At 31.7% G+C, this 61910-nt stretch overlaps 4 protein-coding genes across 4 annotated transcripts in view; 3 read left to right on the forward strand and 1 right to left on the reverse strand.

Moving 5' to 3' along the window:
• Positions 1–13955, forward strand: part of LOTGIDRAFT_91252 (hypothetical protein) — a gene marked incomplete at both ends in the record, with an annotated part of 23201 nt that extends 9246 nt beyond the window's left edge. Inside the window, 6 exons of the mRNA XM_009068401.1 lie at positions 4880–5040; positions 8344–8579; positions 8833–9375; positions 9418–10244; positions 10575–11751; positions 11986–13955. Of these exons, the coding sequence (XP_009066649.1) occupies positions 4880–5040; positions 8344–8579; positions 8833–9375; positions 9418–10244; positions 10575–11751; positions 11986–13955 (4914 nt within the window). The remainder of the gene's footprint in view (positions 1–4879; positions 5041–8343; positions 8580–8832; positions 9376–9417; positions 10245–10574; positions 11752–11985) is intronic.
• Positions 13956–29347: 15392 nt separating this feature from the next.
• LOTGIDRAFT_211491 (hypothetical protein) lies at positions 29348–31989 on the forward strand. Its single transcript, XM_009068402.1, has 6 exons — positions 29348–29499; positions 29757–29947; positions 30182–30282; positions 30442–30550; positions 31143–31327; positions 31480–31989. The coding sequence occupies exons 1-6, from the start codon at positions 29398–29400 to the stop codon at positions 31692–31694; spliced, it is 903 nt and encodes a 300-aa protein (XP_009066650.1). The 5' UTR covers positions 29348–29397; the 3' UTR covers positions 31695–31989.
• Positions 31990–32250: 261 nt separating this feature from the next.
• Positions 32251–37689, forward strand: LOTGIDRAFT_229846 (hypothetical protein; the record flags this gene model as incomplete). Its single annotated transcript, XM_009068403.1, has 8 exons — positions 32251–32322; positions 32963–33046; positions 33542–33751; positions 35048–35185; positions 35393–35453; positions 35599–35666; positions 36180–36274; positions 36904–37689. The coding sequence occupies 8 exons, from the start codon at positions 32251–32253 to the stop codon at positions 37016–37018; spliced, it is 843 nt and encodes a 280-aa protein (XP_009066651.1). The 3' UTR covers positions 37019–37689.
• Positions 37662–60620, reverse strand: LOTGIDRAFT_184651 (hypothetical protein; the record flags this gene model as incomplete). Its single annotated transcript, XM_009068404.1, has 26 exons — positions 37662–38103; positions 38380–38484; positions 38987–39129; positions 39466–39567; positions 43926–44026; positions 45481–45613; positions 45829–45935; positions 46443–46524; positions 46800–46960; positions 47188–47335; positions 47690–47756; positions 47896–48058; positions 48256–48351; positions 48780–48941; positions 49128–49337; positions 55601–55680; positions 55836–55995; positions 56566–56646; positions 57183–57299; positions 57468–57556; positions 57812–57849; positions 58828–58908; positions 59512–59597; positions 59827–59959; positions 60251–60300; positions 60567–60620. 26 exons carry the CDS (start codon positions 60618–60620, stop codon positions 37964–37966), a joined length of 2889 nt encoding a protein of 962 aa, XP_009066652.1. The 3' UTR covers positions 37662–37963.
• Between the last annotated feature and the right edge of the window lie 1290 nt (positions 60621–61910).

Below are 61910 nucleotides of genomic sequence, written 5' to 3' on the forward strand. Positions count from 1 at the left end.
AGGTTGATAAGAAAATACTTCAAACTATTGATTTAGATATAAAGTGGCCAGAAATTGGGCGCTTAATCAAGATATGAAATCAGCCTAAGAATTAAGTAGCTTGATGAAGACAGGACTTGGCCAACAATGACAACAAAAGATGTGACAAAAGCGTTACTTTGTACAACTGTTTGTAGATTGCAAACTTTGTTTTAGGTAAACACTGTCCTTAATCTCTTTCAACTCAACACAAATCTGGTTGTGTTCCAAGATTAACTATTTTAAAACAATAGATGAAGAACCAGTATCAAACATAAAGAAAGATTTAGTTGTTATTTATATTATTTGGTTTACAGTAGGCATATAAATCAAAGGTTACTTAAGGATGTTTTTTTTCTACCTAGTTTATAGTGATTGTCAGTGTGACAGACTAACTTTCATCACTCATCACTCTTCTTCAAAACTTGTCAATTTAATATTCAGTCTAAATAAGGTCAAATGTATTTTATGAAGTATTTACTATCTGTAAACTTTTGTTCAGTTTTCACCAACAAGTTTTCTTGTGTATATTAAACTTTTTATTTGAATATTTACATTCACCCTTTACATGCCCTGTTCAATGTTATTGCTATTTAAATATTGGCTCCATATCACCACTGATGTTATCAAACTTTGAATATTATTTCGGCCTAATTCTACATCATTTCTTATATTGACACTAAGAATAGAATTTATAGTGTGAGATTAGGGCCAGCAATTTAATAATGGCTACCATGTTTTCAGATGTTTAACACATGTGTGGTACTTGAAGGAAAAACAATACAATTTAAGATTGGGTGAAACTAGTGTGCAGAAATAAGTAAATATGACATTACTTTGATATCAAGGTATAGCTGTGACCCTCATTGTTTGGTTTATTTGAACTTATTCATGTGGAAATATGTTAGCTTTCAAATTGAAGTTTACTTTAACAGAATATAACACGGTCGTTTTAATATTTAGATTGGACACAAATTTGATTTGGACTTTGCAGAAAATGATTGCTTATTTGGAGATTATTTTCAGTAAAATAAAGAAATATCAAATTAAACGACACTCTATAAACTAATACCAGATGAAAAACTAGAAAGATTTGTTAGTGAACTTTGTTTTTAAGTTGTACATGTGTATATTAAAACATTAATTTTCTAATGGTAACCATGGCAATAAAAATGTGTTTAAAGGTGACCTTCCTGTTTTTGTTGTCATTGTTTCATTCTAATTAAAGTTTTAACAGTTATCGTTTATTTTAGATTCAGTCTCTGTCTTGTTTATCTTGAATCTGTTTTCATCTTTGATATTATGTCCAATGTTTGTCTTTGATTGTGTCAGGCTTTCTTCACATTTCACAAGTCCTTTATCACAAGGTGTGACAACTCATCTTTTTTTATTCTCATCAAATTTCACTTCATATTGTTTGTTAATGGTGGATTATCCTAGCTACTTGATCAATCACACAATTTAGATGTGACACTGGTTTTTCTTGTGGAATTAAAGAGATATATGGAAATGGTTGTTGAGTTGTAGAAGTATTTAGCAGTGTTTTATAATATGTGTCTATTTGTTCGGATATTTCATTGTTAAAACACCATGGGAATAAGATAAAACTTTAAATACAATGGTCTTTTACAATATTGAGAAAGTCGAATCAATAAATGATTTTAAGCCACCCCAGGTCAACTTGGCTTTTTCATTTAACTGTGTTTATTAAATAGAAAGATTTTTTAGATTAAATATTGGAGAAATCTAATTAATTTTGTCTCCAAAACACCATAACCTTTTGCGTTTTAATGAATTCCATTAGTTTTTACTGAGAAATACAGCTATATTACATGTAAATGTTACAATTTATTGATATTAGCATCACATTTTACATTTATTTTACCTTATTTTAAGGTATGGCGCAAAAAAACAACAACCCTAAATTTAATGTCATAAAATTCATGTTCAGGTCATCTCAAAGGACCAAATGGCACATGTTACACTTACAAATGAATTAACAATCAGAGAAAGAGGCACATTATGGTCCTTCTTACTTAATACAGACTTAATGTAAGATTTATGTTTTTCCAAGAAATAGACTTAAAGGGACTTAGATAAATGTAAACTATCTTATAACACTTTGACCAAAACTACTGTAAAAGTCTGCTTTTCTTCATTGCTTGCTGTTTGTAAAATGTTTAAGTTATCTTAACCACAAGAGCTTTGAGATTAAATGTAAATTTTAGAATTTTGATGAATAAGTTAATAATTACTGGGTAAAATAAATGAACTGAAATCAATAGTTTACAGTATGGTTCATATCAGACATGTAAATTATTATAATGGAAAATAGTTAATTAGTCATGGTAGAAATTGGTTGTTAGAATAAACTCTCATCAATAGTACAATGTAATTATGGATCATAAATTAACTTTCTAGATAAGTCTTGTCTACCAAAATTATTAATCGTCTGCTTCATTTAAAGGAGATCGACCTGAAAAATAAGAAATATCTCAAATCTGTTCATTATTTCAATTCATATTAATTAAAAGAAAATTTTCATATTTCCCTTAAAAAGTTATTTAAATTGCTGTATGAAAATTATAGACCATGATGAGCACAACTGACTGCTTTCTTCATACTCATACATGATACTTAATGATTTTGTTTCAATCAGAATATACCTAGCATGTGTACAATTGTTGGTGACATATTTAAATTTTGCGAAACTTTGACTTATATTTTTTATATTATTCTATTGGATATATCCCTTTAACTTTGTCTAACATTACTTTGTTCTCCCAATGGAATGCACTAGAAAATGGTGATGTGAATCTGGAAGCTGAAATAGGTCTGTAAGATAAAATGATGGTATTTGATTGGGCAAACTGTGTAATATAAGTCTGTCATTACTGGTCTGTTGGCACAACAAGTATAACTAATAAACTAGTGGGAAATTAATGAGTGAATATATATTAATCTAGATAATTGGTATTAAGTTTGATGGGTGAGAAACATAGACTATTGACAGCTGTTACCATTCCCTGTATTAATATATTTAAAACAAAAACTTAATCTTAACCATATAAACATATTATTATCATTACTCATATATATATAAGACAATCAATAGTGAAGGTAAGTTTCACATTTTATAAACATTCACACACATTTTTTTACTTTATCATTTTGGGAGGGGGATGTAATGAAAATAATGTATTATTTGATATTTAGGCAGAAATCTAATCCCACCGAATGACATCTGGAATGATTTTGTATCTGTTTTCAGTAAAAGCTTTTGTTTTTTTTTTGTCGAATTCAGCAGAAATATAGAATACAGGTTTATGATAGTCTAAGATATTCCACGAGCCTTATTATTTTACTAATGACTGAATAAATAATTATAGATTATTACTTTTCACTGGAAATTTTTGTTGGTAATTATACACATATATATATTTAATGTCTCTGAAGACTCATCTATAAAATTCCCCTATTATACGTCATTTTCTAATGGCTTTAACCCATTTTATCATCATCAATTTCATCTTTTTCTTGTCATATTCTTTTATCTTAAAGCTTTAAGAGTTCAGTTTAAAGTCGTGGAAAAAGTTGTCATGTATAATTATCTCTATTATTTGATGGTTTTAATGAGTAAAAAAGAACTTAAGCCATTATACTTCAATCTTCCATTAAGGTTTTTCTGATATAGAAAATTATTTGATATCCAGCTTGATATACTTCATTCCATTAATCATCGACTAAAAACGGAAATATTTTCATTGGAATAAAATAAAGACATTTGAAGACCCATGTCTTTAAAAAGTTTAATAATGATATGAGTGAAGTAAAAAGGGAATAAAAGTAGTTTGAGTAGGATGATTCTTCTAGATCCATTAAAATACATCATCACAAAATACAAGTAAAAGAATGAGAAAAAACTAAGATGGCGTGGAAGGCAGTCATTTGTGATATTAAAAGAGGTTTAAAGCCTGTCTAATGAAAGATTGTATTGGGTAGAATCGGTGTTGTAGTCTAATGAATCAATGTAATTTTATAGATCTGTTTAGAAGCGTTGCATTCCGTCACCTCCAGCTCTCTCTGCTCAGCCTCATATAATTGCAGTAATTAAAGTTTGGAGAAACACAGCATTACGGCCTTAGCTCACAGGGATCTATTATTTTTCCTATCAAACTGAGTAGACCATCAAATTAATCTGCCAGCCATTTTTCACCAATCAATATCCTTGCCACTAATTATATCTGTGCCACCTAGCTCCCAAGGAAATGAATTTTGTGTCTGTGAAATGAAAACTTTTGCATGCTACAAGAAACGCAACAAATTATCTTGTTGATTGGATAGATTTGGTCGTTTGCTTGCTGCCTTTATAACAATTTGTTACCACATTCTTCAAGTCATTGAGCTGGAAAACTAATATGAAGACATATCTGACAGTTCTTGCCAATTTGCCTGTAACAGGTCAGAATTCTCCGAATAATGATCACAAGTCTGACCTATATCGCCTCAGAGCATATGATATCCCAATCATAACCCAACACTATTGATTTTTGTTGCCTCATCTGTTCTTTTTCATTCTATTGATCGGTTTAAAGCAGATGATATGCTATGAAGCAGAATTACCATTCACTCTAAATAAATGGCTATCTGACAAGAAATGAGAACTTGTGGCCTTTTTAGTTAAATAGATTTTTTTCTTAAATAAGCCGAGGTTTAAAGGCTAATATAATTTAGAAAAGAATTATCTTTCCTATGTATACATTAAGGTCAAACTTTTAATAAAGAAATTTTCTCTTTGTACATGATATAAAATTTCACTGACTTATTATTTTGATTAAAGATAAATAAGGTGAAGAAAAAGAAGCATAAAATAGGAAACCATTGTTTAAACAAGCAATGTGTATTCTATATTTCCCAGCATAATATTGGGTATGGCAAGAAGGAAAGCATAGATTCCCCATACCTCTCTGGCTCTGTTGCATCTAATATTCAAAGCTTCATGCTCATTTCAAAAGATTCTTAGTTCAGCTTAAATTCTAAAACTGATTTTAATTTGTCCAATCCTGATTGATTGAGTTGTGGATTATTTTTAATCCAAGTTGAATGATGTTATTAAGTCGACTAAGAAGGTTGTTTTGGTGATATTATATAAAAAAAAAAATCTTGTTTTTAAAAACCATATTGAATAACATCTTATCTTTAAGTTTAAATGGATTAAAGATTTAACAAAAATTAAATATAGAAAGTTATAATATAATATGATTAAAAAGAATTAAAAGTGAATCTGGTTTCACGAGATGATTAAACTTCATAAAAAAAATAATCATAATATTTATTGTATTGGTCAATATTAGTTCTTTATCCAGTCATTGTAACTTAGTTACTGTTTGTTTTACTGTCCACATTCATACTCTGTGAAAAAAATGTTTATAGGTAGTGAGAATCTGTAAAACTGTGTGATACAGGCTACATAAGTTAACAATTCTTACTTTGAAATCAGAAAAAGTAGGAGAGGAATCATTGTACTTTTTAGTGTATCCCAATGTTATGAAGAACATGGGATGTAACACTCAATTCTTCTTCCTTGCAGATTTTCTAATTTGTAGTTTTGAATTCCAGTAATATGAGAAATTTGATTGGTTATTTTGGGAATGATTGAAACATTTTACTAATCACAATCAAGTGTCATTTGTTCTTAACTGTCAATTGCTTTGAATTCACGCTATCTGTAGTTACTTTTTTCACCAAAAGACAGTAAAAGTAATTGATTAAAAAAGGTTATTCTTATAAAAGATAGAAGTGTGAACTTGTGTACCATTAAGATAATGAATTGAACAGAAAAACTAATGAAATAACTCAATTTCTATGAGAAAATTAATCAAAAACCTCCTGAGAAAATATATTTAGCTTTGAAATGACTAATGCTTGGCAAAAATAATTATCACAATGTTTTGGTTGAAGATAAATATTTTGTCAGTTAGCAGTTATAGGGCGTTTTTTATCTTCTAATACCTAATTTATCACTACTGCTCGCCATCAACGTTTTTTTCCATCTGTTTTTTTTAATAGCGAGATTTCTAAATGAAATGATGATCATTAAATATTACAGCATAAGGATAATCTAAAAAGAGAGAAAATTTGGAATGTAATATTTATTTATCAAGATGATAAACTGCTGGAGAATTCCATTAGAACAAACTCAGTTTATTTTTATAATTAAGGCAAAACTTCTGTTTTAGTAAACTTAGATTACAAAGATTAACTTACATTCTTCATAAATATTACTCCAGACAATTTTTTTCTGGTAAATATTTTATTTGAAATGAGAAAATTAAAGTTGTGATAATTATGAAGTTGTTATTTAAGTTTTATTTTCTAGAATTTGGCTGGAGTTGTTGTTTAATCTCTTACAGATGAATTAAATTGTGTGTAATTAGAAAATTGATTTAGTTTATGTTCTATTTTCAGAAGAAGGTGATACACCAGAAAATGGTAAAACTGATAGTGAAATTCCAGTAGATATAAAAATTGAAGGCTCCTCAACTTCACACAGTTCTCCAACACCAACCGCCACCATTACTAAAAGTACAGGTACAATCTCTATTTCTTTACATTAAATATATACCATTGAATATTTTTTGTTGCATGTTTATAAATAGTTTTATGCATGAAAAAAGCTGTTTTTATCGTGACTGTGAGATGTAAGTAACATAAAGATTCATCGTTGGATTTTTAATGAATGAATGTTATAAAGCTATGTGTGAGATGTTCCAAGTTTAAAATATCAATGGCCAAACATCATTATTTGATATAGACATTCTGAAAGCAAACAGTGTATAGAATCCCAGTTAAATTTGGTTAACTCGTTATCTACTTCTGCTTTTTAATTATTTGCTGATGAAAGATCTGCAAAATCTAATTTCATCTGTTACTTTCCAATTTTACCATGGTTGGTTTTTATTGCACCAACAACAGCAGAGTATCGTGTCATAATCTCTTTTATATGATATTATCATTTGTATAAAGAATTGTATCTCATGAAACAAACAGCTTTGTTTTGAAAAATATTTAATACTTTTTCCATTTGTGGCATTAAATGTATCTTTAATTGAATTTGACCCTTTGCATGCTGAAAAGAATTAACAATAATTCTCTGTTGAAATCATTAGACTTCAAAATGTTAATATGTTGTTTAAATAAGAGAATGTCTTAGGTAGTTTTTTTGTGTCCTATATGATATTTAAAGAATTTAATTAAATGTAATATGTCGTCAGTATGATGTATTTGAGTACAGAAGAATATATTGTCACGATATGTTTTTACAGTATATACACACTACATTCATTTACACATAACCCTACATGAAAAATGAGAAAAAAAAGTCTATCAGTAGCTAACATCATCAGATAAATTGAAACCTAAAACTTTATCCAAATTAAACATCCTGTTTTATCTCTTCGCCTTTATTTTAATAAAAATTATTGTTCAAATAAACATAAACATGTGCCCTTTTAACTTCATGTCTCCAGTATGTTAAAGTCATGGTGTGTAATTTAATATTCTCACCCAGCTAAAAATGGCAATTAGTGAAAAGTAGATAATTTTAATTGATTTTTTAATAAAACTGGAAAATTCCCATGAAGACTAGACAATACACAATAGTTAGAGGAAAAAATACTCATTATAGAATACAATGATCAAAAATGTGAACAACATAGAAGAATTAAATATATTAATAAGATACATAAATAAAATATAATCCAACGTGACTTTACCAGTTCTTTAATAATTTATACTAAAAGTCTATCAGCTTCATAATGTTGGTGATTTTATGTAAATAAAGTTAATTGTTTATTAGATAGCTTGGTGAATAAAAGAAATGTCTGTGTATTGTTAATAGTCGAAATCTCAGCATGTTTTTATATTGTTACTGCATTCATCGTGGAAACAATTCAAAGTTTTGGATGGTATTATATTATTCAATAGATTGATATAAAATGTTAATGTTCGATTTTTTGAATTAGTGTGCCAAGTTACTAAGAGATAAATGAATAAGGTGTATAGAAAGTTTGTCGATGTTTAATGTTTTGGATCTATAGTAATAAAGGCAATAATATGACTAAGGTAATAGTCTATTGAAACTATTGAGGTTGTCACTATCTGACGTTATTAATATAGGTGAAATAAAAAATTATATTATATTAGAATTAATTATATATTAATTACCCATACTATTGTCTATTGTTAGTTATAAAATAGGTCAGAGAAAGTTAATATCTTTATTCCTAACCCTATCAATATTTTATAAATAATTTCAGAATCTAGCCATGGTAATGAGGTGAAAATTAATGGAAGTGATAATGAAGCTGTTATCAAAGTGAAACAATATAACTGTCCACTATGCCAAGATGAGTGTGTGGAGATTTCTGGACTTAAATCACATCTACTTCAAGCACATAATGTCAAACAAGAGGGACTGGACAGAATTCTACTCATAGCAGAACAAACTGAATCAGATGTCTACAAACTATTGTCGACTAAACCTCAAGAAAAGTCTTCCAGTGTGATGCCCAATGTTGATAAAGAATTAGACATTAATTGGAATATATTAGAAGCTGATCATGCTAAACTAATTAAAGATGAAGGTAATTATAATCTTCAATATAATATATTTCTGTATATACCCTAGGTATAAATCAAGTTATTATTGTTAAAAATTGTAGTCAAACTTTACATTCAATTTCCAATTTCTCTAAAAGAGATTGTGAAACATGTCAACAGAAAGTTTAACTGTTTAATTATTTCTTATTTCAGCTGTAGACACATCAATGGTATCTGATAAAAATGAAGATGGACAGTATCGCTGTCAGACATGTTCTTCAGCATTTGGTAACATTGATCAACTTTACGCACATCAAAATGAACTTGGACATTTAGAATTGAAGCAAACCCCAAGAGGTCCAGGCTACTTATGTTGGAAGAAAGGATGTAATCAGTATTTTAAAACAGCTCAAGCATTACAAGTTCATTTTCGTGAAATACATGCAAGACGGAACATTATAGGTGACGCCAATTTTTCGTGTTCCCAGTGTTCTCTGGTTTTCCAATCTGAAGAAAAACTTGCAATACATAACCAATATCATTTAGTCAAATCAACGACTTCCTGTCCTGTTTGTACTGCCTCAATGAAAGGCGTTCAACAAACTTTCGAACATTTGGAATCTGCTCATGGTGATTTATGTAAAGCAGAACTTGAAAAACATCTGAGTGATTTGAATAGTAAGGCTTATGCTTTGTTTTCTAACCCTGGATTTGATAAATACCTTGTTAAAACTAGTGCTAATAACTCTAAGAATGGTGTACATGAAAACTGTATAAGGAAAGATGAAGGAGGAGAAGATTCTTCTTCATGTGAGGATGAGGAGAATGATTCTTTAAATAATAGTGCTAATTTAGAAGATAGTCTCGATCATTCCAATGCTGATGGTGAGAAATCAGATGCTTACAAAGAGCAGCAGTTTATGGAAGATTATATGAACAGTCAAGCTATTGCTGAAGGAAATTATGAAGACCCAACTAGAAAGTTTAAATGTCATCGTTGCCGTGTTGCATTCACTAAGCAGAACTATTTAACAAGTCATAATAAAACTCTTCAGCATAGAAAAGGAGAAAAATCAGTGTATCCTGTTGACAGGTATTTAGATCCAAATAGACCTTTTAAATGTGATGTGTGTAAAGAATCTTTCACTCAGAAAAGTATTCTGCTGGTTCATTACAATTCTGTATCTCATCTTCATAAACTGAAACAAGCTGCCCACACTGGATCTTTACCTGCTGCCACATCTGCTTTATCAACAACACAAACAACTTCTGCTGTATCCACATCTCTTGATTCATCTCCTCCATCAACAGCAACAACTACAAATTCATCCTCTACAGCACCAAGTTCATCAACTTCAACATCTTCAACTGCATCATCATCTCAAGATTCTGGTCGCAAACCATACAGATGTAACATCTGTAGAGTAGCATACAATCAGGGAGCCACCTTAGACATTCACATCAGATCTGTTGCACATCAAACCAGAGCATCTAAAATCCATGAATTAGCCATGACGGGGCGAATAGACATAACATTACCACTTATAGAAAATCCAGATTTGGGCAAAGTATCCACACAGCAAGCTCAGGCCATCACAGATATGATCAGCCAAACTCAGGCTAAGGTTTCTGTAAGTAACATTCAACAAAATTCACTATTGTTTCCTGGTATGCCCACTTTACCAATGATGTCTGGATTGAATATGCTAGCTCATGCTTCCGACTCGATTCCATCACCTGGAGTGACATCAGGATTACCTTTATCCACGTCAAGTAAACCAGAGTCCTCAACATCGATTGAGTCACTGAGTAAACCTTCCAAACCGCATACAACATCAATAACTACATCTGCTGATGGTGAAGACAATAAACGTCTGCTACACCAAACTCAGGTTAAAGAAGAAAGGAAAGTAAAAGTAGAAAATAGAGATGTTGACATGAAAGAAATGGAACAGCTTAATGATTTGGATTCAACCCTAGGAACAGGATTGATTTGTCCTAAATGTCAGTCATCTTTTGCTACTCCAGAAGCATTACTACAACATCAAAAGATCTATTGTTATTTGGGATCTCATGCTGCTCTTGCAAGACCAAGGAACATTTATGGACGCTTTAAACCACAAATTCAAAAGAATCTGTTGGAAAACATAGGATTTGAATGTGTAATGCAATTTAATGAAAATCTCTTGCGCCCTGTAAAGAAAGAGATTGAAGAAAATGTTGAAAGTCGTAAGGAAGAAGTTGGAGAAACTAATTGTGAGGAAATGGATACTTCAGAAAAGAAAGAAGAATCAGATGACAAAAAGAAACAGATTGATATGCCTGAAATGAATAGAAGTCATTGTTCAAAATGTAGTAAAGACTTCTCTAGTGTATGGGTCCTGAAGACACATCAAGAAGAAGTTCATAAAACAATGGTGCCAATAGAGTTAGTTGAATCGTTTGGTTCACAATTTAAGAAGGAATTTGAATTGAAAGAACCCAAAGAAATTGAGCCACCATTGACACCTCAAGCTTCCAGTGAAAAAACTAATCAACCTGAAATGCCACCACCTCCACCACCTTCTACATCTCAATTACAAAATCAGTTTGACATCTCACAACTGATGCCTATGTTTGGAATGATGCCTATGCCATTATCAATGATGCAGCTTGGTATGCCCTCACATATGATGCCAATGATGTTACCTGGGATGGATGTCTCAAGCTTTATGCCACCAATGCCAGTAATGGATCCAAACTTTGCTTCTGCACAACAACAGATTCAACATCAGGCAGCAGCAGCAGCAGCTGCAGCAGCAAATCAAAAGAGAGTAAGAACCAGAATAAGTGATGATCAATTAAAGATATTGAGAGCACATTTTGATATCACCAACTCTCCAAGTGATGATCAGATCAAACAGATGTCAGATCAATCTGGTTTACCACAGAAAGTTATCAAACATTGGTTCAGGAACACCTTATTCAAAGAAAGACAACGTAATAAGGATTCTCCATACAATTTCAATAATCCTCCATCAACTTCCATTGACCTGGACGAGTATGAAAAAACTGGGAAAATACCAGACATAAAACAAGAACCAAGTGATGATGAAGATAATGAGGATATAGATATGGAGCCTGAACGAGAGCGTTATGATCTGATTTACAAACCAGAACAACCAAAGTTGACAATTGTTGAAGATAGAAAAGAATATGATTGTCGTTCAAATGCTTCCACACCTTCTACTACGTCTTCCATACCATCAACGCCAACAACCTCGGTACCAAATACACCCACACCTGCTTATGCTGCATACTATGATGATCTTAGCCACAGTTCCTTTGACCACAGTTCCATACAATCTGCTTCTTCATTTAGAAGAGCTAATAGAACAAGATTTACTGATTACCAAATCAAGATGCTGCAGGACTACTTTGAACAGAATGCTTACCCTAAAGATGATGAGCTTGAACATCTTTCAAAGATGCTGTCGTTGAGTCCACGGGTGATTGTTGTTTGGTTTCAAAATGCACGTCAAAAAGCACGAAAGATATATGAAAATCAGCCTGCAAGTGAAGTGAAAGAACCTGCTTCAGTATTCCAAAGAACCCCTGGCTTGAATTACCAATGTAAGAAATGTAGCGCTGTATTTCAGAGATATTATGAGCTCATTAAGCATCAGAAGAGGATGTGTGGATCTGATCAAAAGAACAATAATAACAGCAACAACCATCAAAGCACATCCTCTAGAAATCAGTCCTCATCCTCCAGTGGACATTCTTCTGGGAATAATATGGCAGCCTATAATTCTACTTTTGATGAGGGTTTTGACGATGATGAAGAAACTGATTCAGACTGTCACTCACCCAATGGAGACACTAATCTTAACTCCTATGCTGATGATAGTGCATGTGCAACAAGCGTATCACAGTTGCCAACCTTCCAATGTGATAAATGTGATGCTTCATTCAACAGACTTTCACAATGGCAAGAACATCAACAGATCCACAATGTCAACCCAGCTCTCTTCCCTGGTTTTGGACCCAACAGTGCATTTGATGTACTTCAAACTCTTGCCCATCATGAAGGTAACTCAGCATTAAAGAGGAAGTTTGACAGTGAGGATGATAGTGATCAACCACGAGATAAGAGGTTGAGGACAACAATTCTTCCAGAGCAGTTAGACTATCTTTATCAGAAGTATCAGTTGGATTGTAATCCTAGTCGAAAGCAATTGGAAAACATATCCAATGAAGTTGGCTTGAAGAAGAGAGTTGTACAAGTTTGGTTCCAAAACACAAGAGCTCGAGAAAGAAAAGGTCAATACAGAGCACATCAACAAATCATACACAAAAGATGTCCCTTCTGTAGAGCTTTGTTCAGAGCCAAATCTGCATTAGAATCTCATTTGGCCACTAAACATCCAGAGGAAATGGCAAAGAAAGACTTCAATATCGATACTATTCCTGATGCTTCCTTAGATACAAGTCCAACAACTCCACAATCGCTGCCAGGATCTTTGCCAACAACACCAAACTCGGCACATGATCTGAATAAAATCCTACCGCCTGGTATGCCAAATTATTTACAATTCATGCCACAACCAGGAATGGGATTTTCTCCTGGATCTGATTCTGTACAAATGTCAATGCATCAACTCTATGAAGATTCCTTTAAACGCTATATAAATGATTTGAGTAGTACTCCAAAACATGCACATTCAATTTCTGAAGGTAAAGGTTCATCTAAAAGATCTGAAACAGAAAGTAGATCACAGAGTACCAATGCTGAAATTGATGCACCACTTGATCTGAGTAAACCTATAAAGATTGATATTCATGACAAAACTTCTGATGGCCCATCAACTGATATGAGTGCTTTTAGTTTTGATGATCATTTTGGAAAAAGAAGACGCAGCTTGGATGAGTCTATATCTGATACTATGTCTGAGGCAGCAGGTGATCATAATGATGACATGTCTTCTATGCTCAGCAATCCGACCTCTCCTTCCAATTCACACATTAACAAACGATATCGTACTCAAATGACAAGTATCCAGGTTCGAGTTATGAAAATCTTATTTCAAGATTATAAAACACCTACCATGGCAGAATGTGAATTGTTGGGTAGAGAAATAGGTCTTCCAAAAAGAGTAGTTCAAGTATGGTTTCAGAATGCTAGAGCTAAGGAAAAGAAATCAAAGATGAATTTTCCCAAAGGTTATGGTGAAGATAATCAAAAGACTCCTGAAAAATGTAGCTTATGCAGCTTCAAATATTCTCACAAGTTTACAGTTCAGGACCATATCTTTACCAGAAAACACATTGATAATGTGAGGAAGCACATCCAGTCTCAAGGTGACTCTGATGTCTCAGAGTCTTCTGATATCTCATCAATGATTCGTCAACATAGAGACATGGACAGAATGAGGAAATCATTTGATGAATCCACACCAACTTCCCACCTAGCTCAACTTCAAACCATGGGATTAAATGCTATGAATCATCAAGGTAGGTTGATACTTTTCTTGAATATGTAACCTACAGGAAATGGCAACTTGAGCTGCTGAGTAATATATCAAATGGCTGACAAGAAATATATCACACCTGCAGTGATGCAAGATTTTATATGATAAACAAATAAAACATGCTAACAATTTTATCAATGATTTCAGGAACAAATAGTCCAAGTTCAAGTTCTAGTATGGTTAAAGTTAAATCTGAAAAGAAAGAGAAAGAGACAAAGAGTGAAAATGGTAAGACTAAACTAAAGGATAGTTTATAATATGTAGATGATATGGCACCTTGAATTTGAGGTGTCATGGATGCAATCCAAACATAGGACGATGTTCAAAACTTCACAATGTGCAATGATGGGCAACGATTCTAGATATTATGATATCTCTTTCAGCACCTACTAAGGAACAAGCTGCTGAAATGGCTATGAATGCCCAAATGATGTCTGCTTTAGGTGGTTATTTACCAGGAATGGATCCAAACTTCTTATCCTATATGTATTCTGGTATGCCTGGATTTTTCCCAGGACTTGGAATGCCTATGATGCAACCTGGTGGTATGTTTCCTGGTAAGTTTCCCCTTATTACAAGTTGTTAAATCTTAAAGTAGGAGTGGTGCTGTCCATACTTTGGGTTAATATTGATCAATTTTAGACTTAAATTCTGCATGTCAAGTAGACAGGACTGGCAAATACAGTTACAGCTTTGTGGATTACCTTTTAATTTTACTGTTCTCTTAAGGCTGAATTTATATGCTCTTAATTCTTCATTTTAGGAGCAGAACATATGATGGCTTATGATCCCATAGCGTTTGGTACACCTTTATCATTGTTACAAATACCACAACAAGCCATTAAAAGTGTTGGAGAAAAATTAGCTGATCCCAAATCAACACGAGCTCAGTATACTCAGGATTGTAAAAAAATGTCTGAATTAAAAACAATGATAAGTTCAACAGATTATAGACTGGTACATGAAACAGTTGTAGATGTTGGTTATATTTGTAAAAAATGTCAGATGGTGTACCCAGCTAAAGATGCTTGTCTTAATCATCAGCAATCACTGTGTTTCCTGGGTAGTAAGATACCAGAAAATGTTCAACCTATGTTGAAATTAGAACAGATACAATATGAATGTAAACCATGTGGTGAGAAAGTTTCAGCATTATTTGAAATGAAGGTGCATTGCCAATTAGACACACATAAAATTAAGTTGGCCAAATACATCAAACGAAAGTCATCGTCTGGGACTTTACCAGTGTCTGTAGCTTCATCATCAAGTCCCAATAAACATAGAAGCACCACAATACATGATAATCTCAACAACTTCCAGAACTCTGTTACAGCAGAATCACCTGCTACTCAACCAAAGATTGAATAAATTACGATATATATATAATGAGACTTGTGCTTTGTGTATAAAGTGATGTGAACTGCACAATTTAAGATGTATAAATTTACTTTAAGATGCCAAAATTTGTTGTGGAACAATTTGTGTTTTGACTACTAAGTTTCGGTAGTTGTGATTGTGTTCAAGTAGAAACGCAAGACATTTAGTATTGTTGATTCATTTTTTTATAAATATTATATTCACTCTTAAGGTTTATTTTTGATTACCTTTAGAGTGTTCATTATTCCATATTATAGGAAGTAAATACATATCTACATCAGCATTCTGCTGCCCATTTTTTGACTACTGAATCTTCCAATTTGTATAATCCTCATACCCCAAAGTTGAGCCATATATGATATGGTTTATATTGGGAACAAGGTGTTGCAAACCACAATGTTATAGAGGAATATGGAGCCTCATAGAGGGTCTAATGTAGTGAATATTAGTTTTTAGGTAGTTAATTGTTATTCTATATACTAATATATTATATATACCAATGAAATGTTTAAAAGTATTGTCTAGAATTTTACTAAAATTTCCATTATATTATTGTTCTGTTAACATTAGATTTCATTCTGAATTTATTCATCTTGGTGCCATTTTTTGTTTGGTGGTGGTTGTGAGGCGATGTTGTAAGGTTACTTGTCAAAATTTTCTCATACAACTAATTAGTCATTTATGTAAATTCAGACATTAGCTGAGTGAAAAATGTATATTACAAAAAAAATCTTTCATAACTCATATTTACATTTTGTGACGTTAATCAATCATGAATAGATGATCTGAAAGGTATTCAGCATGTATGATTTCATTGGTTGATTATTCTGGTAGGTTTATTGCCAAGGTGAAGGACATTTTATTGTAACCATAGCAACAGACATGAATGTTATTTGTTAGTGATTAACTTTTAGGTGTGATTTTTTGTGAATAATGATATTTCAATGATTAGGATAATTTGCGTTATCATGACATTTTAGAATTCTATTCTAGTAATGACATCTTGTTTGTGAACTCTCTTTGTGATGTTTTATCATTGAAATTGCATGATACTGTGAGGAAAATGTTCATGTGAAAATTTTTGCTTGTTTATACAATTGTTATTGTATGTATATTATGTGGTTGTTTCTGTTCTTCCATTGTCTCTTGTTATTAGTTTATCATTTCTCTCAATTTAACATTGTGCATTTAAACCAAATATTATTTCATTTCTGTTTAAGAATTAATTATTAGAATGATTGTGTTCATGAAATAATGTGATTCCAATACTCAGATACTTACAATTACCAAATATAAGTAATTTCTTGCTTTAGATGACTAATAATGTGGCATTTATTAACATATCACATATGATATACTTAATCATCATTATTGATGCCAAAATGATGTCATATTTTGGTAGTTAGTTGGATTATTATCAACTTGGCCATGTTTGTTGGTTGTGTATGGTTTTTGTCAATTCGTCCTCTTGTCATTATGTTTTGTGTCATTCTACAGGGTCTAATATTTGTTTTCTCATCAATATTATTTTTTACTATGATTGTAGCACAGGGTTTGTGTTCAGAATTTGTTAGTTTTGATTTTTTTTTAGTTCAAACTTTTGTTTGTTTTTTGTTAGCTTAAGTATATTTTAGTATTTGTTTTTGTGACTTGAATTACTTAATTAAACCATAGAAAATATAAAATTCCTTTTGTCAAAATAAATTCCAAGAAAGTTTTTTTGATTGATTTAGATTTTAGTTTTATATGAAATTTTGTTGATCATCATATCTATAGAGTAGAGGTTGTTTTGCTGAAAGATGTATTTTTTATGCCCAAACTTCATACTGTTGACAGGACAGTAGTTGTATAGTTTTTATAAAGTAAATTGCTTACAATGTTTTGCTTGTTTGCTACAAATGTTTATTTTTGTATGATTGTAGTTTTCACATGTTTAAGCTTGTAGTTTGTAGAATAGGGCTTCTAATTTTTTGGTGCATCATTACATTACAAGACAAATCTTCCTTACTATAATTACTATTTTTATTATCTTATTATTTGGAATATGTTGGAGAGTATATATGAATCGTCATTATAAGAAATATATATATATATTATACTATGAGTTTTGTAGAATATATTAAGGTAGCAATGTTTGATTTAAGATGTAAATAATGATTTAGAATAATGTGGTTTATAGATCTCCAACACTTACTTTATTCAATGTTTATACTGGAAATCCTAGGAAAATGATTCTTTTATTTTGTTTGTTAACTTTTAGTGGCTGACAACATAGAAACCTCAATTCAGGTCTTTGTAATATAGGAATCTAAGCTTTGTCTTATACCTTGGTACCTTAAAGTGCTTATTTTTGTTTATTTTTTGCCCTCACTTGTTAATTAAAAAGACTTCATTTGTTACAGAATGTAGTCAGACACGGACCAAATAGACAAGTTACAACTTTAATTTTACCCAATTTCCTCAAATTGTGCAAGAGACTTTATAAATACATGGTTTGAGACAAGACTAGTTTCAGATTGTTTGGAATTTACTTGTGGAATTTGAGGAAATAGGGGAGTTTTGATTTGATGTATTATAATTTGTTATAGATTCTAGACCAATTAGTTTCAGCTTAAGCATTTATTGACATTCGTTAATTACAAGTTTGGGACTGTTTTTTATGAAAATTGTTATTTCTGTTAGAAATCTTCTATTTTATATTATAAAGAGTATTGACTTTATTTGACTACCTTATAGTTATTATATCAAGTATTGTCATTACTTTACTGTTGTCAAATTGTCTTGTTTTGGTTAAAATATAAGTTATTTTAATAAAATAACAACTAGCTCATGTCAGATTTACTAACAATAACTTTACATTACTACATTATATTACATACAATCAGTATTAACAATTCTAGACTTTTACTATAATTCAAATAACTTATATTTTAACCAATTGGTATATCTTCAATTTGTTGTGGTCCATTTGAGACTATTTTGTGGTGAATTAAAGCATCACCTTATTTTGGTACTGTCATTAGACTATTCAACGAGATATATGTAGTCTGCTTTGCAATATACAACAAAATAAAAGATATGATCATTGATTTTCAGAGTTTTATTATTTGGATGAAATACAACTTTCAGGACAGTCATATTGTCAATGAAGTCACTTAATGGAAGTCTTAGTTTGGTCATTGGCCATAAAATCAGTGAGTCAGCTTTGTCCATCAATTTGATGTCAATTAGATGTTCACACTTTAACAGAAATCAGAAGATTAATCAAATCAGGGCACTACTAAGGTTATAACTGAGGACAAATAAACCTCCACAAGTCGATAGTGGCACATCTCATGGACTCAAATTCCTCTTTTCACTTCCTAATTTTGACCTGCATTAGAATATAAAGATTAAAGTGATACCTCCTTACTCCAAACTGATATAAAAAAAAACTGACATATAAAATGAAAATAGGGAAACCCATAAGTTAATATATGTCTGTTATGTAGCAGTGAGAAACCCCGTGTAACTGATCTGTAAAGTGTGTCAGTGGTGCTTAATGTTCAACCTGATGAAATCCACATTATTCTCATATATTACTAGGCTACTTGACGCATATGTACTATTAAATGTGATATTTATATGTAAATCGGGGTAAATATAAGGTATATTTTGGATGGGATGATAATATTTCTGATTGATGAAGCTGATGTATTTAATTTAAGATAGAAATTGAATATTGGCGAGGTATTTAATATCATTACCAACCGTCAATCATTGTACTTATAACAATGTAGTCAGGTCGTTTACTATCCGAGTAAATATAACTAACTCCACTAATTTGGACGAGTTGTGAAATAAATGAGTTTCACATAAAGTTTTATGATGTGATCAATACGTGAGATTCGAAATTAGAGTGTGAATTGATGAGTTAATTCAGACACCATCTCTCCTCTCCTAATAACGTCATTGTCAGCCAGAATGTCATTCTGCAGTAGGGTAATATTTCCAGATTTTGTCTTGCTAGTCAGTATGTCTGTTAATATCGGAATTAATCTGATAAGATCCTCCATCAGAATAACTATTTCACTTGAACAATTCATACTGCAACAGGTCGTTTTACTAAAATGAACACGTTTTTGCTTTTAGACTTGTAATAATGACATTCCAAAAAATCATACAATATCATTTCATTGTTGTAGAAATCTCAACTTAGCTTCTTTAATTCTAGAACGTTGACTCATTTTCACCTTGAAATTAAATTAGTTCATTTAAGATTAGGTCTAAAAGAATCTGTGTTGCTATGTTAGCTGGGTGTTTTATCAATTTGAGATTATTTAAGATTAATGACTGTTTTAATTTAGTTTTAGTTTATTTGTCTACACTATTTTACATTTCATGCTTTCAAAAATATCATCTCTTATCATCTTCATCAGTTTCTTCTTGCCTCGTTTTCCTTTCCATCGTGATATCTAATTAACTTGGCTCCATCATTAACATTCATCATACCAAGACAGAAGTTGAATAGAGTTTTATATTGTTCCTAACATCAACAATTCCCGACTGAGACGTCTTTATATCAATAAATTTCAGAGGTCACATATTGACGAGCACCTCGAACAAATAATTCCTTCAGGCTTTCAGAAGTAATTTTTTACAAGAGCAGTGATAGTTAATGTTGGTTAGTTATCAAGAGCACAGTGTAAATTAACTAGCTTACAATCTCGCTTATCATTGGCTCCAATCAGTCTATCTATTACCCTCTACCTCTTCATCATTTGTGACAGAAAATAGCTTCAAATTGAGGATGTTGAGCATCGCTAACCTTCTAATACATATCAGACATCATCAAATCATATATTTCTAGCCGCCATCACAACAAAAGATACTGCGGTCAGATTCATCGAACCATACTTCTTAATTATACTATTAAACTATTTAATAGGAATCACACTGGGTTCATTTCATCCTAACTTGGGACGAAGATAAAAGAAAAGGAGACAGGTTAATTTATGGGGAAAATTAAAATTTGATTGTAGGAAAATATTATTGAATGGATCTTTCCTTTAATTCCATGGTAATTTAGATACCGGTTATAATAAATCTTAATCACATCAAATTCGTTCATCTTGGTTCAAACATCTTCAATTCTCTAATGTATCATCAACTCTTAAAATCAAATTCCAACTTACAAATTGATGGGCTAATGATTTCGGTTTCATAATCATTAGATCTTAGAAGATCTTAAAAGTTTCAGTGACAGAAAAGCATAGGTTTCCATATCTAAAGATTTACTCAACAACATTGGGGTGTTTTACAAAAAAGAACATTTCATTTGACTGAGAAATACTCAATGAATGAGCTTTTAATTTAGCTTTAGCTAATGCAGATAAAGCTAAATTAAAATCTCGTGATATATAGAGTTTACTGGTCAAGGAGACATTGCATTACAAATAACATGATCCTTCATTAGAACGTCTGTACGTTTCAGATTTAATGCATGAGCTATTGAGATAAAGATTTAAACTGTTACTAAATGTATAGTAGGTTATTCGACTAATTGTAGGTATATGATGACAATGTTATAACATAAAACATCATTAAAATCCTCTTTTTTCTTTGATATCTAGACGACATACCTGCAAGGTAGGTAAAAATAATAAATCTGCTAAACGGAACCAATCAATCTGTTCAAATTTTGACTTTTAATTGTTATTGTACCATATAAAACCTTTCTCTATTCTGGCAGGTTTTTGATTAATAGACAATTTATTATGTACTGTACATCATGTAAATTTTAATATTATAGGTCAAATCTTATTTGAATAATGAAATATATCGTCTCATAAACACACGGGGGGATTTTTAACTACTGACGTATGAACAAGGTCGGTGAAATAGAGAAACAACAGGTGAAATCAATCTAAGTTAAGATATCACCCTGAAATATTTATAGTTTAATTCACCCTTCTAAACTACTCATTAAAATGATAAGATAGATTCAAACATACAGGTCATACAAACATCTTTTATTTTCTCCAATTCTATTCAGTGTACAATTTCAAATAATTAATTGCGTGGAAGTGAAATCTTACTTGAAAACATTGATTCTAACCAAGATGTATCTGTTTCCGGAAAAAAATTCAAATTAATTTTAAATTTTCCAAGCTTATTTAACGACGATGAATAAAGAAATTGCAAATGCTCAAAAAAAAAAGTCTAATTACAAATTAAATGAATGAAAATGACAAATTATGAACCGGAAGTACCTTATTTCTGTTTCTTAATTCAGAAGACCATACTTATTAAACATGCAAGAAAGTATATTATGTTTTTAAATTCTGAAACTGCGAGTCCAAGATAGTCCATTGTAGAATTAGAAAGACAAGGCATTCTCTTTCCTTTACCTAATATCCCGCTACTGGAAATTTCAACCCTACAACCCTCTCGGAGCGGCCACAGATTTTTCATAGATTTATTGGGTATATTTTCGTCTACTGGAAGAGTAGAATGTTACGATGGTGGTAAAGATCACCAGGATGAAGAAGATTATTGTCGTTGATTTCTTCCTATTTGCCAATCAGATCCTTTTCTCTGTTGGTAGTTTTCCCAATATGCGAAAAATCCAAGTACTTTTATCCTTGTGAAACAGTAAGAAACTAGCATAGAATATCAATCAGTAACCAGAAAAGTAGCTTTTGTAACGGTCATATGTTTAAAGTTCTATATATAAGGAGTGAAGATGTCTGAAAATCCAAACTGGCCAGGGTCTCAAATTAATGTACAAATGAATTGAGTATCGGTGCACATATGAACTATTACGAAACAATATACGAGATTTTTTTTTAACTGGGGAAGCATATTTGTTAAACTGTCCATGCCAAGGACTATCTAAATCTTGTTACATGATGTTAAATTTCGGGTCTTTTATTGAACGTTCATGTTTAGAATAACCTTTATCAAGTTGTACATAATATAATATTTAATTGCACGCTGATTATTAACTATATCCTGTATTACTGGTATTTATTTAGAGGAAAATTCCAATCTCTTCAGTAAATAAGGACGATATTTGAAGTAAAAATTAATTTGTAATTTAGTTTTAGGCGGGGAGACGGTATAATTAAAGAAAAGAGTCATATAAAGGAATTAATAGCGCACCACCGCTTTATCTTTTTACTTGTCATTAATTAAACTTTAGTAATAAAGACTGAAAAAAGGAATGTAGCCATCGGCAACAACGCAACACCACATCACAAATCACTCACTTGTATTTATGTTCAAGTCAAGGCTTGAATTTCAAGTGATCTTGATAGATAAATGATGTACATCTACCTTTCATCAGCATTTTATTCTCTTTCTAATTAAAAAAACAAGACAAAAGATGTCATGTTTTTTCCTGGTAGCCATTTTATTCAGTTGCCACATCAAATGGGTTTATAACGACGATCGCAATAACAGGTTATTAGGTCGAGTCGACTTAAAGATAGCTAATTCCCATTTAATTAGAGCCTGTCATAACTCATTAAATACTCAAATCTCGCTAATAGCATTGGATCCTAACAATTAGTTTTTAACGTGGACATCCTGATATTACCAACCAAATATAACATATGTTAAGTCTTTCAAATGTCATAAAGTCCCTGTGATGTTCATTATTATCTTGTCAAGGGCTGAAATCTAGTTAGCTAAATACAGAACTTTATATTTTTTATCAGCAATACATGTTAATTGATGAGGTCATAATATATTAGGTTTCAGCTCTGGATAATATTTGAATATAATATTGTCAGATAAAGATGGCCTGTATTAATTACCATACGCTCTCTCCATATCCATCTCAGGTCATCAATGTTGTTTTCGGTTAATTGATGTTCGTATCAGAAAACGCCAATGATAACTTTGAAAATCTAATTATTCGTATCATATAGTGATATCAGTGAATTGATTGGGGTCCCTGAGAGAAAGGTTCTACCCTTAACTAACCCCATTAATCATTACTACTGACATCCCTTCATCAATATACTTCATATTTCCTTCATTATCTACCGCTTCACTAAGAAAATAAGTACACAATATATACTGAACTTTGACCTCTGTGAAATATAGTGATTTACTGTGTATGTGTGTATTGTAAAGTATTTCATTAGATAGTACTAAGTAAATAAGTCGGTATTAATCAAAGAACTGATAAAATACAGACATATATTAACCTATATCTTAAATGCCCAATACAGACTAGGAAATTGAATTTACAACCATCTTACTAACTTGTCAATTTGTCTAGAAGTTAAATAGCAATCTTCTGTCCTTTCTTGTTACAACAATTAGATCAGATGCACCAGAATGTCTCCGACACAAGATTCTTTGAATCGTCACTGAATTTATCATCAATTTTCATTAGGCCGCATAAGTGAACGATAGGGTGTAGCCGACAAATCTGGCTCTACCAGTGCCTCGAACGTGATATACGGAAGTGATTACGTCACGGTTAGGGCCAGACAAAATATTTTTTTTTATTGAAAATGAGCCTTATTTTTCATCGTAACAAAACGAAAATTTGTCATAACTTTTGATATCCGAAGAAAGCTGACGAGGTACGGGTCTGGATATGGTGCGGACACGATTCGCTTCTACTATTTTCTACTGTATTGATCATCCCGCACCGTACACCGCAGCGGACACTGTACATCGTTTATTCCCACCTTTACACTCTTCTTGCCAACTTTGTTGTTGAAACTGCATGTGTATATATATTCAACAAGTCTTGTGGTTAATCAAAGAGACTAACGCTTTGAATTACTTTTTCTTGTTGTCTGTGTATTCAAGTTACTTTTAAAACGTTGGTGGTAAGTTCTCCTTGTACATTACGAAAGGTGTTTACAAGTCTCCAATCACTTGTTAGTTCATGAAATAACACTGTATGATAATATCTGTGTCAACCACTGTACAGTTTTACATGACACTATTGGTTCTTAATAGTGGAGTAACAAGTACGTAACTATTTGAGGTGAAGCAATTCAAGGTGTTGGTGTTCGTGACAAAAATATCTATCGGCTTATCAAAGATGTTGAAGATGCCAACTGTGAACTGCAGTCTGGAACATATTATGGTTTAATTAGGTTGGGCTACTAGAGACATGCAACGATATGCTCTGATGACAGGTTTTAAAAAAACATTGCCTTTTCGGTTTCTTGTCTGATTTGAAGAAATTCACGTGTTTAGTAGGATCTAGATATCTCAAAGTTTCAGACATAGGTATCTATCATTGCCATTGTGTTGAGAATAATAACTACAGAAAATTGTTCCTGTATACTTTAAGTCAATATCATCGGAAAGAATGTACATGTATATTTCAGTGTGAAAGGATCTCGTAATGTATTTATGCCTCTGACCACAGCTTGTCCTGTAGAAACTGAGTTTAGGTTGGTACGTGGTATAGTTATATGCGTGCAAGAAGATAAGATATCGTTGGTGATATAATTATTGATGAAGGTATGAAATAATCCTTTCAGAAATGACACAATTTTCAGGTTGGATGATTAATTATCTCTATATATACACTCGTTTAAAATAACTGAATGTAAAAAAATAATCAGCTGTATTAAAAGACGTAAAAATATCAGGGTATCAGAATATCTTTACAGATTAATCCAATTTAAACCAGAAAGAAAAGATTGGAAATATTTCTGATGGATGCCAGAACCAATTAGCAGCTCTGATTTACTAATTGATTTGCGATGATTCATTCCAGCTTTCGAAATTAGACATATATTTTAGTGATATTTTCTATTAACGATGTTATTCATGTCATATAGAATAAAAAGGGTTGTTTTTATAATGAAAAATTGTTCATTTCGGAAACGAGTGCCCTTTCAAATTATTCTGATTTTAATAGTAAAGTACTTTACAGTTTTCACATTCAACCAATGCAGACAAGTAATTGTTTAAAATCATTGAAACATTATGGTGGATTTAAGAGGATGGGAAGGCAATTTTAGCGAAATAATTAAAATTGTAAGTAGTCGGTCTATGTCGTGACAACTATTATCTTCAAACAATGAACAAGGCCCCCAGAAATCAGGTCAACTCTACACCCTACCCTAGTAATACAATGATCAGAGACAGTCAAGTAATATGAAACCTATTATAAAGAAGACATTCATTCCTCGGTAATTAGTGATGGTTCAAATTTTACCAACCAAATTCTTCAAGTTAGTAAATATAAAAAGAAGAAGCTACTTAATTTGGTCTTGATAAAATTATAGTTGAACATTAGGAACTAGCTCGACTCTAGTGAAAATAATTGCTCGATGGTGTGATTTGTGTCGATAGAGATAATGAGCGAGGCTAAAGTTATATTTTCTATTATTACGAGTTCATACGCGTTATTATCTTCTATAATGACTTTCTAGGGGCACATCTTGTTTCGTCTTACTGCAGACTCTAGTTAATGCCAATATTTGTCTCTGTCTCTAATTACCCAAATCTCGTGGGAAGGATGCGGCCAAGGCAAGAAAAAAGAAATTAGTGATTAATAAATATTAGATTTTTTGAACACTTCAGTTTCCATGAAATGAAATCCATTATTAGTTGTCATGGTAACAGTTTGCGTTAGGTGACGTCACACATTAATGTCAGCAATTGTTAAAGGGGTGTTAGAGAAATTAGTAAGAAGACATAGAATGACATTAGTAGTGAATTACAGTCATTTGGTCGACAATCATCATGTATAATATTATTACTTCATCCTATACAACTCTCATCAAACTGAGAATATTTTAAATTGATCAATATCTTCATTCCACAGTCGGCCATTTACTTCCCTTCTTTTTATTTTATGTTGAGAATAATTATCTCAGATTGTCACATCTAGTCATGTAACGATCACATCTTCAATAACAGGATGCAGAGGTTTCATTTTCAGTTCTGTGGCACAGTTTTTTTTAGTTAAGTTCTGATTAAATACGTAGATCAATTCCATGTTATGCTTCCAACTCTGATTATATTGGCTTTAGTAAGGCAGTTCTACAAAAAAAAATAATAATAAACCCCTTAGGACTAGGTCCTTAGTCAGATCATCTGAAGATAAACTTTCATTTTGTCCAAACGAATGTATACTTGATCGTATCACATCATCGACTCTTTGAAAGGCACCACTATTTCAACCTGTTGAGCTCATTAATTATTCCGGTAAAATGTGTATATTCAACCTTTACATAAGATAGGCAAACATACCATAAACAATAGTGTTGTCAATCACTAGAATAAATAATCTTTTATTCATCTCCATCTTTCAGTTTATTTATCTGTTTAAAAAGGTTGATACGGTACAGATTGGTCGTGTCAATGCCTCAGGCCTAATTTGAACAGTAGCCTCTACTTGTCTCATGTTGACAGCTACTTCGATAACCGTACTCAAATCAGGGTGATTAATTTTCTCTGTTAATGAGCCAAGACACTGGCTATTTATAGATTACGTGAGTCACTTGTCTCCACATAAATGCCGATACCCTTTGAACCTTTGAACTCCTGAACTCCCCAAAACAAATACCTACTTCTGTGGAAGTCATCTTTTCCTTAATGACGATTTTTTGAAAAGGAGTGAAATATTTGTCTTTGTTCTTTTATAGCCTGGGGCATAAATTAACATACGTTTCGGTCCAATTCGTATCTGATGAGCTTAGCTGATTAAAAAGAACAATTGACTGTGAAGATAAACATGACTGAAACATGCAGGTGTAATGAGAGATCACGTAGGTGGGAAATATCATTCTCTTGAAAATCATATACAATTAAATAGTTTATCAAATACAGTTATTATTTTTCAGACAACTAGATTGTTCCAACCAATCCACTGAAATGTCTAGGTCCATTTACTTTATCAAATTTTAAACTACATGTATCTCTACTTCAAAAAAGGCGGTAACAAATTACATGTAGGCCTGAAAACCATAAGCTTCATTCAGAACAAGACGACAATAAAGCCTGCTGCACTTAAAGGAATAAATGACACTTGTTTGAACGATGTTGTCCAGCCTGATTTGACACATACTGTGCTGATGAAAGATAAAAGGTTAGCCTACTAACTTCAGTCACGCTCTTTTCGCATCTAAAGGCTCGTGTGACTTAGCCTACTCTTCATCCTTTTCAGTTCGGAATATTTAGTCAGGAAATATCTGAATGGGGATCTGGTGGTTCATTTCTTAAATTCGCTTTAAACCATGACAGCGAAATAGCTTCTACTAATTTTCAATGTTCTCAAAGCCATTCAGTTGCATATCAAGCACAGAACTTTTTCTGAATAACTTTCAGAAGCTTTAAACCCGGGGTGCTGATTTTCAGCGTAACCCTAAGGTTATTCATGTTTTTTCAATGACAGTCGTCGTGGGCCTACGATACGATTTATTGCTGTTCTTAAAACTGAAAGTTAGACCAAAATCAGAAAACAGGACACAAATTAGCGAAGATAGTGGGTTTATAACCTAAGAATCTATAGTCTACTGTGTAGGCCTACTTAGTTTTAATCGTTCTACATTAATTTGGCAGCAATATGGCGCAAATATAGGCCTATCCAAAAGACAACAAAATCCGCGCCATCTGATAAAGGGCGATGACTCTCAAGATTTGTTACAGACAGCAATAAATTACCGTTGCTGATATAGAACATCATTCTTTATCGTTGATAAATTTCTACAGAACGTAAAAACCTTCGTCTTTCAGAAAATTTGTTAATTTAATCAGTAGGATCTATTTATAAATCCATAATGGCAGGTCAGAAGATTTCAGTTCAAATTATCAAACATAATTTGGCCGATTGATCAGTCTGTAATTCCACGTTGACTTGCTAGTAATTAAAGGGACATGACCCTCTTCAACGTTTGCCAGACAACAAATACCTACAAAACTATAATTTTCCCAACCATACGCCTTCGATGTGCTTTAATTGTATTCGCAAAATATGAACATACTGATGATTAGTCTTGAACATGCCCATAGACCATCCTTAATTCCTTTTGTGTGTATCTCAAATTATTATTTTACATATTTGTTGTATTTGTAGGCCTAAGGGAGTCAGCTTCGTAGTTGTAATAAAGTTCTTGTGATCTTCATATTTTATCCAGTCTGCTTTCGAATATTTTGTTTTTGCGCTGATAACATTTTCCAGCAGGTTATTCCATATGTTTCCAATCTATATTTATAGTTCTAATGATATATAGACACAGCTTTATGGAACAACAATCACTGGTTAAAGTTTTATGCAACGTTTCGACGTATTTGCCCCGTCGTCCTCAGGCACATAATGAGATTGAGAAGAAGTGTCTATATATCGTACTCACAATTGCTAAATGCCATTCAAAGACTTTATAGTTCTAATGGTTAAAAGGTTCTTCCTTAGATTCTATGCTGCTCTAGCTGTGTTGGTATAATTTCTTGCTGTGGCCTCTAATATTGTCGGTGTTAAACTTGAAATATGTGTTTGATACCCGTGCGTGGGGATAATACTTGACAGTACTAATAGACACCATAGAACGTGCAGTTCTATGCAGAAACGAGACGACTAGCTTTTAAACATTATTTTGTAGATCTATTAAGGCGGAAATGACGTAAAAATGTAAACAGGAAGTTGGTGTTTTTCGGTAGTTGTTTCATTGAATACTATAGGAATATTATACTAATTAAGCTGTCGTGTTTATCACTAATTAAACTTTTAATGAGTTTTGTAATTAGTGAAGATAAAGATATTTATAACTCAGCTGTCTGTAGGGAATTTGATTATTGGCAACATTTTGTTTCGTATCTTTTAATGTTTGATCATTGGAAACTGCGGGTTTTTTCTATTTATCAAGTGATCATCGTTTCGATCTGCCCTTATTTTATCAAAGAAAGTAGGTGCCTTTCTGATGACATGGGAGAATGGACTAGGACAAGGCTCTGTTCACCTTTGGCAAGAACTGTTTACAACAAATTGATAGATGATCAACGACACAGAGTGGACAATCATCGATATGTGAGTATTGTTGTGCCGTGGGTTATAAAACAAAAAATTAAAGACCAAATGGCAAAGGCTACTAGAACCAATAAAAACTCTGACCACTATTTTGTAAGACTCAAAAGAATACTAAGAGCAACAAGTAAAATTTAACATAGGTTTATTATTCTTTTCTAAATAATGTTTGAGAAATGATCTGAGGCTTATGAGAAGTGATCTGAGTTTGTAAATGAAAAAAATTATTTGCAGTTGTTTTATTTTTGTTTTTTTTCTAGTGGTATGAATTCGATGTAAAGATGTTACCAGAATATCTTTGTGATAGATTTGTTCCAAGTCACCAAGACAACGAAACTAGTTTATTCCTTGAAAACTGCTATGATAAGTCAGACTGGATATTTTCTCAGTTATATTTCTCAATGGCCAGAGCAGTTTTGAGTTGGTTTATGTCTCCAACATCTATAAATGGGTAATAAATGAATCAGAATGTTGTATTTTGAATATATGTTTTTTTATTTCTGTATGGTTATGAGAATAAAATTACAACAGATTTTAGAATGTTGATAAACAAAAATATTGTTTTTTTTTAATGATTTCAAAAGATAAACACAAATAAGTCTAGTTTGACATGTTTTATGTGTTGATAGTCAGTAATATTAGTTCAGATAAATGTGAAGATCAGTTTGAAATTTATTTATTGTAGTTGGTTAGACAGAGGTTCCATGTTTGTATTTTCTGTTGATCAGATAAAGGCTCTGTTATCGATACCAGAGGGATGGAAAGCTGAAAACTTTATTGATTTAGGTATTTTATTATGTATTCCATTATATTTGAAATAAAAAAATGTATGATTTCTTAATGCTTAATTGAAACTCTTCCCTATGCATATTTTCACAAATCTTATGGTAATATTACTCTGTTCTGTTTTTTGTATGATTTATGCACTGACATATTTTATTGAAGGAGCTGGTGATGGAAAAGTTACTCAGAAGTTTGGTCATTTTTTTGAAAATATCTATGCTACTGAAGCTTCTTCTGTTATGGTAAAAAGATTAGAAGAAAAAAATTTCAAGTAAGGCATTTTTAACATTCTATAGTTTTTATATCATACTTTTATGATAAAGGGATTAGGGTGGTTAAATATAAAGTTACTATTCAGCAGAATGCACTGGCACAGGGTTAAAACAGTGTTCATTATTGTTAAGGCTAGTTTGTTAAAACGAGAATTCACAATATATAGGAGGAGGGTTGTTCAGTCCCGTCATTAAGGTTGGGTCCGTGGGTGCCGGGCCCCAGCAAGTGAGAATTAGGACTCAGCAAAACCTTCTTCAGATTCATTTACAGCGTCTTTGCACAAAATTAAAAAGATATATATTTTGATACGTTTTTGGCACCTCAAAATTGTCAGAAATTAGTTCTCTCGGCCTTTAATTCTTCGAATTTTTTTAGTACAATATCTGAGCCCCAACACCAATTCATTCCTGGTGATGGGGATAGGGTTGTTGTTTGTCGTACAATAAAAATTGGTTGTTCGTGTAAAAAATTGCATTTTTATGATGAAATTTTTTATTAAATTTCAGAAACGAGGCCCACATGATTTTAATGGATAGACCGATACTCTAGTTTTCCTCTTATTATTATACTAATGTATTGTATAATTTCAGGGTGCTAGATATAGACTCTTGGAATAATGGTACTATTATATATGATTTGATTGGTTGTTTAAATTTGTTAGATAGATGTGATAAACCTATTTCTATTCTTCATTCTATAAGAAAATCTTTAAGAAAGAGTAGTGGTAGGGCTATTGTAGCTGTAGTTTTACCGTATACACCATATGTTGAGTTTGGTAAGTTATTCTATATATTTTTGGGATTTGGATTTATCTCATAACCCAAATAAAGTAATGGTAGCTTTGATCTGTGGATCAATTTTTTTAATTTGCAAGTCTTTTTGAAAGTAGAAGAATGATACAATTTCTTTTACATTTTCATTTTGTAGAGTCTTCAAATCACAAACCAACTGAAAGTGTTATTATTAGTGGCAATAGTTTTGAAGAACAGACAATAAATTTGATAAAAACTATGTTTGAACCAGCAGGGTTTGAAGTTGAAAAGCTCACAAGATTACCATATATATGTGAAGGTGACATTCATAAATCATTTTATGTTTTAAGTGATGCTGTTTTTGTGTTAAAACTTAAAGAAGAAGGCTGATATTGTGATAAAGCATTGAAGTATTCTTTAATTCTATGCATAATGATATTTCTGTATTCTTTTTATGATATTAGATGCCATTCAATGTGGTTTCTGGGACCCAATTGATGTATTCTTTTGGATATGTACAATGTCTATTTTTTGTATTGCTTTATTTTTCTTGACCCATATTACATGTTATATCCCTCATCCAGAATTTAGTCTTCCACATTAAAAATGTGTAAATGACATTATTTTTGATATGGATAATGTTTTTGATTTTGCCTTTATTTAAATTCATAAAAGCATTTAACCCATACATAGTTTTATGCATTATTTCATTTATTCTCATGTAAATTTTCATCAAGCTCCTTGGATACACATTCACCAAATTTAGTCTTCCACTTTCAAAAATGAAAATATTTGACTTGAATTTGATTGGATTTAAATTAATAAGTCTATTTAACTTGCTCTTAGTTTTATTTATATATTTTATCTTTTCTAATATTTTCACATTATCTTTTCTCTACATGACAGAAAATCACATCTTTGTCCACTTGATCAAGAGACAGCCACAATGAAGTTTAAAATCATGGATTTAATACAAAATTCGTTAGACTACCTCTCAGAAAAATGGGAGGGAGAAGATGTGAGCCTTTCAAGTTTCTGAGTTGGGATGTAACAATAATTATGTTGTCTGACGTAACAAATACAGTATAAGCCTATATTATCAGATCTATAAAATAAAAGTGATACTCAATGCGTGTTAACACTAACAACCTTTCAAATTGAATAAATATAAATAACATAGTTTTGGACCTTGGTAAAATGAGCTAGTTCTGAATTTAACTGTGGTCTACAATCGAAGGGCGGAAACTCCATGTTATTATTTCCCTTTTCTGTTCAAAGCACAGAGAAATGTGAAATAGGGAAACTGAGATGTGAGCAATTTGCAGGCTCATTTTCAGTGAAGTAGAGAAAAAAATCATGCTCATAACACATTTTTATGCTAAATACAGCTTTATTAGCCTCTTTGCGGTATGTACCTATTTATTTATTTTGAGTTATTCAGATTTTTAACTTGGTGTCTGTAAACTGCAAACCTCTCAGTTCTTTTTTCTTTCATATGAAACACTAGTCCAGACACAAGTTTTCTGATAATTTTGTATAGTAGATCTATTCTATTCTTAGTTGAACTATAACTAAAATGTCATGTAATCATCTGAAAGACCTATTTCTTTCATAATAAGCCACTTCATTGAATGTGTTATGATTTGTATTTTGTTTAGTATTGTGTGATAGTAAAAGCAGAAGATGAAATTAAAAGATGTAATAGGCAGAAATCAAGGATTGTTAGAAATGTCATTAATACTGTGAGTAAAAGCAGTAACCCTAGAAATGAATTAATTGAATTATTATGCCTAATCCAATTCGAGAAGTGTTAAAATTCAATAAGAGGTGGGATAAGTCCAGGAATAGGAAAGCTTTTCACAGATTTAAGGGTGTTGTAAACATGTCTCTCCTACAATACAGAATCTCAAAAACTTTTAAGGGATTGAAAATGTTTTTAGTCTGTAGGTATGTGTATGAGAGAAGGCCTCTATTTAGCGAACTTAATTCTGTAGTTACTTTAATTCCAGAAAAATTCGATTCATCATCACTGTTCTTAAAACCATTATCTAGTTACACATAACTAGGTTGTTACACACGTGTGAGAATCCAGACAAGAAATCAGAATAGAAGGCTACATTGGTTTGAGTTTAAGAATTCCTGGAAATCACTTCCGAGTCTCTACTAGCCTACTAATTTAAATCTGTTCCTTTGCGCAATTATTGGTGTATATAGTATTTTTATATTTTATTTGATAGAAAATAGTTAAAGAGTTTGATAAGTTGGATGTTGAGTTACCAGTGACTTGTCCATTACATCCACATCATGATATATATAGGATACAGGAATCTCATAAATACATGGAAACCATCAGTAAATGGACATGTTTATATTGTGGTAAAGCATTTGTAGCTGAGGATTATTTAGATAGACATTTTATAAATAGACATTCGACAGAAATCAAAATAGTAAGTACAGAGAAATCCCACCATGGAAATGTGGGCGTATATTGCTGTCGCCCCTGTTCGACAGTCTTTCAACATTTCTTGTGAACACAATAGAGACCACAGTTTTTATCTAAATTTTTTAAGGTTTTTTGAGTTATTGCCCTTGACTTAGGAAAAACACGTCAAAATTTGTTTTGAACACAATAGACACTTCAGTTTTCAACTGATTTTAATGAAATTTGGTGTGATCATTTATTGATGAGATCTTGGACAAGTTTGAACTTGATGATTTTTCGATGAACTGTTTTTGAGTTATAGTTCTTGAGCACAATAGAGAAAATGTGATTTTTATGAAATGTGATGTGATGATTTGTATTGATGATTGAAATGATGTATTTGGGTTATTGATATTGATTTTAAGAAATTTTGTGGAATTACTCAGCACAAATAACTGACAGTAAATATATATATCATTGAATTCAATCTAATATTTAATCATTCCTTACAGCTGGCAGTGGGCGTATGTTACCTTGCCTTGCAAGCTATCTTTAAAGACTACCTGTAGTAATGTCCAATGAATGAATTTTGTTTCTGTAATATGTAAGATAGTGGACCACAGCCATATACGCCCACCACGGCATGGTAAAAACGAAACATCCATTTTAAGAAAACTAAGAGAGTAATAGCATATTTAAGATTTTTGGGCAATTATATATTTTATATACAGTTTAATAATAGAATATTCAAGATTTTAGGGCAAGGGCAATAACTGTGCTTCTGTCGAAAATAGCTCAAATTCAAACTTGATCTTCGTTTTATGAATATGTATACACATACCGAATTTCATTTGATTCCATCAAAAAATCTAGTTTTTAGAGTGTTTACGAGCAATTGATGTTGATAGAAAGTACTTACTGTATAGAGGTTAAAGGGCGATAACTCTTCAAAACTGACGTAAGAGGCCTAAATTTTTAAAAAGCCTTAAACTTCATCAGAAGTAAACTAAACTTTCTCAAACCTTTTCGATTTAGGTCCATTAACACCCATTTTAAGCATATTCTAGATTTTGGGGCAATGGCAATAACTCTGCTTCTAACTGTCAAAAATAGCTCAAATTCGAACTTGATCTTCGTTTTATGAATATGTATACACATACCAAATTTCATTTGATTCCATAAAAAAATCTAGTTTTTAGAGCGTTTACAAGCAAATGTTGACGGACGGACGGACAGGGGTGCCGGCAATATACGTCCACATAGAGAGATGTGGGCATATAAAAATTATGTCAAACTTCAATCAATTCATTTTAAATTACAGCATAATTCCACACAATGTTTAGCAGATTATTGTGATGTATTTCGCTGTGATATAATAGCTGGATTTAGAAAACCTGATTTCTGGGATCTAGCTCTTTGTATGGAAGATGATATGGAAGAATCAGCCAAGGATTGTGTGGTATGTATTGGAATTGTTAATTGATAATTTACACCTATATTGTATTTAAGGGCGACAGTCTGTTGTCAAAAAGTTGTATCTTCTATACTGTTGATAGGTCAATATTATTGAGACCAAGCTGTGATTTTTACATTTACTAACTTTCTTAACTTTGATATTGTATGAATGGGCCATATATCAGCCCATAGATTTATTATTTTATTATAGAAATTAATGGACAACTGTATACCTAAACACATCACAGCCAATGAAACTAAATATTTTAAAAGTAAGTAGTAGCTTCTGATATAACTGGTTTACTATGTCAGCTTTTATGAAGTTTCAAGAACATTTGAGATAATTGTTGTAGGATTGATTAAGTAATTCAACTTTGGTTGTTTATTGTATAAGTCATTCATTTATTTAAATTTTAGAATTATTAGAGGAGGCCGTTTGTTCCTATTTAACTTGCAATAAATACTGGGAAATACCAAAAACTGAGGTAAATTTATTTCTTCCCTTATTATCACAATTAAGATACATAAGGTATCACTTGGTAATGATTATCAATTCTGTAAACCATGCCATTTTAAACCTTTGGTGAATTCTTAATGCATGTACAAAAGGACTTCAGATGAGCAAAAGGCAACAGTTTTAAAAACTGTCAGACACAGCATCAAACATTGTGGAATCACCAGCTTGCGACCACGGAAAACCTTACAACGCAATGAATCTAGTTGTTTTTAACATAACTATTGGTTTGAGCGTCTTGAATAAAATAGATTATAAAACTACCTTCCTTTCACTGTTCTTTGTTAATGTTCCATGTAAGAGGCTTATTCTGGAAAGAGGGACATTAACTGAAATTTCCAATGTTGAGGGATATTATATCAAATTCCCTTAGAAGCGGGATATTAGAAAAAAGAAAACCCTGTCGTAACAATGGGATGACGTCATAAGAGGTTTATATGTGTCTGGATATCTGATTTACCATGATAATTGTTTTTTTTTGTAGACACCAGATGGTAAAATAGCTGTTTATGTGGTACTAGCAATACTAATAGCATTTGGATTAGTTGTCTACTATTGTGTTTTTTACCAGTTTTATTAGTAAGTACTGAGATTTTGTTATTGCCCATAATATTGTCTTCCTCTTTGCTTCCATTCAATTATGGTTGTATATCAATTTGAAATAAATTTGGGCTTCACAGTTTCATACTGTGTAATGCTAAGACAGGCTGAGTATTGAGCAATTTTGAGAGGTATAAATGAATATGGAATTAAAGATGGGTTTGTTTAATTTGTCACTAAAATATAAGGAAACTATTTGATGGATTGGTGTTTCTAATGAATTATCATGTATTTTTAATCATTATGTTCTTATTGTATATAATTAAGAGTTTTAACCAATCATAAATGTACAGTCTAAATAAACAAAAAAGACTTTTTGACCTTTCTTGATTGGTCACTCATTGGAATTCTGCTGGTAATTCTCTTCTAATTTAGCTAGTTATGAATTAATTATGGACATGTGAGACAAACTGGTATTTTTCTAAGTCATTAGAACACCTCTACTTTCTATTCATTTTCATTTTCATAAATGATTGACCCACTTAAGACGATTTAATGCCAAGCAGTGCAAATAATTTTGTCAGGGTTAATTCAAACACATTGTGTCAATCAGTTTTCTGACAATTCAGTTCCCCCACATGCTCTCACTACTACCTGTTCCATTTCAGCACCGATACGTTTTCTGATTCCATAGTTTATGATCCTACACCTCGAGGTAATCACAGAATGACACCATATTATGAAGTTAGACAGAGAGCTATGGCTAGAAATGTACAAACATGACATTTCCTTTGTGACTTCCAAGTTTTCTTATCAACTTTTCACCAGATGAACAGAAAGTGGTCTTTCAAAAGGGAAAAACTGAAACAGTTGAGATGAATAATGTGAAAGTGACAATGGATATGTGGCTTATGATTATACGCTCACATCAAAATGTGGAAGTATATTGCTGTTGCCCCTTTCCGACGGTCCGTCCACATTTCTATTGGATTTTACTGAAATTTGGTGTGATCATTTGTATTCATTTATTACGTTCAATTTGACGATTTTTCTTTTCGATGGTCTTTTGAGTTATTTCCCTTGAATTAAGAAAAACGTGTCTAAATTTGTTTGTGAACACAATCTAGACTATAGTTTTCAATTGATTTGAATGAATCTTGGTGTGATCATATATATCAATAAGATCTTTAACTAATTCATAATTGACTATCATTCGATGAATATTTTTTTAGTTATTCCCTGTTGTCCTCATCGGATAAAAATTGTTGAGAATTTAGTGAGGTTCAAAATCAATGATTTTTCAATGAACGGCATTTGAGTTATTGCTTGTAGTGGGAGTATGTTACCTTGCCTGGTAAGCTATCTTGTGAATTTTTAAGTGAGAATAGGTCGGAAAGTATTACTATCTGATAAATGAAAACTGTATAATGCATTCAACAATATATTAATATAACAATTACATGTTTTGATTTGGCAGCAGAAAATAATTTTTTCACTAGTATGAATTTTGGGATTTTTGGGAGAATAAATAGCAATTGAAGCGACCTCCATGATTTGAAACATACTCAATTAAGCATAATATCTTGGTATGATTTATCAGTATAGTTATATCATAACAAAAATACAAAGTTTATATCACAGTCCACTCAATTATCTTCTATTTTCTTGGTCTGAGACTTTTAACAGCTGTTCATAATGATTTTGTGCCTATCACCAAAGGAATCTGGATCACCAGCCATCTATAACAGGATTGTTTATTAAACAGCTACATCCACAACCTGTAGGACATAAATCTTCCTCTTCAAACCAATCTAAAATATGTTGTGAATGACCTCCATGTCCACATGTCAAACAGAAATTAGCAGCACCTGCAAAATATAAACCAAAGAATCACACTAGAGACCTAAGTTCGTTATGCTTTTTTGTAGCTGATAGAAAACTAATGTATGAATAAATAGTGTCATTTGGAAGAATCTTAATTAATCACTCCACTGGAATGAGTCAACCAATGCAAACGCTAAAAAGAATTATAGTTGCTATCGTTTGTGTAAGTTTTACTTTCTTTATAGTCCTTATCTACTTGATTTCAGTGTGAAGTTGTGACATATCATGAGATGAGAATATCTAGACTAATGTATACAAACCTTTAACACCAGTTCTACAAATAGAACATTTTAAAGCTATATGGTTGTAAGCACATTGGGGACTATCTGTAGTTTGATTACATTGATGACAACTTACAACAAATTCTGAAAATAAAATAAAAAGTGCGTATACCATAGAAAATTAAGTTTTCAGGTTTTTTTTTCATGGCTAACTCAATAACAGATATTTTCCTAAAGGTGTGGACACATAAACAGTCGACAATTGTCAAGTTTATCGACAGGATTTATAATATCAAACACGTTTGATAATTGTCTACGATATTTTTATCTGTGTCAAAAAATCGGTGATTTAGACCATTCGTGTGCCGGCACCATTATGTCATTATAAAAAAACAAACTGAAATCCCTGTACAGTCTTTACAGCTACTCTTATTTCAAGCAAGGCACAAAACACAAATTTAAAATTTGAAGATGAAAAGAATCCATTATACTATGAATTCAATAATATGTGTGGTATGATGATGATTAGTTGTGAAGTCCAAGAATTGTAGCAATATAGATTGGAATAAATAGGAATCCACATCCTCACAAATATTCATCCATAAGATTCAGATACATGACCATTTATTCACTGTTAATTACATACCATAATTTCTTTCTGGTGGTGCAGGAAATGATATATACTTCATAATTAATGCTGATTGGTTAATTAATCCCCACTGATATAATATTTTAGCATATGCCAATTTATACTGATCATATATACCAGCTTTTGTAGGGTCTAACATCCTGAAATGATATTTTGTTGTTTCAAATTCAGCTAAGGTACTATTCTCAGAGAGGACTAGTTAATACTACTTTTAACATGTTCCACTGTATCAAACCCTACTCGTCTTTGAAACACTAAATATGTTTTCTTGCAATTAAAACCCCATCTTCACAATATCAAACTATTACAAACTGGTCTGACAACTTGACTTCTTAAGGCTCTTTTCTTGTATCCCAGAATACAAGCAGCCAGAATTGGTAAACAATTCTTATTCTTGCACAAATTTAACCACACCCACAAGGACAGTATATGTATGAATACAGTATTACACCATTGATCTTTGTCTTGATGCTTACCTGCTGTCTATTTCATACTGTAATCTTTCTCGATCTATATTTTCATCAATTTCATCTTCAATGATTCGAAAATCATCATAGGAATCAGACCAACTGTTAGATCTTTTATTTTTTACCATTGCTGTTTAGAAATATTACAAACTAAAATATTTTGATTTAATTAGAACTTTTAGAAACATTTTCTTTAATTCGTATGTAGAAAATGTCAAGCCTGATTCTATGTGATCTTGAGTCTTCCAGAGATGAAGGAGAGGCAATTTTAAGAGTCTTAAGGAGGAATTTTCCTGAATCTCTGACACTAGTTGAAATCTAAACAACTTCATAGAAATAGGCTAAGCATTTCCCAAGGATATGCCCAATGGTTATGTCATGTCAATACATGTCAAAATTTGGTTCTGCCAATTGAATCATCCTTTAAAATATTTTTTTAAATACACGAATAAATAATTATTTCATAAAGACAAGACTAGCAATCACAGCTTGCAGAAATTAGAAGGAATCATATTGTTATATTGTCATTTGTCCACATACATAGTGCTTAGAATTAAAGGGACAGGGTCGCCATTTTCGGGGTTTAATATTGGGTCTTGACTACATGTAAATAGGCTTTAGAAGTACTAGAAATAAATGAAAATTGCGCAATTCAATCTAGGAATTTTACTTTTTATTTCTATACATGTTTTTTTATATATATGACACCTCTTTTTAACAGGGCTATTTCAGGACACACATTAATTTGAAGGTTCAAAGTTTGACAGTAGGCTGTGAACACTATTACTGATCATCTTATTCCTGTTCTGAGACTAACGGATGACAAACCTGTCCCTTTAATATGGCTAAAATAAATTCAATCTGATACATTCAACAAAATTCACAAATTCAGATAGATGTGCAGAAATAAACAAACTTGTGAAAATGTTTCACTATCAATAACAATGTTTCTACTAGGTTATTTTATTATTCAAACAGATGCTGATCAAATATTGTTCATAATGAAAAACAATTAACCACTATTATTAAATTTGAGATAAATTTGATGCAAGTGATTTCCACACACAAAGTAGGTGCTTCAAACAAATTAATAAAAATTCATTGTACAATATAGTACCAATACATATCACTGAGATTATACAGTTTGATTACTTTAAACACTGTACCACTGCAATAGTTTAACAATTCAACACAGCTACGTTCCATTTCTAACAATAAATGTTTCCCACTGTCAAAGATATAAACCTACCTTGTTTAAAAAGTTCAGCAAGATTTGGATGAGATGCTACTGCCGATAAAGGGGCTGTTGCAGCCTGGGCTAGTGTAGGGAAGTGAAGTGTGCCCGCTGATAATTAAGGCAAGTAAAAGTTAACAAAATAAACAAAATCTTTCTAATTGATAAAAAAATATCTTGTAGAATAAACTAAAAATGACTTGTTTTAACTAAAAAGGATGAAGTTTGATTGAAGATGATGTGTCATAATGAAAAAATATTTTTACAGAAATTATAGTTTGAGATATTTAAACGTTTGAGAATATAAAATATTAACGAGTCTGAGCATGCTTCTATGGCCTAATAAAAATACAATAAGATACAATTTGCCTTCTGTGCTCTAATCAGTGTAAAGGGATAGGTCCTCTATATTTCTATCAGAATCTAACTTTCTAAAGTCAAGTATTTACTTATTTGGCAATTCTTTCCATTCTAGGATGACATTAATTATGGAATTTTCACGTTACAACCTAATTTAGAATTATCTCATCACTCGATTGGTGATAAAGAATTTTGTAATTAACATGAGTTGAGAGGTTCATGATTTCAATGCATCAAAATATACTAGAAAGCATACCATCAACAACACTTTGCCTTGGATGGGGGAACTTTGAATTAGCATTTTGCCAAAATGTATAAATTTAGATTTAGTTCTCAGTAACAAGGCATTATAGAATGCTCTTGACAAAAAAAGAGCGATAGAAATCAAACCTTGTCTGAGAATATTAATCAGAGCTTTGATGCTAAAATTTTTCACAGCTATTTTTATTTTTCATAAAAAAATGAGAATAAAAATTTGGTAGAGATTTGAACCTTGTCTATAACTGTCATATTTACAACAAACGTATCACCATTAAATTACTAGAGAACAAGAGGACCATATCCCTTTTAATTGTGTAGTTTGTTTTTTCTATATAGTGTATGTCTTACTACTTGAGAAGAACACAGTGTGCAAGGACTAACGTAGGGGTAGGGTTTGCAGAGATTTATATTGAGACCCACAACTTTTTTACCTACCGTTTATATTCTTTAACACAGGAGATCTGACACTCAACACATATAATCTAAATTTTGATGTTGATCATACATGAATATGCAATGTACAGTGATTGAATGATGTCACTTTTTAACAACCTTTCTCTAATTTGTCTTTGTCTTATATATTGTATATCAAACAATGTAGAAGATATATATGTTAAGCTAAGCAGAGGGAAACAGTAATACTGGTATGTAGAATAAGCAGAAATGTGAAATCAAAGTCAGATCATATCATTGTATATTATTTGTTGAATACTCAATCAAATTAAATCAATCTGATGAATGTAAGAGCAAGGATATAACATTCTCTGTCTGCCCTCAGAATCTGGCTAAAGACAAGGATAATGAACCAAAGACCAGATGATAATGACTTGCACTAGTCTTCAGCCAAGACCTTTACTGTTTCAATACCTTTAGCTAATTAAAGGACAACCATAATATTATTGAAAGAAATGGAATTTGTTTTATATCTTTCTGGCTTGAGTAGGACAGATGGTAGGATAAACTTCACTTACAACACTCTTATTTTATATCATAAATACTTCATGGCTAAATTGAAACATACATAATTGTGATTTAATTTTTGTTTTAAAAATGTTCAAATTGACAGTGAAACATTTATTCAATAGGAAGACAACATTGTCACACAAAATTAAAAAAAACTCATTACTATAAATTTGGAGTAAAAGAGAAAAAAAAGAGAAAAAAAAAGAAAAACACACCTCAAATATTGACTAAAATCAAACCAAATCATGCTAAACTGACTACCGGTAATACAACTATTTTCTTAATGGAATTTATATTTCTGAGCAAAAACTAAAAGGGAAAAATTCTACTAGCCTAATGTAATTACTCAACTGAGAAATCTAGTTTTAGTTTTAATGAATATTAATTCTATTCTGTAAGTCCTTGAATCACTTGATAAATTAATGGTCAGTATGCAGAAACTACTTGATGATTAAATACAGAGAAGGTTTTGGTTTAAGTCATTAATTTTTCTGGGAACCACTGTCGTCACAATTTATTTTCAAAACTTCCCAATTGAGATTATCTTATCATGTTCATGTATTATCATTCAAATAATGAATATCAGCACGTATAAAATTAACCTATTCATGAAACTAGTCAAAAGCACCTTCTACATGTTATAGATCTACTTAAGATTCTTTATTATTCTTATCAAAATTAGTTTACCTTAAGTATGCAAAACTTTGAAACTTATTGCGTTATTGTACTGACATGTTACTTTGCAATGGTGCTAATCAATTTTCTTTCATGTAAAAACAAACTCAAGATCAACCAAACTACCTCCTCAGAAAACCAAGCTATTGAATACGATACATATCAAAAGATAAAGACTTTAACCAATTTAAGAGAAGAAAGTTTGAGGGCAATATCGTATGACTATATCAACTAAAACTGGCTAAAATACAGCATTCACATGAAGAAAAACTAGTTATACGTGTGTTAATAAAATAAGATTAATAGCAAGCACTCTACAAGATATCTGGTTGTTAGGACTTACTCGTTTTGATTCCTTTTAGTAGATTGGTTACAGATGAAACAGTATGATAGGGATTATACTGTGGAAGAAAATGAAGATCTTTTAATTTACTATGATTATTGAAGAGTTCTAGAAGAAATCCCAGGGCAAGAGTTAACTAGCTCATACATAACACTACTGACAGCAATCCATATATGAATAATATGTGATATATTTCAATGATATTTATGCTCCTAAACTAACTTTTATAAACATCTAACTACACTATAATAAAATGTATGAGTTTTTGTTATCATCTATATATTTTCATGCCCAAACAAGCCTAAGTTGTATCTTGTACACAAGTGGCCAACAACCCTTTTTCCTCAGGTGGGAGATGGTTTACTGCTAACAAACAAACACAATCTTAAACATTTCATAAGTATAACTGAACTATTAGAGGGATATGATCAGTTGAAACATGAAATCTAAATAACTGGGTAAGAAAAACACGTCATCAATACTCATGTCCCATTAACTGGCCAGAAGTTACTGGTCATGAAAATGTGTGAGATTAGCTTCTAGATTTGAAAAGAGAAATAATCAAAATAAGATGACTTCAGTTTTCACATTTTTGCTACAAAACTAAGATATAGACACTACAGAACGGAAGACAAACAAAACGAAACTGAAAGAGAAATGAAGGACCAATGACCAAGATTTAAAAGATTTTCAATGATAGACCATAGTGTGTGTAAAGCTGTTAACTCTTGCTTCTACAGAATACACTATACCAACCTGCATATGTTAGCTGGAATAAGAAAGCAAGGTTTATCTCTGTCCGATATAACATAATAATCATATACAACATCACAATATTCTTATATTCTACATACATCATAGATTTTCTTACATATTTACAGCAATACTTGTGAAGTAAATCATTCAATCTATGTAGAATATAAGAACTTTGAAATAATAAATACAACAGTGAAGTATTAACAGGGCAGTGAGGGGGGAAGAAACTTACGTAATATATTCCAACCGCTATCTGCACTAGATCCTAAATACATGTAGTTTATTCCCACATCAGTCTAGTTTGAGGAAAAACAACACATTAATGGGAGCATGCAAATGTAAGCAAAAAAAAAGAGAAAAGTTAAGCTAGTTGGCAGCTCATGGAAATCAATCTGAATTATTAAAATTTCCAATCATATTCAATTATTCCAAGATGAGGTAAAGATTTTATAAATTAACAGCATCTTAATTTAACCAATGAGCAGACAACTATAAGAGGAAGCTTTTCTAATTTCTAAATCATCAAATTTATGCCCTATCCTACAGTTTGTATCAGATAGCTTACGGTATGCCCAATTTTTGTGAGAAAACTACAAAATTACAAAAAGAACATGCATGTGAATAATTTTGCCCTGTGTCTAGAATTAAATGATAGTACAAGGTGAATAGTAAAACCAATCCCTAAGGTCAAGTGGTTCTGTGTCTACTTCTTCAAATCCATGTGATAACAAACTCCCATAATTCTACTGCTTATTCAGCAGATAAAATATATGATATATCAACTTTAATATTTGTGAATATTAAAAGCTCAAGTAGAATAGAGTTTAGAGTTTAGCACTTTCAAATTATTCCATTTAAAGAATTAAGTCAATATATGACAAAGATAGATGAATCTTTAAATGTTAATAAAGATAAGCATAGCACTATTATTATAAACATAAATATATATCAAGAAAGACTCTTTCTAGTCTGACAGACTGTAACTTTGGTATATGAACTTCCAAACTAATTCTACTAATGGATTTTTCGACTTGTAAAAATCGGATGAGAATACAACAAACAATCAACCACAATCAAATTAATGTTAGATTTACAGCTGTATAGGGATATTTTGTAATTATAATTACTAACAGTTCACTAGTGTGTATAGGATAGTAAGTAAAAAGAGTCACAGTATATTAAAAGATCTGGATTTCATAAGTAAACTTGTCTTTCCTTTTCTTCATTAATTAATTGATGATCTCCTAGAGAGCTGCAAATCAGCATTGTTCTTCTTAAAATATTGGTAGATACCAATTTAATTGATAGATTAAGAAAAAACTACTTTATAGTCTTAATTGTTTAATTGTAAATCAATGCTCTTTGACTGTGGCTAATTTTCCCTGACTAAAAAAAAACATAATTCAAAAATCTTTTACAAACAAGAACTTACATTAGCAGGCACATATTCCATGGATGTTTTTGACACTGATCTGTGTGGTTTTACTGGTTTTTCTTTCACCCAAAACAAACAACATAACATAGCCAATGTCTGAATATCTTGTAAGTTACTATAATGTTGCAGTCTGTAAAAATAGATGAATTATTATCTAGCTACAGTTTCATCCAAGCTTCTTTCATTCAATTGTATATTTTTTGTCAATAGTCAAATATTACAGCTATGTGCAGCAGAATCAGTCTCAAGTTGCTGGTGATGTTTGATTGATCTGCAAATATGGCTGAAGCATACAATTCTAGAAAGTCAGGATATTTTCAGTACACATTGCATAATTCAACTTACATTGTCTCTAACTGAGGTCTACCAGTCATTGCCCAAGGAGGAGTAAACATATCATTTTCATCACATTCACAAGCTGATGGGTGTAAAACAGCTGCCAACATCCAGATCTTAAATACAAGTTTATATCTAATTCCATTTCTGTTATATTCCATAAAGAATTAGATTATCTACAATAAGGTTCTTCAACGTCAAACTTTAAGCTTAGCTAATTCCATTGATAAGGTTATGAGCAATGGAAAGCACAGGGTGAATAAGGCATAACTGGGACAAGAAGGAAGTTTTTAGAAGATGATTTGAAAGAGCATGTTGATTTATAAGAATCATTCAAGTCTGTAATGAAGCTGTATTAGGTTTTATAAATTCTTATTTCCAGTTTCAGCTACAAGTTTTTAAAAGCTTATATAAATCCATTACCATGTTTAAAGAAATGAATTTGTGGTTGAAAAGTCAGGTTGAATCAAGCATCACTCCAATAATCTTTACCTTTTGACTTTGCTTAAACCATGAGTATTTTATTTTTTGTAGTAATTGTTTGGTAATAATGAAAAGTACTCTAGATTTACCAGAAAAATAATCTTAAATTTAAATTCAAAACAAGATTCACTGTGACTCACCTGAACCAAATCTTTTCTACCAACAGAATCAGCTGCACTAGCATTAATTTTACACATCTCAGATATATTACTAGGATCCAATCTGCAGGAGAAATTAATACAAATAAGAACATTATTGTTGACTCCTTGCTCCAGTTCAGCGAGTTTGCTTATATCAGATAAAATACAATATGTTTATGTTAACGTAATTCCAAACAAGATGTCCTGATGAGGATTGTCAGCCATCTTGCCAACTGCATGCAATGAGATGCAATTAGCAAGTATTATAGCGGACTTGAATTGTTTATACTTTTACAAAGATTACACTAATCTTATGGAACAATTATACAGTTATATTCATTACTTACAAATACTTACATATATTTTTCTGCTAGTTGTTTGTGTATTGGCATTAAACTACTAATATCATACAGTCTGACAACTCCAACTTTAGGTTTATTTTTAATCTTTTTTCCTGTATCTTTTCTAGAACTATCACCAATATCTTTATGTCGTGATCTTGTTCTTATTCTCTGTTTCTAATTGAAATTTTTTTTTTCAGTAAAAAATCATTACATTATTCCCTGAAACCATTTTAAAACTCCTCGCACCTTAATCCTACAAGTTTTGTATATCAATTTAATATTCATATCAGATCATTTTAGTGCAGAAATTCACCTTCCAAAAAACACCTGCTTCTTAATCAAATTTCATTCAAGAAACTGAACATTCAAATTTTCAGGTGTTTTGTTTCAGCAATGCCTACCTTTTCTTTATAAGTATAGAAATTAGAAATGGTATATTCTAGCGGCGCTGTAGGAGGGGGACTACATGAAAACATTGGAACATAAGGTTCAGTCTGTGGTGTTTTCATTCTGTTATGATGATTATATTCTACCATGTCTGATAATGTTCTGAAATATAACATAAAACATTGATTCATGAAATAAATATCAGTATTCACTTTCTCTTTTCCTATATTAGCTTCCCTACTCTTTATGCTTCTGAGCCACAATAGAGACAAAAATATTCTAAAACCTTCCAAGTTCATCCAAGCAAGTTCAATTACTTTCAAAACCAAACCCAGATGTGTAAAAATATGTGTAAACCTTGGTTTAATTAGTTGTGACAAGTTTCAAGAACTATCTTTGTCAATTACTTGAAATCATTTACATAACATTAGTCCAATTTAAAATTAGTTTGATATCATCTCAGTTATAATTGACATAATACAAAATTATTCTTAAATTCTAAAATAAACCTCTTACTTGGGTGTCATTTCAGAAGCATTTGATTTTCTAAGGTCTGCAGGCCTGCCATACACAACTAAAAATCCTACAAAAATTAAACAAAAAAATAATATGTCAAGAAATATGCTCAATAGCAGATAATACTTTCTAGTTGCTGTTTTCTACTCTTAATTCTTACAGTTAAAAAATGAGATGAATTTGCCAGAATATGAATCCATACTAACCAGCAGAACAGAAACTAGCTCCACTAGTTCTAGGGAATGGTACACTAGAATCAGTTAAACCATAGGTAGGACCATATCGTGATGGTTTATAGATTTTAGGTTTCACTGATGGTTGTGTAAAATCAAATGGGACATCAGAATCTGGTGTTCTTCTTTCTTCATACTAAAAATCAATATGGTAATTTCAATCAAACAAAATAAGACATCCAGAACATACAGAGGAGAAAAATTCTGTCAATTCCTAGCAATTTCTTAGTTTGTTTCCTATTGATCAATCTTCATAATTGCATAAAGCTATTAAAATGGCCATCAATCTTTCACAATTCTAAATGACAGATGTAAATGAAAGTTAATACTTACAGTGAGAGAATCAAGAGACTGGATAAGATTTCTTAGACACGGTTCTAAACATATCATATTATTCTGTACATGTTTTAAAGATGTTTCTTTTAAAACCTTTAATAAAACATATGATCTACAGGCAATGCAAGTGTATCTTCTATATCAAAATTCAAACTTTACAAATGTTGTCTACAAAAATCTTTTTGGAGGGTCGTTTTGAATTTGAAAAAGGTCATAGCTCCTTCTGATCATAATCATGTTCATATTGAGCTGAATATAGCAAAATCTTCTGTAAGTTTTACATAGCTTTATATAGGGTGCTGGATATGAACTGGTGCATTTATTCAGAAAAATAAACAATTAAAAATCACATTGTCCATATTATGCCATGAATGCTAGCCATTGTTTATTACTTTGTGGCTAAAACAACCCAATAAAGTTGTGAAAGCAAGACCACGCATAGCATAACAAAAACATTTCTACACAAATGAATGAAGATTCAGTCCAATCTGACTGACCAGATCAATGACAGGTTACTCTACCTGTAGTAATTTCTTCTCCATACCAGGATCCAATGTTGTTGATCCGAACTGGAATTCAGGTGCTTCACCAAATGGATATCTATCAGGAAATGTTAGGTTTAAGACCACTGTTCTTTTACCACTGAAAGCTCTTACAGTACATTTTCTCTTCAGAGGATCTTTCTATAAAATCAGAATTTCTCAACTTTATGATTTTAATATAACAGTTATACAGAAAACAAAAGACACACGACAATTAATTTCTCACTGTGAATACTGTTGTTCTGGTTGTCACAATGTTCTGTAATGGGCCTTAACAGAATTTTCGAAATGTGTTTAAAAGGAGAGCAAATTATATATTGTACTAACCAGTTCGATATTGACATTTGGAATAGAATTAATTAACGAGAATTCATTAATTAAACTTTGTATTTGTTGAGAATTAATTGAAGATGTTGATGATGATTTAGACATTGTTTCCTCTAAGCTGGTACCATTAATACTACTAGTAATATCAGAACGATTAGGTAATGGTGACGAGAAGGAGGTTTCTTGTTCTGTTATTTCATGCCCACACAACTATATGAAATAGAAAATTAGAAATTGTCACAATCCTTGTTTTCTGACATGTGTTTTAGTTATAAAATTCTTTATCACAATCAATACAATATACCAAATAGACCCACCTTGCTGCAGCAAGATTAAAAACAGAAAAGCAAATCAAACAACACAAACTTAACTATATTACTAAACTGGTGTTATATTATTATTTCTGCACAATAATCTCATCTCAATTACAATAGGCATTGAAATATAAAATTTTGAAGAAGCCACCTACAATTCCAAGAAATGATTAGTTGTATTCCTCGGGAATTGACCTTCACTAGAAGAGAATATTATACAAACTGTCAAGATGAAATTGAAAGTAGTTTTGTTACAAGTTGACTGTATAAATGTGTGGTATATTCATTGTCAGAATAGAAATGATCTTTTTTACCTTTTTAAACTACATTGCAGATAGTAATCATCATTTATCTAGATAAACCAGAAGATCATTCTGTAAATTTATACAAAATATTAATTTATCTGATAACAGGTGTTTTAGAAGAATTCACCAAAAAACATGGTCTAAAACTGCATTCAACAAACTTATTGGTTTTAGCCTGAAAGAATATGTTGGTCGCCAACATCCTCCATGTCACTCTATAAGTCTTGGAGAGTGAGCCTTAAGGATTATTTTGAAAAATTATGGGTGGAAGAAAGATTCCTTGGCCTTGATGCTCCATGTCTCCGACGACAGTAAAAAGTTAAGGGAAAGAACTCTGAAACAAACGACCTTGTTCAGTCGTTGTGATCATTGAAAAAAAATCTATAGGTTTTTGTACGTTTTATTGTGTGCCCCATTTTATTTTTAAAAGAGATTATTGGTATTTTAAACACAAATTGAATCAGAAAATGTGAAGGAAAATATCTCAAAGCAAGAAAAGAAATATCAATTTGTTTCGTTTCATTTTTAAAATAATTTTGATTCCATAATATTGACGTCAACAAAAATTCCGTCAAATTGAATAGTTTCGTTTTGTAGTATGAAAATCTAAGATCCTTAAATTTAACAATGCTCATTTTAGCGCCTTTTTTTTCACTTCCGTATGCCGGTTGGCAGTGGTAGGCAGTTGGCTTTTAAAACCCACCCGTAAAATTCTGAACATATGTTGCATACTATTTTTTTAGTTTTGTTTGTAAATGAAGAAGAAATTGATAAGTCACCAAACAGTGAATGATAGAATGACACCACAAGTCATTACTGTGGACTGGGTTTAATATCACTCAGATAAGTCTGTGATACATGTAATATTCAGTCAATGATTCAATATCTCAACTGAACTCTTTTGAACTGATATCTGAACAGATCACCTTTTAAAACACTTTTTATCCTCAAAACATAATTCCTTACACTTCACTCAGTTTTAATAAGATTTCAATGGATATCACATTAGAAAATTAGTAAGCTATACCTTATTTTGACTGTAAACTCTACTGTCCACAATCTAAACACATAAAAAGTAAACAAAATACTTTCATACAACATGAATAGATATTGAAATCATAAAGTATATCAATAGCTTGTACTTGAACTGTTGTTAGTAAAACTGACTACTAATTACTATAACAATATAGTCAAACCTACTGTAACATTAAGCACTGACATGCTACCTGATTCTATTCACTATCAATATTTCAACTTGAAATAACTTAATAGGATTAATCAGTTTAACCAGTCAACAAGGTTATTGTTTAGTATTCAGGTGCACTCATGCAGTATGTTTCCTACTGATAGATAATATTCAAGACTTGTGAATATAAACCTTCATCAATTTGCTTAACTTGCTGATGGAGATGAAACTGTGTTTTTTTTAATCAAACAAACTGAAGTAATCTTTTTTGAAGTTTTATCATGATTTTTAACATTGAAATCAAATTAATTCAGTGAACTGTAATGATAGAATTCAGTTTTATCTGGTGTGAAAATATGGAAGTGTTGTACAATATCTATTTAAGGATCATAGGTTATAGAGTCACAAATTAAATTGGTTCTGAAAATCATATCAATACTTAAAAATCTATTAGTAACACGTTAAAATCTAACATATACTGAAATAAGGTAAGTTTGATAATTTCGCACATCAATGAAGAACATTTAATTCTATTTTATTGAAGGTGGGTAGGTTGCAATCCCAACAATATTATTGTATAATCAACATGCAACTAAAGAGAACTTGTAGAATACGAACAGGAAAATTTCTATAGTGTTAAACCACCATGACTTTTAAGAAAAGATGTATTATGACTACTTATAACATGATATCAGCAATTTCCTTTCATCTTTTCCTTGTATTAACAGGTGGGAGGCGCTTGGACTTTGTATAAATTGTTTAAATCAAAATTATAGCATGATTTACTCTGTAATTGTATAGAGACAGGGGAGTGACTATAGTTGTTTGCCCAGATCATCAATGATATATTAGCCCCACCCTCAGCACGTGCTATAACTACAAAATAAATTGTATTCATGTCACTTAGATGTTTATGTAATGTAAACAAACCCATGATTGTGATGTAACAAGCACCACTGGTTTTAGTCTGAAACATCTGCCTCTATTCCAGCCTCTGATTGATATTTTGACAATTGTCAGCTGGAGTAGAGTCAGAAAAAAGGCCCTGTTAAATGGGGATTTTAAACGCCTCCAAAGATGCCTTTTCTTCTAACATTATATTGAATTACCTTTACGATGACTGTAAATTAATGTTGAGCATCACCGTAACTTTCGTTTAGTTACCTTTGAACTTTTGGCTGTGAGATCAGTTTTGTTAAAAATCGACAAAACTGAAGACGCAACATAAATGGTATAGGGAGAAAATTATGGTATGACTGAACTAAAAAAATATTCATCTTTCTAAATATATCTGAGTTTTGCTGATCCAAGGTATCTGAAAAGGTTTTAAAAACCCCGCACCTGTGGAGATGCTGAAAGTCCCCATTTATCAGGATCTATTTTTTTCTGTCAGAACACTCACAAAAACTGTCCAAATAGCTATCAGAGGCTGGAATAGAGACAGCTGTTTCAGTCTACATTGGATTATATACCAAAATACAGCATTTAATGCATGTGCAATAGTTATTACCGGCAATTAGTGTCAGAACTATAATTAATTTATGGCACGTTATCATTCGTTAACAGATTTAAACTTTTACTTATACGAATTGTGTAGATGATCTTATCTGGACAAAAATATGACGATATCATGATAACTACCATATATCAGGAGATGGCGATATTTCAGTAATGTTGTAATTAGGCAATATTACTAACAATATAAATACCAGTATTTATGGTGATAACGATATATCACCCAGCCCTAGTTTCTTAATTGCAAGATTGCCATCTTGTCACCTTTCATGAAATGTAGTTCATATATCTTGATTTATTGGGTAAGAAAGAAACAAACAACTAGGATAACAGTAAAGGATCCTTCTACCAGTTGGTCCTTGATCTTTCCAGGATTGTCTGTAACCATTTACAGCTGAGTCGACTGCAATTATCAAGAATCTAAGTTGAGGCCTTGCTATATTTCGTGGATAGATGTTAAAGGGACAGGAAGACCAATCATACTTCTGTCTCAGAAACTGGAATTTTTATTAAGCTAAGCCAATCAGCAATAGTGTTCCCAGCTCAGCATTGAAATTTGAGCCTTCAAATCCATGTTAAAAAGACGACTAATCAATTTAAGACGCTCTGTGACATATAGAAAAGACATATAAAGATGTAGATGATATATGTAGATACAATGGAGTAAATTGTGGTCTTGTCCCCTTCTGTGGATTGTAAATGATATATGTAGATACAATGGAGTAAATTGTGGTCTTGCCACCTTCTGTGGATTGTAGTTGATATATGTAGATACAATGGAGTAAATTGTGGTCTTGCCCTCTTCTCTGGATTGTAGTTGATATATGTAGATACAATGGAGTAAATTGTGGTCTTGCAACCTTCTGTGGATTGTAGTTGATATATGTAGATAAAATGGAGTAAATTGTGGCCTTGCCACTTTCTGTGGATTGTAAATGATATATGTAGATAAAATGGAGTAAATTGTGATCTTACCCTCTTCTGTGGATTGTAAATGATATATGTAGATAAATGGAGTAAATTGTGGTCTTGCCCTCTTCTGTGGATTGTAGATGATATATGTAGATACAATGGAGTAAACTGTGGTCTTGCCCTCTTCTGTGGATTGTAGATGATATATTATGTAGATACAATGGAGTGAATTATGGTCTTGCCCTCTTCTATGGATTGTAAATGATATATGTAGATGCAATGTAGTAAATTGTGGTCTTGCCCTCTTCTATGGATTGTAGATGATATATGTAGATACAATGGAGTAAATTGTGGTCTTGCCACCTTCTGTGGATTGTAAATGATATATGTAGATACAATGGAGTAAATTGTGGTCTTGCCACCTTCTGTGGATTGTAGTTGATATATGTAGATACAATGGAGTAAATTGTGGTCTTGCCACCTTCTGTGGATTGTAAATGATATATGTAGATACAATGGAGTAAACTGTGGTCTTGCCACCTTCTGTGGATTGTAATTGATATATGTAGATACAATGGAGTAAATTGTGGTCTTGCCACCTTCTGTGGATTGTAAATGATATATGTAGATACAATGGAGTAAATTGTGGTCTTGCCACCTTCTGTGGATTGTAGTTGATATATGAAGATAAAATGGAGTAAATTGTGGCCTTGTCCCCTTCTGTGGATTGTAAATGATATATGTAGATACAATGGAGTAAATTGTGGTCTTGCCACCTTCTGTGGATTGTAGTTGATATATGTAGATACAATAGAGTAAATTGTGGTCTTGCCCTCTTCTATGGATTGTAAATGATATATGTAGATGCAATGGAGTAAATTGTGGTCTTGCCCTCTTCTGTGGATTGTAAATGATATATTATGTAGATACAATGGATTAAATTGTGGTCTTGCCCTCTTCTATGGATTGTAAATGATATATGTAGATGCAATGGAGTAAATTGTGGTCTTGCCCTCTTCTGTGGATTGTAAATGATATATTATGTAGATACAATGGATTAAATTGTGATCTTGCCCTCTTCTATGGATTGTAGATGATATATTATGTAGATAAAATGGAGTAAATTGTGATATATTATGTAGATTCAATGGAGTAAATTGTGGTCTTGCCACCGTCTGTGGATTGTAGTTGATATATTATGTAGATACAATGGAGTAAATTGTGGTCTTGCCACCTTCTGTGGGTTGTACTTAATATATGTAGATACAATGGTGTAAATTGTCTTCTTGTCCCCTTCTGTGGATTGTAGTTGATATATAGATTTACAATGGAGTAAATTGTGGCCTTGCCACCTTCTGTGGATTGTAGTTGATATATGTAGATACAATGGAGTAAATTGTGGTCTTGCTCCCTTCTGTGCATTGTAGCTGATATATTACGTAGATTCAATGGAGTAAATTGTGGTCTTGCCACTGTCTGTGGATTGTAGTTGATATATGTAGATACAATGGAGTAAATTGTACTCTTGCCACCTTCTGTGGATTGTAATTCTTTTCCACTGTCCATCGTTAGCATTTATACATTTACATACATGGGCACAGGTTTGCAGCCTCAGTCTCTTCTGATATATGGATGACAAATAAAAAATATTGCTTATGACATTGAAGATATCAGTTATCTTGTGACGTAAAAGTCAGTGATCTCATAATTTCTGCTATTTTCATAACTTACCTTAAACAGCCATGTCATATGTATTTTAAATTAAATAGTGCTCAATACATCACTTCTAGAGTTGATTCCTATTATATGGCTACAAAGATTCTTGAAGCATCATGATCAGATAACAACTGTAGTCTCTATCGTGCCTCTATCAACCCAAATTTGACGCATTGTTACTATGTCAAGGGCAATAGCTTCCTAACCATTCATCCGATTATCACCAAATGTGAACTTGACTGAGAACTTATCAATATTTACATGCATACTATAGTTCCAAGATCGTATAAAAACTGTAGTCTCTATCGTGTCTACAAGAAATCTGAACTGACGGACAGATGAACCGACAGAAAGGGGGAACGTCAATATATGCCCACATGGAAATTAAAACCAAATCATGACACAATTTCTAATATACTTGAGAATTCTGTATCATTTGTTATTAAAGCAAGTTACTAAATAATTGTGCTGATACACAATGCATCGATAAGAGAGAATGAATGTCAGTCCATTGATTCGATTTACCTTTTGTAAAGCTGGATCAATTCTCCACATTCTTAACGTCTGATCCCGAGACCATGTGACTAGTTGATGATCTACCTCTCCTAAATGAGATAAAAAAAAAACAAAAAAACAATTGCATTTCAATTCATAGACAGAGAAGTTCCTAGCAACAATTTATTAAGTGATAATTTGTATAAGATGTGGCCAAAACCAACAAATTCATGTCCTATTCTTAAAACATCTATAAAGTTCTTACCTACAGGTTGTTTACGCCATTGAAAATCTAATACGACATCCTTATGACCCAGAAAGGCATGTACTGGTTGAGTATGATTTTCAATATTCCACAAATATAGACTATTTTCACCACGTCTTAACTGTGGGACTACACCAGTTACTAATCCAGTACCAAATGGCTAAGATAAAATAAAACATCATTTAAAACCAGTGTTAGTACAGAATTCGGACACTCACAACTTAGATGGATACTAAGACTGATATTTAAAACTCCTGTTTGATATTATTTCAAGGATGTCAAATATAACACAGAAACAATCTATGAACTATTACCCTTAACATCAATTTCTGGAAAAAACGATTTGCGTACTAACGATTTAAAATCATTTCCAAAATTCAGGTGATCATCCTCAGTTTGCTTCAAACACACTAACCAAATTTGAAAATATTTTGTCAAAACTTTTGGCCATTAGGATAGACAAAGAGCTGGGACATAGTAAACAGTCAAAAATCTAATTTAGTTGGAACAGTTAACTTTGTGAAATTGTTTGTGATTTTTCTAGACCTACTATATTTTATCAAAAGGGTTATTCCTTATTACATCAATAAATTACTTATTATGCATGTCAAACTCATTCTAAATATACTAATAAATTGACTGATATTGTAACCGTGAAAAACAATGAATAATAATTTAACTATATAAATGTGTTAATAGATGGGAGATAATTGTATATAAACTAACTTACTGTATATCTGGCTCTCCACACTGGTACATCTTTTAAACTTATCATACCTTCTGATCTCTGAGAATTCTTCCAATTCCAAAACTTTTGAGACAATAAGAGATAAGGAAATATTCAAAACACTCTGGTCTATTACAGTATAACCAACCCTGGCTAGAAATACTCATTCTATTAACAAGACCTTAGCTTTATACCATAGCATTAACTGAACCTATTATTTCCAGCTTTAGCTAGAAAATGAATGTCAACTTGTCATCTACCAACCAACCTAAATATTTGCTTTAAAAGATGGTATAACTTAATTTCAGACATTTGTAAAAATTTACAGAATAAAAATTTAACATCCTATTTTCCAACAATAAAACAAACACATACAAAGTCATCAAAGCCTGTTGAAGTTAGTAACTGCCTGTGAAAAAACAAACTGGGAGAAAAAACAATCTCAAATGGTATGAGTTTGTTAAATTGCAAAGAACCAGTCCTTGTTTCTTAATTTTAAAAAGTGAATAAAAAACTGAAATTAGCCTGTTATAAGTTTTGTGTGGAATACCACAATATGTGGTAAATAATGTTTGACAGATTGTACATGATGTTTTAAAAGTAGCTTTATGAACACTTACTCTGACGCTACAATCTTGACTAGCTGTGACTAAATGATCTTGACTAAAGGGACTCCAATCTAACCCATGTATTTTAGATAGATGAGCTGCTATATAAGTCAATGGCATATTTCCTTTCTGAAAACAAAGATACATTCCCATGATAAGAATTGTTACTGTAAGAAATAATGTACCCATTGTAAAAATGTTAAGTGTTAAATCATGACCATAACTGACATTAGCATTAAACTAAACTTGCCAATCCTGAGAGACCAAATAGCAAATAATGTTTATTTCTTTACTTACTCTTGGGTCCCATATCCTTAAATCACCTTCATGTGTGGTAGCAAACTGATTATTGACAACTTTATTCCATTTCACTTGATATGCTCCAGCTGTAAGAATAAAACACAACGTGATTACATATAATATAATGAAAAATAGACAGACATACAGGGGTGACGACTATATACACTAACATTAATGTGTGGGCGTATAGATTCAAATAAGAAAAACTAATTTTGTTTAAGGCATGTTGTCTGTGATGTTCAAAATGAAAATTCATTCAGTATTGACATTATTTTGCTGATCAAAATGAAATAATCCATCACGCTATTCATGTATCCAAAAAAAATGCGAAACAAACTTACCAACTGTTTGAAATGATGCTATAGGTTTCTTGGGCTCTCTGAAAAAAAAACATTAAGCTTTTATATGATATAAATTTTTCTGAAAATCTAAAGATATTCAATGAAGCCAAAAACAAAACCTTAATTTAATCATGAAGGTATAATTCATAAAAATATAAAAAAGATGAGTATTTACAATCTGCATTTTTCAGAATAACATAAACCTACAGGACAGCAAAATCATAATACCTTTTGATATTGAACTATAGTCAACCACACATATTTTTGTTTATCTGAAAACAGTCAAAACATAACCAGTCCATTATATTTTCAAGGGTATAAAAGGCAACACATTTAGAAGGTTTGACTAATTCCTCAATTGAATATGAATATGGAACAGTATTTAATGTAATAGTATATGCAATTTGGTAGTACACATTATAGAGTATTTCATCCCGATATTCTAATGCTCATTCTGAAGCCATTCAAAAATATTGTACTATTCATTTTTTTATTTTTAAAGGCGGTCAATGGTAAATATCTATGATATGGACAGCAAAGGGGAATTGGGCACCTTCATACTATTCTGCAAGAGGAATGGAAGAATTTTCTTAGGACTGACAAACTCTCAAATTTGTTCTTTATTGTGAATAAATCAAGTTCAAACCCTCTAAATGTATTATCTTTTACACCCTTGAAAATATAATGGACAGGTTGTGATTCTGTTTTGACAGTACCTGGATGAGGAAAAATACCTATGTTTGACTATACCTGCGTTTATATGCTTCAGAAGAAATCCCAAGAACACAACTGATTTATGCTGTGAAAGAATGCTCTGAAATCTAGATCACCAAGTATCACCTTCCTTCAAAAATTACTGTGGCCCACACACAGACAATGAGTGCTTGTATCAGTCGAAGATTCTAATGCATATTTCCCTTAATGGCGAATGAATACATGTACATGTTATTTGACCTACATAAACCAAACCATCTTAATGAGCTGGGAAACACTACTGTTATGTGATAATACTATACCTAATATCCCATAAATAAGAGAAAGTATCAACTGAACAGGATGCTACAATATTCACATCAAAAGGAGACCAATCAACATCGCTGGAAAATCAAACCAAGATATTGTCAATTATTTTTCATTACAACATCATGCTTATCCCAAATTTAAGAGAAATTCATTGTCGCAAGATTACTCTACATGTATCATTTGATTTGAATGGATTTCCAACATAATGATAGAGAGGATTTTGAATTGATGACTTTAACTCAAAGGCCATGGTCATGGTTACGTCCTACTTTTCTGCACCATGTGGGCTTATGAAGACGGCAATACCATGCAGAGTGCAATTTTGCTAGGACAGCCGCATTAGCCTGCTCTTTTTTCGATTCCCAACTGTCGAGGGATCTGCACAGCCTGTAGCACACGGGGCCACGGTTTATTGTCCCATCCGAACGACTAGACGCTTTTTCCATGTCAGCCCCTCTCACCTGCATCACTGACAAGGGGACACCGGGTTGAAATATCCGAAGGTATTATCTCGACCTATGCCGGGATTGAACCCTGGACCTTCAGGTTAGCGAGCAAGCGTCTAACTCACTGAGCCACCGCGCCTCCCGATTAAGAATGAAGGTTTAACATCCAAAAACAGGTTAGTGAGCAGAACAAATGCTTTCTTCATGTGAGTGAAAAAACTAACCATATACCTGACAGTTCTAGAGTGAGCTTTTAGATTACATATATGATCTGCTTTGCTACCATTCCAAGTTAATATATCTAATCTCTGATTGGACTGAAAATATAAAGATATTAAAACATTATTTTACAAAATGGCAGATAAAATGCTTAACAAAATTACGTTGAGAGGAACTTGATTAAATGACTCATATTCAAAGTACATGAATATAAGCACTACAAAATTAATACCAATAATTAAACCATTTGAACTGTCCTAAAAACAATCAGTGGAGTAATATAGAGTCCATATCTTGTCACCTATAGCTCTATTCAAAGCTACTTACTGCAGTTACAAAGTTTGAAGCATGTGAAGCATGAGGATTCCACTGTACACAGCTTATTTCCCATTTACTTTTTCTGGCTACTTTAACCACTTTCTGGGTATTGTTCAAATTTACTAGAGCTAAAGCTTTTCGTCTAAAGAAAAAAAACAGTAAATATAATATCAAATATCAATAATGGCCAATAATGCCCTAATTTATGTTTAAAAGGTTCAATATTTAGTTTAGTATGTACCCGGTATATGAGAGTCACCTTAATTTCTAGAAAACATTTCCTAGAAGTAGAGTTCATGCCTTCTATTTGCATCAATTTAATTTCCTGTCTGACATTTGTGAATCTGATAACTCCAGGAATAAACTGAGTCATTTTTGAATTTCTTAAATTTGAATGATGTGAAGCAAGATTTAAATTTAATAGGATACTTACCCTGCTAATAAAACCCATTGTCCGACACAATCTACACCCATAGCACTGGCCTGAAATTGATTGCAATTCCATATAACACAAGTATAAATACAGAAACATATAGCAATAATAAGATGATTCGAAGGCGACTTTGCTTGCTTACATGATTGTATCAGACACTGAAGTCTGTATGAAAGTTGTTTTTTTTCCTACATTTTACACTATTTATGTCAAATGCCATTTTAGTTTTTCAGTATGAAATTAACAGAGATCATGGTACATATTCATTAAATAAGTTATTAAAATGAAATGTCAGTGTGGAATAATTCAAATTAACCTGTAGATCTTTGTATTCTTCCACAAATTGCTCTGAGCTCCATAGTGCAGCCATTTTGTTTAGACTCGAACGTCAAATATGACATGTTGAAACTTTTAAAACGACTGGATAATCACAAAATTACCATTATTATCCTTATCAATCCACCCCTGACAATATAGCAAATATATTGAAATTCAGCTATGAAATATCAGGAAATGGCTGTTTATGTTTCTTTAAAAAAAATTGACTGCGAATTCAATTCAATTCCAGGTTTTTCCAAACGATGAAAAAATCCAATAAAGATTATTGATTTACAGCAAGGGTAAATAACTCTGTATGTCACGATGACACAATAGCAATCTGTGCTAAAGGTTGTTTAATCTACATTTTCCTCGATCAGAGTGCAATTTTTATAAATTAAACTGCCAATTAATACATGTTCTTTAAAGACATGTTGCGTTCTAGTACGTTTTTTGACCTTGCAAGACAACCTGTCTGAAGACTAAAGGGGGGCAACTCATTATTGCAGTCTTAAATGGGTGTGACAAAATTATATTAATTTATTACACCTTATTAGCATAATTTATTCTGTATTCCATGCTGACCTTGCAGACTGTCTGTGTTTGTCTGTGATTTTTTATTCTCATTCCAGATACCGCTATTGTACTTTCCAGGTTATTTTGATGAGCATTAACAAATTACAGACAGCCCATATCAGAAAGTGAAAGCTGAGAAAAACCCCCATTCCAATCCAGAAAAGATGGATTTACATGGCTGAGATCAGAAGCCAATAGAGAGTCAGGGCATAAAACAGAACAAAATATAAAATTCTAATATTTTATTTTCGGTTGTTTTAAGAGAGACAATAATACACTGACGTTACTGTGGCTCCTTCTAATGTCCACTAATACAATGTTAGCAAGTTCCAGACTTTTAAAAGACTAGAATTATAGTGGAAACCAAAGAAAGTATTTATTTGAAATAAAAATTTTAAATTGCGGGTTACAACTGGCAGTTCTTTTTTTTTGCAATGATGTACAAAAAAAATCATCCCTTTGAGAAAAGAAAAGAAAACAAAAGTATATATGATAATGGTGATGAAATAATTTCTAAAAGATGAAAGTTGAGTACATACATTGAATGTCTTAAGACAAGTTATTAATGCTTCACATCCTCTTTAGGTCACAAAAAACTTGTTTGTTTTCAAAATCATTTATTAAACAGGACAAAAGTTCTATAAACATTGTTAATCAGCCTTGTATTACTATCTCCCTAATGACAACGTTTGCCTTTATTGAGCCTACATAAGGATACGAAGCATCAACCATGTCAGTGTGAATACATCAAATTATTGGACCATAA

Source organism: Lottia gigantea, assembly GCF_000327385.1.
Source record: "Lottia gigantea unplaced genomic scaffold LOTGIsca_9, whole genome shotgun sequence".
NCBI classification, from domain to species: domain Eukaryota; kingdom Metazoa; phylum Mollusca; class Gastropoda; family Lottiidae; genus Lottia; species Lottia gigantea.

Bases quoted from the DNA above. Each gene is read 5' to 3' on its own strand.
- LOTGIDRAFT_211491 (XM_009068402.1), top strand. From the start codon at position 29,398: ATGGGAGAATGGACTAGGACAAGGCTCTGTTCACCTTTGGCAAGAACT. The intron at 30,283-30,441 runs GTATTTTATTAT...ATTTTATTGAAG, and splicing joins TGAAAACTTTATTGATTTAG to GAGCTGGTGATGGAAAAGTT. The intron at 31,328-31,479 runs GTAAGTTATTCT...TTCATTTTGTAG, and splicing joins TACACCATATGTTGAGTTTG to AGTCTTCAAATCACAAACCA.